The sequence below is a fragment of the Musca vetustissima genome, unplaced genomic scaffold (genome assembly GCF_032173495.1).
Source record: "Musca vetustissima isolate MV318-11 ecotype Yass unplaced genomic scaffold, APGP_CSIRO_Mvet_v1 utg87602, whole genome shotgun sequence".
Lineage (NCBI taxonomy): Eukaryota > Metazoa > Arthropoda > Insecta > Diptera > Muscidae > Musca > Musca vetustissima.
The window spans coordinates 30,646-102,734 of NW_026881187.1; the positions used below are offsets into that span (position 1 = coordinate 30,646).

General features: G+C 36.3%; 4 protein-coding genes across 4 annotated transcripts in view; 2 read left to right on the top strand and 2 right to left on the bottom strand.

The window, feature by feature from the left end:
* The first annotated feature begins 30,879 nt into the window (after window positions 1-30,879).
* Window positions 30,880-34,160, top strand: LOC133327214 (histone-lysine N-methyltransferase PRDM16-like). The gene is made up of 4 exons (XM_061535776.1): window positions 30,880-31,042; window positions 31,099-31,819; window positions 33,131-33,211; window positions 33,271-34,160. Exons 1-4 carry the CDS (start codon window positions 30,881-30,883, stop codon window positions 34,158-34,160), a joined length of 1,854 nt encoding a protein of 617 aa, XP_061391760.1. The 5' UTR covers window position 30,880.
* A 4,996-nt stretch (window positions 34,161-39,156) lies between these two features.
* On the bottom strand, window positions 39,157-39,825 carry LOC133327216 (mediator of RNA polymerase II transcription subunit 28-like). The gene has a single exon (XM_061535777.1). The coding sequence runs from the start codon at window positions 39,823-39,825 to the stop codon at window positions 39,157-39,159; it is 669 nt and encodes a 222-aa protein (XP_061391761.1).
* Window positions 39,826-46,610: 6,785 nt separating this feature from the next.
* On the top strand, window positions 46,611-52,631 carry LOC133327217 (transcriptional regulator ATRX homolog). Its single transcript, XM_061535778.1, has 4 exons — window positions 46,611-48,739; window positions 48,828-49,192; window positions 49,261-50,136; window positions 51,517-52,631. The coding sequence occupies exons 1-4, from the start codon at window positions 46,611-46,613 to the stop codon at window positions 52,629-52,631; spliced, it is 4,485 nt and encodes a 1,494-aa protein (XP_061391762.1).
* Window positions 52,632-59,919: 7,288 nt separating this feature from the next.
* The window catches only part of LOC133327218 (nuclear factor related to kappa-B-binding protein-like), a 12,504-nt gene continuing 334 nt past the window's right edge, over window positions 59,920-72,089 (bottom strand). The window contains exons 1-7 of the mRNA XM_061535779.1: window positions 71,281-72,089; window positions 67,900-71,215; window positions 64,523-64,640; window positions 63,952-64,447; window positions 63,430-63,906; window positions 60,260-60,658; window positions 59,920-60,186 (exon numbers count right to left, since the gene is read on the bottom strand). The exon at window positions 71,281-72,089 is cut by the window's right edge and continues 334 nt beyond it. Of these exons, the coding sequence (XP_061391763.1) occupies window positions 59,920-60,186; window positions 60,260-60,658; window positions 63,430-63,906; window positions 63,952-64,447; window positions 64,523-64,640; window positions 67,900-71,215; window positions 71,281-72,089 (5,882 nt within the window). The remainder of the gene's footprint in view (window positions 60,187-60,259; window positions 60,659-63,429; window positions 63,907-63,951; window positions 64,448-64,522; window positions 64,641-67,899; window positions 71,216-71,280) is intronic.

The following is a 72,089-nucleotide window of genomic DNA, read 5'->3' on the forward strand; positions in this document are numbered from 1 at the left end:
TAGGTTGCAGAATGACATGCTTATGGATCCAATTTCATTTTACTAGTTCTTTAAAAATGCGACATTTGTTAAGATTCATCTGTTAAATATACCCAAAGTGGTGAAGGGTATCATATAGTCGGCCCCGTCCGACTTTACTACTTTCCTTACTGGTTTTATTTTGTGTCTTGGCTAGAATGACAATTTGTGTCAAACTGTCATCCAAAACTAATAGTGTATACACGACTTAAGAGACATTTTCAAGGTATTTGTAGTTCGATTTCTTATCATTTGTTGCTAGCAATATAAAAGCGCGATAAGACTACGAAAACCCCTCGATTTTCAATTTTCAATTCCATAGCGTATATGTGAAGTGCGTTTACATTTGAGATCGATCAGATTTCGTAAATATTTTTATGGGTTGAAGTTGATTCATAGTACGTTAATGTTTACGAAATTTATTCCATCTCAAATACCATATACGAAGTTAATATGTGAAATTAAAATCCTCAAAAATTAAGAATCGTCGTAGCCATCTTTCTATAGAACCTCCATTAGAAATCTCTTCAGCCAATGTCGTTTTTCTTAGGCTGTAACTTCCCTTCCCCATAATCTTCACTTGGTTGTTTCTTTTTGAAGGAATACACTTTGACAGAAGGAATTCTCGCGAATTAATGACCTTACTTACTTAGCTGGCTTTTTACAGAACGGTTGTTCCATTAGCCGAGCTTAAAAAAGATTTCCAAGCGCGTTCGTCTTGTACGCATCTCCTCCAATTTGTAAGTCCATGTTCCGAGATGTTGTCTTCTACTTGGTATTTCCATCTAATTCGTGGCCTTCCCCTTCTACGGAAACCATCAGTAGGCTCGCTTTTATATGCCTTTTGAGCTGGGGCATTCTCATTCATTCGCACAATATGGCCTAGCCACCGTAGTCGCTGCATCACGATACGACTATGTCGATGTCCGCGTGTAGATTGTAAAGCTCGTGATCCATTCGATCTCCTTAGGATATTCTAAATTAGGTGGATTTCCACACACATCTATCCCCTCTTAGGATTTTTTTACTTCAGACTTAATTATTTCATCTTCCATCTTACTACAGAACCTCCAATAGTAGTATCCGGCATTATCATTCAGCCAACGAAGTTTTTCTTAGGCGGTATCATCCGTTCTCCTCGATCTTCACTTCATTGTTCATTTTTGAAGGAATAACGACTTTGACTTTGACAGAAGGAATTCTTGCTAATCCATCTCCTTCGGATTTCCACGTACAGCTGTATATCGTTTTCGGATTTTTCTACTACAGACATTAATGTTGAAGCATTAGGTGTTGGTACCTTCTTCTAGACAAGGAACTTTTTTACCATTGGCATTTGTCCACTTCTACAATTAGACAACTTATTGAAGACAACGCTGAACTTACCGACGGGGAATGATGTGTCGCCTTAGATTTCCCGTCAAAACTCTTCGTCTTCGGTTTCTTCTGTAGTATCGCCATCCATGGAATACCCCTCATCATCTTCTTTTTTCTCTAGCTGATCTATGTGATTCCGCCTCGCCTAAACCCATTTCGTCCTCGTAACTGCCTTGTTCTGATTCTTCTTCAGTAGTATTAGTCTTGTTTCTATAGTTCTTGCGCACCATTCTTTATTCTGCCACAGCACGTTTATTAAAGGTGCTTTTGATTCATAAGCCCAACTTAAAAAGAAATTTCCATGCGTACGATCTTGTGCGCAGTTCCTCCAATTTGAAATGCCATGCTTTGATATATCATCCTTCACTTAATCTTTCCATCGAATTTATGGCCTTCCCCTTCTGAGTGAATCATCATGGATCATCATTCACCGTCGACGCAGATCGGACGTATATCTTTCGGATAATCTTTCTCTCAAGCACTCCAAGAGCTGCATCATCTGCTTGCGTAAGTACCCATGCTTCCGATCCATACACCAGCATGGGTAGTATCGGCGTCCTACATATCTATCCTTCTCCAAATTTCACAACTGATGTCACTAGTTTTATTTATTGCGGTACCAAGGTATATAAAATCTTTGATTACCTCGAAGTTGTAGTTTTCAAGTTCCACAGTTGGTCCGAGTCAACTGGGAGTCTTGCGCGTTGATACCATCAGCTTGGTCTTCTCGCTATTTACTGCCAGACCCACGTTGACAGACTCATTCTCAATTTGTTCAAAGGTGGCTGTTACCGTTCGCAATGTTCGATCCACGTCGATGTCATCGGAGTAGGCGTGTAACATGCGGTATTTGATGTACAGAGTGCAATTTCTGTTGACCTTTGGCTCTCATGTGGCATCCAGCAAGATATAAAAAAGGTCACACAAAAGGCCTTGTCATCTTGTCTTAATCCTCTTTCGGTATTGGAGGGCTCCGATAGGTTCTTTCTGAATAGCACTTTACATACTATGAGAAGGAGACTAATTTCTCTATAGTTCGCAAATATCGGCTCATCTCCTTTTTTGTGAACGGGATACAGGATGATGAGGTTCCAATCATTGGGCATGTATTCCTCTAGCCAAATTGTACTAATCAACTGGTGCTTTCTCCTGACCCGCATCTGACCACCGGTCATCAATAGTTCGACTGGTAACTCATCGGCACCTGCTGCTTTATTATTATTCAGCAGATTGATTGCTATTCTGGCCTCATCTTGGCTAGGACCCCAGAACCAATAAGAGATGGCGGTAGAGATACCTTATTGATTCTGGGTTATCTTCTTCACCGCCACAATTTGATACCAGAAGCTTTGCAAAATGCTCCTTCCAGATCCTCACCACATATGTAAATAACGTATCGTGTAGGTTAGGTATAAACAAAAAATCGTTCGCTTGTTCGGATAATTAAAATTGAAAAAATTCTTTATTGAGTGTACTTTTTGATGAATAATAATAAGGTAATGTATCAACAAAAATATTTGTTTTTTACCCGACCATCTGTCAAATTTTATCTAGTTATATTTCACATGGTTGACAAAATTGCACATCGGATTCAAAATAAACTACACACTTTGACAGTCAATCGAATAGTCAGCTGTGCTAAATGGTCTACCTATCTTTTGTGCCATAGTGTAGTTGTTACGTCCATGATGCACTAATAAGGTGATGCTTTAATGGTGACGCAATGCATGCCACCTTCTTTCGCGTTATGATGACGATATTCCAGAATATCTTTTTATGTTTTCTCACACCCCGATGATAAATGTCAAATTATAAACATGATTACAACTAAATGTCAAATTCACCTGATCGACAAAAAAAAGTCATTCAACACCATTATAAATGTTACACTATATTACGTTTACACGATCACATTTATCTCTACATGTTTAAATTATTATTTGTTTAAATATTTCGTTTATTATCAAATCTCCTCCTTATTTCTTCCCATTGATGTTTTACCAAAAACAAAAATGTTCCTTATTTAAATATATTGTGTGTGGCTTTTCTTCTGACTGTATTGTCCTTCTTGTTTTGTCTTCTTCCTTTGGTGTATTAACCTGGCAAAATGCAAAAATCTCTGCACCCAAACCACGACCACCACCACCATCATAGAGTGTACCCGTTCTAAGTACATTTGGCAATCATCATGCTGCGTAGCGCGAGGCCTTAAATCGCAATTCGATATCATCGGCGGGTACAATAACGACGGCTGCCGCTAGTACTACACCATCGAGTACACCACCTTTGCCGCCGTTGCCAACCTCCTTTGTGGCCATAAAATGTAAGAATACGGGAGAGAGTACCACCAATGGCAAGAATAAATCGAATAGCGCGAAATCTAATCAACAGCAACACACAACACCACCACCGCTACCACAAAAGAACTCCTCCTCGGCGACGTCGGCTCAACATTTCAATTCTTTGGATCATCGTGACAGCCAACATTATTATCACCATCAACAGCAGCAGCAACAACAGCCATACATTCTTCGAACCAACACCTTGGATAGACGTCATAAAGGCAGTTCCGGTCTGGGTGCTATTGACTGCACCTCCGACTATAATCAAATAAATCCACACTATTTGCAAACCTTTGATAGTCTGGATCATTATAGTGTGGCCAATTTACATTATCGCTCGCAGTCCAAATCACAAATCTATGGTCCCGGCCAAAATGGTGGCGGCAGTGGCGGAGGTGGTGGTAGTAGTATTGGCAGCGGCGGCACCGGCAGCAGCAGCAATGAAACCATGGGCAATTATCACACCAACCCAACATTGCCACAACACCCACACCAACAACAGCAATATTTTGAAAATCATTATCATGCCTCACAGAAATACAACAATGGCTCCGGCAACTCGGCAGCAACCGGAGGACATGGCCATCACAGTTTGAAACATGCCAAAACGCATCATAAGACACCAAAACATTTGAGTAAATCCCAAAAGTCCATAACGGACAATGGCAGTAGCATAGCAGCACAGACACAAACCATGACACACAATAACACGACAAGCACCTCGAACAACACCACCACTACCACCAACAACAGCACAATAGGGTCAGCACACAATCATCACAACCAGGCACATGGCGGGAAAAGTTCTTCCTCGTCCGGTAAGAGTAAAAAATCCGCAACATCAGCATCATCGGCAACAATAACATCGGCGGCGGCATCAGCATCTATGGGCAATGGCAAGCATTTGAGCCATTGCAATAACTCATCGGCTAATAGCCAATATACAAGTTCCAGTGATAGTTTACCACAATTTGATAATAATTATTATTAAACAAAAAACAACAAAAACCACAATAACAAATAAAATAATTGTCGTTGTAGAAAGCTAACAGCATAAAACCCCAAAGAAAATTAAACAGAAAATTAAAACAAAACTTTATTAATATTGTATAATTAAGCATGAAAAACCAGGGTCAAGTGGAAATTTATAATTACCAAAAAAGTACTCAAAAACAATAGAAATTTATAAAAATAAAAAACAACATGGAATATCATATGTTTATTCAGAATTTAATCACTATGGCCAGAGTTGACATAAGAAAATACAAACCTTAGAAGAAAAAAAGTAAATCCCAAAATCGCATGCTAGGTGTTATATAGTTAATTATAAGCTTAATATAAAATCAAAAATTAGTAATTAGTATAAAACTCTATGTGTAATTGTATGTATGTCATAATAAAACCCCCCAAATTTCAATGTTTACATCAAAATATTAAATTTACTTGACAAAATAAATAACGATTCAAAACAAGTTTGATGTAAACATAGCATTGACAAACACTTCCTCGTGAATGGCAATTTATGGAGCATTTAAAACAAGTGATGCCATGTTGTATATGTTAAATGTCAAACAGTAAGATCAGCTGATAACCCTTTGAGCTGTCAAAATGTTTTCGCTTTTTAATTTATTTATGTTTATAAAAGTATTGCAATAAGGGACCCAATTTTAAATAAATCTGTGGTAATATCAATACTAAAACAGCTGATTCCGAAATGGTACGTTATTACATATTAACACATTTGTATGTCATAATAAAATCAAAAAAAAATCATCGACATTGAGGGATAAACATGGATCTTAACGTATTGTAAATGTAGCTAAAAAGTAATGGGGAGAAACATATAAGAGGACTCCATGCATGGCATGTTATGTTGAAATCATGATGCAATAATAAGGTGATGTATCACAACAACAACCTTTGTTTTTGTCTCGATTATCTGTCAAATTTTTCCATATAATATTTCAAATGGTTGGCAACACTGCACAACGAATTCAAGTAGAAATTACCCACTTTGACAGTTAATCAAGACATCAGCTGCGTAAATGGACTAGCTATTCATTGTGCCATGGTTGACATTATATGAAATGTCAATTTATAAAGGAATATCAGAGTCAAACTTGATTTTTGACGCCGTACTCTAAACACAACCAGAGATTCAGGAGTCGGCGGCACACTTTTTCGTCGGCGTGAAAACCAAACGAAAGAGTTAGCGGCACAAAATGTCAATTATTTCTTACAATTTTTCGGATCATACAATTTCCCTCTGTTTTTTCTGCCTGTAAGTGTCCCATAAGTTCTTCCATCTTGATTTGCAATTTTCGACTAAAGTATGTAAAAAGCAATAGGATTAATTGGAAAATACAATTATTTAATTGTTTACCACTAATATTGAGAGTTTGCTCTTCCAAATTTCTTCTTGTTAGATTGTGTTTTTGTAATCTGGAGATTCCAAGTTATACAAAATGTCGTATTTTTTATTTACTCGATCCATTTTTCTTCCATTTTATTATTAATATTTGTTTTTTTAACAGCACTGCCATATGTTTTGATATAAATTTCCATTGAAATGTTGATAGCACTGCTGTTTTATACCTAAAATATGGTAACTCAATTGAGAGCAAGAGAGAGAAACGTTAGCCGTCGGGATTTCCCGTTGCCAATAAACAACATACGGTAAACGACCGTCGCTGACTCTAGAATCTCTGGTTGTGTTTAGACACTTAAACAACGCCTCTTATGTGTTTTCCCCCTTAGCAGTTTACTACATTTACATTGCATTTAGATCCGATTTCAAATAACATTTCATAGCGCATACGTCATGTAAATCCGTACTTTTTCATGTATTTAATGTTAAATGTAGCTTTTTATTGAGCTAGTTTTATAGAAATACCTTATGAATTTTAATAAGCTTTAATATACATTACAACTTTTTACCGGGTTAACCTACTTTATGCGGATTTATTTGATATAACGAAATCCGGTTAAATGTAAACATACTATTACCCTGTAAATGAAAATTGTAGCATGCAAATTTGTTATAAGTGTTGGCAACAAAAACAGCTGATTACAAAACAAGCCGTTATATTACAAGTCAATAAGGTCACTCAGCAAGCGAAAGTCAGCTTTTTATTCCCAAGTCGAATGTCAAAAATTGTGTCTTTGTTAACGTTTTCATAATGGAAGTAAATTCCCAATAATACATTTTGAGAGCAAACTTGAGAAACAGCTGGTCTCCCAGCTAGTCTCCCTGAATGACCTTATTAATAGGCCTTGTCATAAGTTTTCATTTGGAATCACCATGTTTTCTGTGTGCATGCCATAATAAAATAATAATTGCTTGGTATAAATACTAGCATCAGAAAAATTAGTTTTTGTCCCGACCATCTGTCAAATTTGTCCTAGTAATATTTCACATGGTTGGCAACTTTGTAGAAACTACACACTTTGACAGTTAATCAAATCGTCAGCTGCGCTAACTGGACCTATTTATTGTGTCATGACATACATCATTAAAAAGTTATAGACACTGTATGGCAATTTGTTATACGTTTTAAAAACAGCTGACTACTATTTCAAATTGACATGTGTAATTGTCATTATGTTATGTTAACATCATATTTTAGGGAAATAGTCAAGCGTTTGACATCTTGTGTTAAATATTTGAAAGGTTATTCCATATAAAAAATGATTTTAAATTCACTGTGGCTCCTTGACTTCCGGAATAATTCTATATGCATTTCAAAGGTTTCCCATCGTTTCCAATTTCTAAATATTCAAGAAGCTTAACGATTTAAACATCATTCAATGCAACGCGTCAACATATGCTCCCACACCGAAATATAAATCGATCACATGTATTTTGACGTCTTGTCTTTTCATGGTTCAATCCGAAGCATTACTGACGATTTGAGCATACCAAAGTGGCCAACACTAAACTGCCAGAATAGATCCTTCGACCTAGGGGATCCTGGCACTCAAGCTACCGTAAATCAATTAAAGCAGCTGATGTCTCGATTAACTGTCAAAGTGCGTAATTTCTACTTGAATTCGATATGCAGTGTTGGCAACCTTGTGAAATAAAAGGAACATTTTGACAGATGTTCGAGACAAAAACAAAGGTTTTTGTTGTGATGCATCACCTTATTATTGCATCATGCCCATGGCACAATGAATAGGTAGTCCATTTAGAGCAGCTAATGTCTTGATTAACTGTCAACATGCGTAATTTCTACTTGAATTCGATGTGCAATGTTGCCAACCATGTGAAAATTTATAGGGAAAATTTTGACAGATAATCGAGACAAAAGCAAAGCCTTTTGTTTTGATACATCACCTTATTATTGCATCATGCCGTAAAACTTCGACTTTCGATAAATCGGCTTTTTGTATTGACTGACTGCGTGTTTCCCAGAGAAATTAAATGGAATAATAAGTCTACACCTACACCGAAAGGTTTAATGCCTCTCGGTGGGATTTAGATCGTAGTGTATAGATAGATCAATACGAGACGTATTAAGAAATAACTGTATGGGAAAGACCGGAAGGAGAGAGAGCCGTGATCGGAGTCCAATCGATCATAGATGCTGATTGACAGCTCGGGTATCACTTCAACAAGTTCCCTCTGCGGAGACCGTAGATTATAGCTACCAACTGGCGGCGGTTGTTGCGGGGTTTCTCTTCTTCCTTGTCGTGAATTTAACCATGTCTTTTTTCACATCTTCCACCATCTTATCACCCTCTTCATTACTGCGGCGCTCTTTTTATCCTTGTGTTCAGACTCAGAATTTGAGTTTAAGTCCCCGCCTGTCTCGGAAGGCCGTGTAGGGAATTTTCTTACCCTTTGGTCCTTAACGCAGATCTTTTTTGCTCATTAACTGTGTACTTGCAGCGGTACCCTCGACTACAGATGCAAAGACACTAACATCTGTTTACGATCGCAGGATGATGACACGGCGTGACTCGTAGGCCTATCAACGTCACCCGCCCTTACTGAGTTATTTAGGATCTGCAACGAAACTTCATTCTTCTTATTCCTTCCATAATTATATTGTGTTTTAGAGGAACACTACTGTAGACAGCGTAGTCTACTTGTAATAGATTAATGTGGCAGGAGACTGAAAAACTCCCTCGTGACTCTAAAGATCTGGTAAAGTTCGAGAAATTAAAGCAGTTGAGTTTTAAGGATTCATCCTATAATTTCGATTTCAATACTTTGCCGTTTTTCGATTAAAAATTACTAGAGCACAGCATTTTTATATCTATCCAGACTCTTGCCATCCATAACATAATCCTTAAATTACCACAAAGCATACAACATTTTCCACACAGCTCTTTAATGCAATTTGCATACATGATTGCCTTTGTCGGAATATTTTTATTGTGATTTATTAAATGCGCTTTAGCTTTCACATAACAATTTTCGTCAATCATTTTTCGAGGGAAACCATAATGGGAAGTCAGTCGGTAAAATTGAAAAAAATACATATAGGCGGAATTGTATTTTCGGTATATCATAGTTACGAGTGGTTAATATTGTGATTGTTCAATATCGATTAAGAGCTTATAAATATTTATCATGTGATTGTGTTATTGTATGTGTTTTTGTTCAGGGGAAAATAGAATATGGAGAGGATTTTTTAATGAAATATGTGATAAAAAGAATGAACTCAAAAATTACGAAACAATTGAAACTTTTTAAAAATTTAATAAAAACTATTAGATACGAGATGGGTCAAGTGATACCATCCTACCCGATAGGATGTACCCATAATGCAATAATAAGGTGATGTATTAAAACAAAAAACAAATTCCCGATCTTCTGTCAAATTTTTCCACATAATATTTCACTTGGTTGGCAACATTGCACATCGAATTCAAGGGAAAATTACGCACTTTAACAGTTAACCGAGTCATCAGCTGCGGTAAATGGACTACCTATTTGTTGTGCCATGGATGTACCCATGATGCAATAATAAGGTGATGTATCAAAACAAAAACATTTGCTTTTGTCCCGACCATCTGTCAAATTTTTTCAAGTAATACTTCACATGGTTGGCAACATTGCACTTTGACAGTTAATCAAGACATCAGCTGTTCTAAATGGACTACCTATTCATTGTGCCATGGATGTACCCAATGAAAAACTATAACAATCAATAGCATGTGAACGCCCTTTTATTAAATCATTCTCTTCTGCCATATGAAAATATTTGAATAGTGGCGCCCAACATTAAATGTGATATAAACATATGTAGATATGCACCTGCGATCACATCATTCCTGGTTGTGCAGCATCGCAGGTTATATCATTTATTCTCCTGCGTATTTTAATTAGTTTTTGTGGTAAATACATCCATATATAGAGAGGTAATCATTGTATTGAAATTGCCATATGTAAATATGACATACTACTACTGATTTCATATACATACCTATACCTGCGTATTTACACTGACAAACGCACACATCGCACTATATAAATACCGAATACGATTTATATGAAGCTAATAGTGTCGGAAAACATGCAATGGGCTTCTCATGGCTTGCTTGCCCTGCAACACGCAACACAACTAATTGAATTTTAAAGTACGTTTAATTTAATTAAAAGTTTGTCACGTAATTAACTGTTAATGCTAATTAACGTTTATTGACATTCGCACCGAATTGCCAGGTGAGGGTAGAACCAATTTTTACCTGTTTAACCTATTCACACATATTCTTGGACAGCAATGATCAATGATGGCATGTCATTATATTGTTATTTACCCGCGTTTAACATATAGGTCAGCGTGTAAATTATTTAATCATGGGAGGTTTAGCATTTACTTTAATCCAATAATCGATGTGCGGCAAATATTGGAATGGTATTTTAGGATTCGCGAATTTAAATAATATGAAAGATATTCTATCAGTGCACTGGCAAAAAATTTGCAATGGTAAAAGAACAGCTCTGTGAAGAAAATAGCAAACATTTTTCTTCGGATGCTATTTAAATTCTGATTTTATTGTCAAACATTTTTCTTTAGGTAGTACTTAAACTTATCTTGCTTATATTTTACAATTGAACTCTTTTTCTTATAATATAAATAATTTAGTTTATAGTCAATTTTCCCATCAAGTATGTCATAAAATCTAGAACGTGGGATTTAATACTCTTGTCTTGTATCACTCCAACGATTAAATCTTAAAATCTGTTCAAAGTATTTTGAACATGCTGACGACTGACAATAACAGCTGACATTTCAATTTCTTTTCTAAGTATTTTTACTAATTCTAACCAACAATCAGCTGACCATTTCAATTACTAATTAACAGCTGACTTTAAGTCGGTTAACCCGGTTTAAGCAATTTTAAATCGATTTGATTTCGTAAATCACATTTTTTGTTCATTGGCATTATGGCACAATGAATAGGTAGTCCATTTAGAACAGCTGACGTCTTGATTAGCTGTCAAAGTGAGTAATTTCTACTTGAATTCGATGTCCAATGTTGCCAACCATGTGAAATATTATAAGAAAAATTTGACAGAAGATGGAGACAAAAGCAATGGTTTTTGTTTTGATACATCACCTTATTATTGCATCATGATTGGCATCACTTTTCTAAAGCTCTTCTAGTAATTACTAATTATTAGCTGACTTCAATTACTAATTATCAACTGACTTTAAGTCGGTTAACCCGATTTAAGCAATGGAATTGGAATTTAAAATTGATTGTATTTCGTAAATTATTTGAAACTGTCAGCTGATATTCTTGAATGGTATTACCACAGCTCTTCTAGAAATGTTTGTCAATCCCAGAAAAATGAAGTTAAATGTGATCACCTATTCGCGAGATAAATTGATTCTCCTGAATAATTTATTTCGATTTCAATTACTCGGCGGATCATAAATCACACCAGTCACAAGTTGACAATTATTATTTTGTGCTTCCGAATTCCAAATGCGAAAATTTTTCTTGTTGTCAAATTGTTTTTTCGATTAGAGTCTAAACACAAGCAGAGAGTCTAGAGTCAGCGACGGTCGTTTACCGGTGTTTCTTATTGGCAACGGGAAATCCCGACTGCTGACGTTCGCGTCTAGCGGTTGGACGCTAGAATAGATTATATTCATGTTTGCTCAGCGTAATACTCAAATGTTCTATCTTGGTCCCAATTGAGTTGCCATATTTTTGGTAAAAATCAGCAATGCTACCAACATTTCAATGGAAATTTATATCAAAACATATGGCAGTGCGGTTTAAAATATGTTCAAAGATTGTGGACGTTTTTTAACGAATTAATAATAAAATGGGAGAAAAATTGATCGAGGAAATAAAAAATAAGAAATTTTGTATAACTTGGAATTTTCTGTATCTCTCCACAATGTATAATATTCTGTCAGAAAATGAAAACAAATAATTGACATTATGTGCCGCTAGCCGCTAACTGTTTCGTTCGGCGAAAAAGTATGCCGCTGACTTCTGACTCTCTGGTTGTGTTTAGGCTCTTAAATTGAGACGACGAAAGTCACTGCACTTATTTTCGGTTCCACAATTTTGTAGTTGTCAGGAGTAATTAATCGGGTCTCTGATGAACCTTGCGACAGAATCGTCAACTAGGTCTCCGTCTCCCACAACGCTGAGGACATTGCAGAAACCCGATGAAGCCCAGTTATACGGTGTGCCAAATCAGGTCAGCGCTATAATCCAGGAATACGCTTGCAGCTAAGACTTCTTGATCAATTGCTCGCGAACGGAGGGAACTTGTGTCATTACAAAATCTAGGATCATTTCCATGCATTCAAAGGAGTCGATCAGCAAAGATACGATGATACAGATGTTGAAAAAAAGCTTCCGAATCCACAACTAGCGAAATACAGGGCATTTCAAAATAACACCCCTTTAGAAAAAATTGCATATTGATAATCACGATATAAGCTATTATCTAAACGCGCATTCGTTGAAACTACATACATGACCAATTCTACACAATATTTCAGATTTTTTCATTCATAACACTGTTTAAAATTACAACAACTTTTTAACAGCTCAACCACGAAAAGAACACACATTCATTCTTTTGAATATTTCTGCTTTTTAAAATTAGTAATTTAACAAAGAAAGTATTTTAAGAGTCCACATATATAAATTGAAAATTAAGTATTTCGAAAAATAACATATATATCAATATGCTGCTCGCAAGCAGCTGACTCAGACAGTCAGCTGATAGTTCGATATGAAATAATGGTCAGTTTTTTTTTAAATTATACTGGTGTAGATGTAAACACATTTTATTGGAATATTTTTCCTTTAAAAATGAATAATTTGTCAATAAACAAAAAAAAATATGTTAATAATATTTATTAATGTGCTGCCCGCAAGCAGCTGATTCAAAAGAGGCAGCTGATAGTCATATATGATACTATGGGCAGCACTTGTTCAAAGCCCAACATTTCTGAGAGCTATTCGATATCAACAATGAATCACAAACTAAACTAAATTTGTAGAAAACAGGAATTTATTTTTTAGCAAAGGTACTTTTACTTTCGGAATTGTAATTTATTTGATATATACACACAGATAAAATCACTTCAACGAACGAAGCTTAAATGATGATTAATCATCATAAATCACGTTTAATGTAAATACGGTATAATTTATTTCATTACTACCAGAAAAAATGTAATACGATATCGTACATATATTTCTGATAGAGAATAAAAACAATTTTTTATTTATTTTCCAACCAATATATATTTTGACTGTCAAAAATATTATGATAGGCATAACAGGGTGACATTAAAAACCAAAACGCTCTGTTTTATATTTGTTTTCAATGGCTTCATTCATTTAACAGCTGATTGCATTAACAGCTGTACTAAAACTGTTACCTTATTAAATTTGACTTGAAAGGTAGCAAACGTTCCTGTCAGTCGTTTTAGGTAAAATGCTACATTTACATCAAACACGTTTTTATGATAAAACATATTTTTTTGTTTGCCATTTCATTTTTATTTATGTCGAATAAATACGAATTTCCATAAAACACGTTTAATGTAAATCTAACAGTAGGTTTACATCAAACTTTTTATATGAAAAATCATTGAATAATGATCATTGAACGTATCATTATTTTCTTCAAATACACTTGGTGTAAACATAGTCTTATTTTCGTGACTAGCTCCACTTTCCATGTCATGGAACGTTTTTCATTATGTTATTCAAATCAAAAGAAGATAATTGTATAAATAAAAATTCTTAAGAGTAATTATCTCTAGATGCTATATATATTAAGTATTAGTATAAAATATATTTAGTGCAAATTTAAGATTATTTAAATATACTCGTATAGTAAAATATCTATAAATTTATATATTTGTATAGTATAGATATTAGAAACCTCATAAGTATTAGGATAATTATTAAAGCATGTCGTGTTGTATACATATAACTAATTACAAATATCAATTTATTTTTGAAAGTGCAGTATTTGAATATCATCATATTCGAAATATAACTGAGCAACAACCATGTGTATTTTTATTGCCGATTGCCACTGGTCCAGTACGTTGAGCGCCACATTAATTGGCATTGGTATTCGAATACTGCACTTTTAGCATAAGTTAAACATAAGCATTAGGGTTAGACATATTAGTCTTACACATTTGGAACTTTGAAAATCTATTTTTCGAATTTTAATTTAATATTTTAAAATATTATTTCATTTTTTTCTTTTTATGTTCCATTTTGGTTCTGAATTATCCGTTAACGCTTCACTATTTCAACACATGATTGGAACAACATCACGACAAACATTACACTTGTCAAACTCAAAAACACCATCTACAAAATTACACAATCACATCAAAAACGCATTCCGCCTTCCTCCGAATAGATTGGTCAACCAATGGGTACCACCAAGACCACAATCGTCAATCGCTCCTTCGATGAAATGGGTAATGTTATGTGGCAGCAAGAAGCTGCTGAATTTGTTGAACAATTTCCACAGCGTAGGCATCCAAAGGCTGCTGCTCTATTGCTAAGGCAAAGTGCCTCGGCCGGAACTTTATATAGGAAACCCGAAACTGTTATCCCCACCCTTAACAAACGAGCTAGTGGTGGAGAACTTTTGACGCCGCAACATAGACATCAACGTGATTTGTTTAGCGGCGATTTGGGTATACCCGATGTTAATAGCCATGTCGGTAGTGTGGTCCACACATTCGAAACCATGGCTCTACAGCGTCAATTGGCCGAAAGGCAGAGGATTCAACGTGAACGGGAACACAGTAAGTATTTGATGGAATTGCTAGCAATGCAAGCAGCAGCTGCTGCCATTGCAGCGGCATCATCTAAAACAGCACCTGCGACAATCATATCACCAGCCACATCCAAACGTGCATTCATATCATGTGGCAACTCAAAAAGCACCTCAAAGAATAACACCAATAGCAACCCGTCTAAATTGCAACAACTAAAAAAGAAAACTCAAGAGACACGGCAAAAAATCGTACAACATATTCTACAACAAAATTCCGGCGTCAAGCACTCGGAACCAAATTTAGCAGCACCGGAACAAGAACTAAAGCAACAGATTAGGGCATCTTCGAATTCAGAGGTTTATTATCGTAACATCGATGATGATTATCGTAAGAATCTTTTTGGTACCTTAAGTCAAAGGAAAATAGCTCCCCTACAGGAAACCATGCAGGTTTCCAATACTCTAGACTCTCAGAGCTATTGTGAAAATTCACAAATTGTTAATCAGGCTTTTGATGAAATATTTGAGGGTTACAGTGGCCTAGAGGAGGAAGAAGAGGAAGAGCAGGACGAAATCAAAGATAATCAAAAGAATAGTTTAGTGCCTCCCACGGATCACCAAGCATCTTCATGTTTTATCCAACAATATGGAAGACCGGGTGTGACGCCCAAAAGACTACCACCTTTATCTCATAAGAAAGCTGCTCCTCCTCCGCCACCACCCAAGAGTCACCACAATCCCTCCTCATCTGGCCACATTAAACGTAAAATAATGCCTTTTTCCGAATCGAAACAAAGATCTTCCACCTTTCACAACCTTGTCGAGCGTCTAAAGACCCAACCTCAAAAATATACCACACCTTTTAAGAATTTAAGTAAAACTTCTTCCGATAATTTTCTTAAACCCGATCAGTTACCTTCAAACTCTTCCAAGTTTCTGCAAAAATTCCCACCTCACTTACATCTTAATCGTGAAGTAGAGGGCGAGGAAAGTCCAGAAAATCAAGATCAAGATTTCTTAAGAGGTTCAACTCTCTCCCAATCATTTGTTCGTCATTTGAAGGTTCACAAGGCTTCCAAGGGTAAAGCTCCTCCGCCACCAATAGGGTTACAATCTCAACACCCGCAACCACAACAAACACAATCAGCCAAACATCAAATGAAGACGAGTGAAGCTCTTCGTCAGGTTCTTCTGTTTTCTCGTAAATCCAAATCTTCCGGAGAACTATTGCCCCACTGCGATTTGTATAGTACCGTGGAGCCACGTAAGTATTATCGGCGTCTGGAGGAAAGTGTTGAACGTAATAAGGGACGTTTTATTGATGGAGGTAACAATGGAATGCCGGTAAATGTTAATAGGAATCAGCAGTCAGCTGAGATTTGAAAAGGGAATGGACTTTTATATTCCGAGGAAGATAAGCTTATAAATTAAATCGTCCGTCGTTTCTGAAGTTTGCTCAATTTTTTCTCTAGTTTTTAAGGAAGCTCATATAAGATTTTAACTCAGTGATGGAAATTGATAAGTGTGGTTATGTTTTTTTAGTTCTAATATTGTCATTATTAATATAGCAACTCATACGCCGAGCTTAAAAATGATTTCAAAGCGCGTCGGTCTTGGACTCAACTCTTCCAATTTGAAAGACCCTGTTCCGAAATGTTCTCGTTTGACAGTGCCGAAGTCCGAGAATAGATGGTACAACTCATGATCCATTCAACGGTGATATTCACCGTCAACGCAGATCGACCCATAGATCTTTCGGAGGATTTCTCCTACACTCCAAGTGCTGCCTCATCTGCTTGCCAAAATATCCATGCCTCAGATCCATATATCAGCACGATTGGTATCAGCGTTTTGTAGAGTGAGAGTTTGGAATGCATAGCATCTGTTCCCCAACACTATTTATTTATGACGGTACCAAGGTATAAAAAATCGTTGACTACCTCAATGCAGGAGTTCTCAAGTTCCACAGTTGGTGCGAGTCTACTGGACGTCTTGCGCGTTGATACCATCAACTTGGTCTTCTCGCCATTTACTGCCAGATCAGACCCTTTCTCAAAGGTGGCTGTTTCCGCTCTCAATTTTCGACCCATTATATCGAAGTCATCGGCGTAGGCGAGTAACATGTGTTGTTTGGTATATAGAATGCCATTTCTGTTCACCTTTGCCTCTCGTATAACCTTTTCCAGCAGGATGTTAAAAAGATGACACGACAAACTTTCACCTCGTCTGAATCCTCGTTCGGTTAATGGGCTCCTTTCCTACTTTAACTGCTGACCCTGAGCCAGTTAAAGTTATACGGCATAACCGTATCAGTTTTGCAAGAATACCGAACGCAGACATGCCTTTAAACACTTCTGAACGGATATGGCTGTCGAATGCGGCTTTATAGTCGACGAATAGGTGGAATGTGTAGATTTGTTTTTCGTGGGTCTTTTTCAGGATTTGGCGCAGAGTGAAAATCCGATCTATGGTGGATTCGCCATTTCTGAAGCCGCATTGGTATGGTCCAATAATGCCATTGACCATTGGCTCCAGTCGCTGACACATCACGCTGGATAGCACTTTATATGCGATGGGAAGAAGTCTGATTCCTCTATAGTTGGCACATATCGTCTTGTCTCCTATGCAAGGGACACAGGATGCTGAGCTTCCAATCATTGGACATGCATTGCTCTTGCAATGTAATGTAGTCTTGAATAGTTCGGCTGGTAACCAATCGGCTCCTGCTGCTTAACTGTTCTTCAGCCGATTAATTGCTATTCTGACCTAATCTTGGCTAGGTGGTATACAATTTATACCGTCATCGCTTCAGTCGCTGACACAGCACGCTGGATAGCACTTTATATGCGATGGGACGGAGTATGATTCCTCTATAGTTGGCACATATCGTCTTGTCTCATTTTCTGTGCACGGGACATAGGATGCTGAGGTTTTAATCATTGGGCATGCATTGCTCTTGCAATGTAATGCAGTCATGAATAGTTCGGCTGGTAACCCATCGGCTCCTGCTGCTTTATTTTTCTTCAGGCGATTAATTGTTATTCTGACCTCATCATGGCTAGGTGGTATACAATCTATACCGTCATCTCTTATTGGTTCTGGAATATCTTCTTCACCGCTACTATTTGATACCAGAAGCTTTTCAAAATGCTCATTCCAGATCCTCAAAACGCACCAGGTTTCCATCTTCATCTCCGGACTTCATTCTGACTCCTGTACATCGTCCGAATCGATATTGGTACCTTGGATCGATCGAACGTATAAAACAGTGCATAATAACATTTGTCTATCGCAATAATATCGATTTGATTTCTCATTGTTTGATAGAGAGAAATCTAGGTGGCGTTATATCGAGATGTTTGAATCTGGTGCTGCTAACTACCAGGTTTTTGCCCCGCTACAATTTGATACCAGAAGCTTTTCCAAATGCTCCCTCCAGATCCTCAATACGCTGTCTGGTTTTGTCACCAGGGTTCCATCTTCATCTCTACACTAAAGCCTTCGGTTTGGTGTTTTACTCGTTGGTAAAATTTCACGTTTTTATTGCTCTTTCTCCCTTTTTCTGAACAAACGATTCTCCTCTCTCTTTTTCCCCGATAATTCTCTCTTCCATCGCGTGTTTCTACTGTCTACAGCAGGCATGCTTGCCCATATACCTGGCATGCTTGCCCATATACGCTACCGTAACTGAGGGTCGATGGGTAAACACATATTCTCTTTACGTTAGTCGTTTTAATTGCGAATTCTCAGTTACGCTTGCACACACTTGCTCTCAATTTAGTTTTGCTCAACACTGATCTACAGGGTTGCCCTATACGCTGCGTTTTTCATATCAGTAGCATTACGACACTCCTGATCGTATGACGGGTTTCTTGATGATGCAGGCTGAATTCTCCGACGGTGGGATCAAAAATAGTTTCCCTTCCGATTTTTGCATTAAAATCTCATAGCAGGATTTTAATGTCATGGCCAGCGATCTTTGTCTTCCATCGAAGCATGGGCGCAAATAAGGCTGATGTTGAAGAACTTCGCTTTTATACGGATTATAGCAATTCGCTCATCTACTAGAGTGAATTTGTAGACGAGGTCTTTTATTCTCCTGTTAACCATAAATCCGCAGCCAAATTAATGTATCGTTTCATGGCAGCTATAATACCGTGCATAATCGTCTAATTAATTACGTCTGTCCCTTTCCATCGCATTTCCAGTAAGGAAATACTCGTAATATCGGCTTTGTATTTCATGAGTAGATCCGCCAAACTGCGAAAACTGCGCCTGTTGTGTACAATGGGCGCCCATTCCAAGATCGTGGTAGAGGTGGATTTGGTTTTCTTTTTCGTTGCTTTTTCATAGTAGGAGAGGCCTTCGGAGTGTGGGCAAATAACCCGACTCTTCAAGCCATTTTTTTCTTATGGGTGAACTCGCGGCACATATCAGTTCACTATTTCAACGGGTGATGAAAATAGGTACCCCAGGTGACACCGCTGGGAGGTCAGTGTCTACAATTGAGATGAAAGAGGGACCAAGGTGAGCCAGGGCTTCGCCATGTTGAAGCCTTCTTTCCTTTTGCAACTGCTATATCCGCCAATTCCAAAATTGTGGATTGTCTATTTCTTGCTATTCTACGTGGGTTCCGCGATGATTTTTCAAGTATGGGTATTTGGTTATTTTAGTTAATAATGACAATATTGAAAGGTTGCACAAACTTTTTTTAAGGACACAGGTTGTATATTTCTGCATCACTGAGTTCCGAAGGCATTTAACCTATAACAAAGCATTTACTTTTATTATTATAATATTTTATGACTGATTTTAAATTTTACATGAATATATATTAACCTAAGATTTTTTATTCATATTTAAAACTAAGAACATTTCTTTTGTAATCCATTTTGCGCCATTTCATTACACCCTTTTTGCTCATTGTAAATAATAATACAATAATAAGAATTTAAATATTAATTCATAAGACATCAAATAATTAATATTAATGTTAAAAAAATTAATAATTATAACAACAAAATACCGTAACTAAAGTAACGACTGATTTTATTTGCTGAACATTTGAAATTATAATAAACAAATACAATTTTTATTTATTTTTCTCTTCTAATTTAAATTTAAGAAACTCCCACATTTTTGTAATGACAAAACAACAAAAATGAGAAATGAAAATCAAAGAAAAAAGAAAGGTAAAATCCAACAACTCTCTACGTTTTCCCATAAAAAATAAAATAAATAAACGTAAGTAGTAGATGCATTTTGAGTGAAAAATATCCCCGCCGTAAATGGTTATAGAATTATGAAAAAAAAAAAACAAACAAAATAATACTAAAATCGAAAACAATATAAATAAATTTAAATATTTGTAAAAACTAATAAAAATTGTAAAATATAAAGTTGTGGTCTAGAAAAATTGGCTTGTATAAAAATATCTTTGAATATTGTAATTGCCATTATAGATATACAACAACAAAAAATAAAAATTACAGTAATCATATGGTTACCGTGAACCAGCTGTTTTGGAGCGAAATTATAATCATTGATAACCACAACTATATATATATATATATATATATATATATAAATATATACTATATTTATTACAAAAATTAATTTAAAATCTAATACTTAGTACCCTGATATACGTTGTAGAACCGATTTTTTCTGTGCTTACAAAAAACAAAAGTTTTTCTAATATAAATGTATTCTAAACTTTGACAAAAAGTGTTAAACATATATATTTTTTTTTATTTGAATTTTGCCTTGTAAGGGCAGTGATCATTTGAAAGTAATTTTAAGTGATTATTTATAACTCTTTCGAGTCGAGCTTGATGATCTAAGTTTTGGGCTATTGGCTTTACAAAGATCGTACGTACGTGGGCTATGTGGCTTTACAAAGGTCGTACGTTGATAACTTGTATTTATTTCGCCCTGATGCGAAACTTGCACATGAGAATTAAATTCAAATTTGTCAAAGTTCGACATTTGTCTGGAAGCAGGTAATTTGATGATAGATCATCTTAAAATATATTTCTATTGATAGTTTTCATTATATTAAGGTTCTCTTTACCGACGAAACCAAATTTAATTTGCACGGATCAGATGGACAGATGTATGTGTGGCGTAAGTCAAATGCTGAATTTATTCATAAGAATACAAAAGCCACTGCTAAGCACGGAGGAGGTTCTGTTATGGTTTAGGGCTGCATGTCGAGTGCGGGAGTAGGCAATTTGCATTTCATTTATGGTAAAATGGACAAATTTGTCTACCTCAACATTTAAAAACAAAATGTAAAGCAAAGTGCAGACAAATTGGGTATCGCGAACAACTTTGCCTTTTATCAAGACAACGATCCCAAGCACACATCAGGTGTTACAAAGCTTTGGTTGATCCATAACTGCCACAAACTTATACAAACACCTGCACAGAGCCCAGACCTTAGTGTAATTGAGCATATTTGGGAAGAATTAGCTAGGAGAGTGTATGAAAAAAATTTAACACCTTAGTACAGCTTAAGGAGGCTTTACTGGAATCGTGGAACTCCATAGAGCCGGAGGTATGCCAGAATTTGGTCAAATCAATACCGAAGCGTTTACAGGCTGTTCTGGACAACAAAGGATATGCAAATAAATATTAATTTCTCGATTTTGTTGCATTTTTTAACATTGATATTTTGCTTTGTCCGATTTTTCGTTGAACACAATAAATTGAGTTAATTTTGTTTTTCTGACGAAATTTACTGTTATCACTAGGAAAGTTTTTGTTTTTTTGTATTGTTCAGAAATATAAGTAAGTAATGTGTAAATAAAAGCGAAAAAACTACACATTTAGACATTTTTTTTTTGATTTTTTATTTTATCTGACAACCACTTGTCCAATTATTCGATGGAGCCACTGTATGTATACTCAAAAATACTACAACTTGTGTTCTGTAGCCAGTCGATTACAACATATCTTCTTTTTTCACTTTCCGATTTTTCAGAACAGGACATTTAGATATTGTTCAGACTTGTAAATGTAGTCTAAACACATCAAAGGGACATTTTATCTTAAGGTGTTTTCCCCAGGCTAATTGGTAAATTTTTAATTTGTTCACAACCTTTCGTTGATTTTTTTTCCAACTTCTTTAGGAGTATTTTATTAGAAATTCCTGACGATGGGCTTTTTACGGGCTCTCCGTCTTCGTGGATGCTGATGTCTGAGACGTCTCAGCACTCAGTTTACCCTTGAGGGGTACTGAGGGCTTAGACGTCGCAGTCACCAGCTTCCTAGATGTGCTAGGACCTCCAACAATTGTCTCCTTCTTTGAAGGGACTATCACGGTGGTCTTTACACTAGGTATAGGAATTCTTTCAATCATCACGTCCCTCATTCGGATAGTTCCAGGACAACTTCCGAATGAATTTGAGGCTCCCCTTGATCAAAAGGAACTCCTTTTCCATGATGGAGTCGCTGTCCCGTCCGATGAATCGGTTGCAGTAGTTAATCGCTCTCCGGTACATCTTCTTGACTGCGATATCCTTGGCGTTGACTTGTCATCCATCTTAACGACGGGAGTATCATCCATCGAAGCGGAGACTGAGACTCATGGGGAGTCTCAATGGCCAACTGCCTGAGAAGTCTCATAGCCAACTGCCTGAGAAGTCTCGCGACGTCACAACAGGCCATGGAGTTCGGATCCTCAACATCGCAACGGTTTACACCCTACTCATCATCTGGGAGGACTCACCATGCTTCGGAGGTGAGTCCTCCCACCAGGATAGCTACCGTGTTTTGTCATTGTTTCTATGATGTCATTCTCGTCTGACAAGGGTGAGTCGTCCCAGACTGACTAATAGATTGAGGAGAAGTTCCGACTGCCTCTTCAGGCTTTCGTTCACGTTGTCAAGAGTAACAGGGCTTGAGACAAAAGAGAGGACCAGGGGATTAGCTTGGGTCGTCAACGTGTTCGAAACTGAGGGTGCCAAGGCAGCCACACCAGCCTCAGTCGAAAAATCGCAGATCATATTGTTGTTGTTTTTAGAAAAGGGGGAGGGTGGGGTTATTAAAATTCGGCTCCATAGAAAGTGATTTTAGTGAGAGATTGAGGTCGACCTTGGGATAGCCCCTTGCTATGGCAAGGACTGGGCAACTAAGCCTAAATAATCGTGTTGAGTCGCCCAGTTATCAACAAGGCTCCGTTCTAATACAGTAAGGAACCTGACTGCAAACCATAGAACGCTGATGGGCACTAGGTCGCATGACACCCCAGCGTTAGGGCGGTCAGTTTAAGAGGTAGTGACCCTGACCTTTGAGATAGTTATTGATCCCTGAGCTTCGCCTCATCAACTCAGGGATCACTCGCATTCGGTCATTTCCTCCGAGACTCTCCCCCTGAGCCTGCGCATTGTCCGCGACTGCTTATTTGTTATTTACCGTTACCCAATGAATATTACTGGGCTTCCCACTATCCGCAGCCTGTGGACGCGTCCGATAGTATTCAGCTTTGCTCCCCGATGGCGGAGCAGTTGCCCTTGTTTTTCCATTACTATTCAGTATCTTCGACCTTTATCTTTATGCAATACAATAACTGCATCCGTTGTTCAAGCCTAACTTTATCATAATTTTCGTTACGAAGTGCCAATAATTTCCTTTTGCAGCGTAAACTTTTGGTCACTTCTCTTTCCTCCTCATATTTGTAGCTAAAGCCTCGTTTAATATCTTGATTCTCATAATAAAATTAAGAACCATCCTCGTTTATCGCGTCTGCTCCTCCCAATGATAACAAACATCTGTCTTCTCAAGTACAGACTTGTTGAAACCTTTCAGACGGGACAGTCCGTCGCGCTTCTTCTCCCCGTAGCATCAGCATCCATTACCTTTTGGTTTCGTTGAAACTCTACGTAGTCCATTTAGCGCCGCTGATGACTCGATTAATTGTCAAAGTGCGTAATTTCTACTTGAATTCAATTGCAATGTTGCCAACTATGAGAAATATTTAAAGGAATCATTTGACAGACGGTCGAGACCAATGCAAAAGTTTTGGTTTTGATACATCACCTTGTTATTTAATCATGGTTCTGGGCTATGCCGTACTTGTGTGGTTGGCAACTTGACGCTGCAGGCGATCACTATATAATGCCTGGATGTGATTCCCATTCAGAACAACAATCCCCACGGGAATGAAGGTTTTTTCTCTGTACTGAAACATAAGTTTTGTTTTTGTGTATTTTATTATCGACTGTCGACGAAAAAACGTCGTGGACTGTCCGTGGGTGGACAGAATGGAGGTTTGGTTTTCGAAGATGAGTTTGTTCAATCTAATGTCTTAGATTTTGTCAGTGCTTCATGTCGTGTCCACTGTGTCCGTGTAGACAAACAGAAGTAATAATCATATGGTGGTTAATTCGTTGTGATTGGCAATACATTCACAGCGTTGTTTTTAGCCACACTGCATTGATGTGGTTGGCAACAATACCAAGAATTTATTATATCGTGCCCTTTTCCGTGTCGGTATCTACAATGTATATTAAGAATTTATTTATTTTGTTATTATATTTTTATTCAATTCCGCAATGAATAAAACTTTGTCATAACCAAGTGCCAGAGTTGATAATATTCCAAAAAAACTACATTGCCATTTTTTTAATTCTCTCACAATTTAAACAAATTTTTGTTTGATGGAGCCACTATTAACTCTAGTTGAAAAGAAAAACGGAAACCAAAAAAATAAATAAAATAACAAATCTTGTAAGTTGTCAGTAATTTGGGCAATAAAAAAAGCAAAACATTTTTGTAACAAATATTAATGTACAAATAATTGTTAATTTAAATATTTAAAAATAAAACAACAAACAAATAATAACTAATAATAATTATAGATATAAGATAAATAATATTAATATATATACAAAATAATTACTTAATAATATTTAAAGAATAAAAAAAAAATAAGGAGAAAAAATGCAATAACTAATAACAAAAAAATATTTTGTCCTGCATGTTTACAATATTATTGTCATTAAGAAAATATATTTATGAAAAAAAATCAACCGAAAAAACGTAATAACTATTAAATATTTATAGTTTCATCCAAGAAAATAATGAAAATATATGTATTGTATTTAAAAAAACAATGTCCCCATAACCTGTGTCCCATCAACATCCTTGAGTAAATAAAAAAACATAAAACCTGCCTTGTCCCACCATAGTATTGCAGACAGAACGTTGAATCAGTAAATGGTATAAGATCAATGGGGTCAAGCTGCGTTGCCATAGCAAGGGAAACTATTTAGCTGTCTTTTAATATTGGCAACACATCGGTCCCCTTGTACCTTTATATTTCTTTACTGATTTAATAATTTTTTGATTGATGACGAATAGCAAAACAAATAGAAAATTGCCCCACTTTACATTTTAAGCATTTATTTTAAAACAAAAAAAAAAAAAAATAATCAAAATATAAAAATCAATTGAATTGTATTAACAACAACAAGAAGAAGAAAAAATGATAAATATTAACATTAAAAAACAAACTACAACAAATTTAAAATTATTATAATTTTTTGTGCATGCAATAAAATGAGAATTTAAAGCAAGAAAAAACGTGTGTGTTTTATTTCATTAATGGAGGGAAAACTGAAAGCCAAAACAGAATCACCGTTAAGACATCGGCGTTGAGTTTTGAGTTGCCAAACAGCAGCCACAGTTAAGGCGATTCCAACCACGTCACATTTAATTGTCCCAGTATTTTTTAATATGGGATATGACACAATGAATAGGTGGTCCCATGATGCAATAGTAAGGTGATGTATCAAAACAAAAGCCTTTGTTTTGGCTCGACCATCTGTCAAATGTTTCCTTATAATATTTCACATGGTTGGCAACATTGTACATGAGAATTCAAGTAGAAATCACGAGAAATATCTCGAATGACCGATGTGTTGATCATAGTCGAATCCATAGCGTCAGTCTCATCCCTCAACGATGAAGAATCTTAGAGATGATTCGGGATACCATGGTATAATTATTACAAGGTAGGGCACATGGCAAAATAAATAGGCACTCCATTTCTTCATAAATTCGACGTTGTTGTATTGGTGTATAACAGCTGTCATACTGTCGTAACTCTGATTCTGTGATTTGGCAGCGCAACAGCTGCTTGGTTCGGATTGATGTTTTGTTGCTCAGGAAGAGGGTTGTGTCATGCCCACATTTATGGAGGCTTTATTACGGAGTCTCCTCCTAGCTTTCTTAGACACTACCTTGTCTTCTTTTGCAATGGCTGGTTATGTCAAGGATTTCTCATAGATCAGGGACTCCCTCGAAGGTCCTGAATGATAATCGGTTTTCTTTCCCGCTCGTTCTAATCTGAGTCTTCCATAGCATTGACCGAATGTGTCGTTTACGTTTCTGAGTCCGTCCATTAATTCAGTGGGAACATCATCAACCTACCCCTGACGCGCATCAAGTTAGGGCTTCTATCTCCATCGAGATCGACTTATTTTCCCATTTCGTTGTGTTCATAACACTGGTATCCATAGTGTTATTTTCGTCCTTCAAAGCTGAACCATCTTAGAGATAATTCGGGATACTCTCTTGGCGGAGACGAAAGGAAACGGATTCCTCAATTGGATAGAATTAGAAGGTTCGAGTGTCTCTCCAGGCTCGTGTTTATGTCATCGACAGTTTGAGGGGGTTTTAAAAACAAACCACACGTATTCTCTCTCAATTTATATCTGCCGTTTGTTTGGCTTAGGAGGAAGAGTAACTTACAATACCAATGCAAGTAATATGAGCATCACTGCATTAGATCGTTGGCAGTTGTAGGTTAAATTTATTGTTGAAGCTACAATTGTAGATGTCGAGTCTAAGAATTGAAGGTTCTATTACGGGTTTGTGTATGTGGATTCGAGGACTTGACAACTAAGCCTGAATAACTAGTTGTTGGCGCTCAGTTATTAAGAAGTGTGAAACACTGATGAGCTCGAAATTGCCTATCAACCCAGCGTTAGGGAGGTGACCTAAGACCTAGGAATTGGTTATTTAGAGGCGCCAATGTCGATCTTGGGATTATAGGCGATCGGCCATTTTCTCGTAGACTATCCTCCGTTGAAACGAACTAAAAAAAAAACGAAACGAGTGAGATTTGCTCAAGCAATTTCGGTAATGCTTGAATTGAATTAGAAAAAAGGTAAAACACATCGTTACTTCGACAGTGACAAACTTTCTATGCATTTCATAACGAGTTGGACATTTTTTCCTGTTACTTCTCTTCGGAGCACAAAGCATCGACATTTTACTCGATTAGTCGTTGTGTTATTTAGCCGGCTGCCATCTATCGTTGCATAGAAACAACGCCAAATTGAATTGTAATCGGATAGTCAGCTGCGCTAATGGGGTGCCTATTTATTTTTCCATTTGCCGTACCTTGTAATAACTATACAATGTTATACCGAATCATCTCTAAGATTCTTCACCTTTGAGAGATGAGAATGACGCTATGAATTCGACTGCGATCAACACAGCGGTCATTCAAGAGACTTCTCCAAATCAACATGCTCTCTACAAATTTTTAAACTATTGACCCATTGTGATATGTACTAGAAGATGTGGAACGATAAGTCCCATTGCATAAGTTTAGTACGTTCTGACCCAACTTCCCGAGCTCAGTCAATCACGTCTGCACATCGCTTCGGCAAGTTCGCTCAGCGGAGACCGATGTGAAAAACGCAGCGTATAGGGCAACCCCGCAGACAACAGCAACACGTAATGCGATTGAGAATTATCGGGAGAAAAGGAGAGAGGAGAAACGTATTTTCAGAAAAAAGAAAAAAGAACAAAAACGGGAGCGTTAGCAAATCGAGATGTACAAGTGTCAGAATGTAGTCCGGAAAATCTACCAACGAGTAAAACATTGTGTAAAAGCAATAGGGCTGCTACAACATCAACAACAACAATCCGGTGCAGGTACATCTTCCTGTAGTGATGTAGAAGGAACCCTGGTGTTAGCGTGTTGAGGATCTGGGAGGAGCATTTTGAAAAGCTTCTGGTATCAAATAGTGGGGTTGAAGAAGATGTCCCAGAACCAATAAGAGATGACGGTAATAGAGTGTATACCACCTAGCAATAGCAATCAATCGGCTGAAGAGTAATAAATCAGTAGGAACATATGGGTACCAGCCGAACTATTCAAGACTGGTGATCAGATGATGGTCAGGAACCTGCACCAGCTGATTAGTACAATTTGGCTAGAGGAATGTCCAATGATTGGAACCCCTGCATCCTTTGTCTCGTGCACAAAAAAGAAGACAAGACGATATGTGCCAACTATAGAAGAATTAGCCTTCTTCCCATCGCATATAAAGTTCTATCCGGTGTGCTGTGTGAACGATTGAAGCCAATGGACAATGACATTATTGGCCAATACCAATGTGGCTTTAGACCTGGCAATTGACCAGATTTTCACTCTGCGCTAAATCCTAGTAAAAACCCACGAAAAACACATAAAACCTATTCGTCGACTATAATACTCCTTGTACATTTGAACTTTTTACCTACTACTTTATGAGGATTTATTTGACATATATGCAAAGGAAATGACAATTGAAACCCACTGGGTTAACGAAATCCGGTTAAATGTAAACATAGTGTAAAGCCGCATTCGACAGCCCTATCCATTCAGAGATGTTTAAAGCTATGTCTACGTTCGGCATTCCTGCAAAATAAATGCAGAATAATACGGCATTTACATTAGAACTTTTTACCGGGTTAACCTACTTTATGAGGATTTATTTGACATATATTCCAAGGAATTGAAAATTTAAACCCACTGGGTTAACCAAATCCGGTTAAATGTAAACGACCTTTAACTTTAAGTGGCACAAGGTCTGCAGTTTAAGTCGAAAATGACTTATCGGAGCCCTTCAATACAGAACGAGGACTCAGACAAGGTGACAGTTTCTCGTATGATCTTTATAACATCATACGAGGTTAACAGAAATGACACTCTGTACACCAAACAACACATGTTACTCGCCTACGCCGATGACATCGATATAATGGCTTGGACATTGCGAGCGGTAACATCCACATTTGAACAAATTAAGAAGAAGCCTGCATGGTGGGTCTGGCATTAAACGGCGAGAAGACCAAGCTGATAGTATCAGAGAGAGAAAATTTCTCCGAAAGATCTACGAGCCGATACGCGTCGACGGTGAATATCGGCGTCGAATGAACCACGAGCTTTACAATCTATACGCGGACATCGACATAGTCAGTCGTATCAAGCTGCAGCTACTACGGTGGCTAGGTCATGTTGTGAGTAAGGAAGAAGATGTCCCAGCTCAAAAGGCATATAAAAGCGAGCCTACTGATGGTACACGCAGAAGGGGAATGTCACGAATTAGATGGAAAGATCAAGTAGAAGACAACATCTCGGAATATGGTCTTTCAAATTGGAGGAGATTCGCACAAGACCGACGCGCTTCAAAATCTTTTTAAGCTCGGCTTATGGAACAACCGTTCTGTAACAAGCCAGCTAAGTAAAGTAAGGAGTGGATCGATATTCCCCATTATCGAACTTGATGTAAATTTGAAAATCATGTGAAAAGTTTGGATGGAATTGGTTTCTGTCTACGAGAGTTATCGCATCGCAGCAGTCCGACAGACAGACAAAAGGAAAGACATTTGTAAATTTGACACAAAGTTGCCTAAAACATATTTGGTCCAAAGGTGTCTAAAACCAATACTTCGATACGCACATTTACAATTTACTGGATTTAGTGAATCCAGATAATTTATATTATCAATTCCATTGCATTAATGTCAAATAAATTCTCATACAAGTCAAACGTGATAATAATGAAACTGTTTCCACATTTCCGCATCTAGTCATTCCCAATTTTAGTTTTATTGTATGTACATTTATATGGAATTAGATTTAGTAAATCCAATTTATTTAAATTGTCAATTCCATTGCATAGATGTCAATAAATGTTAATCGAACTAAAATGGGATTTACATTAGAACTTTTTACCGGGTTAACCTACTTCATGCGGATTTATTTGACATATATGCAAAGGAATTGACAATTGAAATCCACTGGGTTAACGAATTCCGGTTAAATGTAAACTTACTAATATATTCAAAGAAAGTGACAATTTAAACCCTCCAGGTTAACGAAATCCAGTATAATGTAAACATACTATAAACGATATATTTCCGAAGAAGTGGCATAATAAGAAAATAATTAATGAGGTTATAATAAATAATAGTTAATTAAATTATAATAAATAATATTTAAATAGAATACGAATATGGAAATACAAATTTGCCATTCAGCCAAGAATGTAACATGTGCGCACGTCAATATTTAAGTCTCTACCAATGAAGAAAAAACAAGAGCAATATTACCACACATTAAAACAGCTGTTTTGAGGGAAGACTGATCAAAACAAAATTCGGCAACAAACAACAAATGGGGCGAGCAAAACAAAGAGACACACAAAAACGTAAACAAAATTGTGCAAAGGAATTTCTTCCTTTCAAGGCAACAACAACAACAGGGGTAAGTCAGCAGCTGCAGACCACGGCATTTAAAAATAAAATTATTTCATCGAATAAAACATAAAATAAAGATGTATTTTATTCATTAAGTATTGTTTTCATTGGTTTATTTCAGAATTTTAATATTTTCTGTGTTTCATCACGAATAATGAAGTTTATTTACATTCACATTAGGGGTCATCACATATGGCAATAACGTTAGTTAATGTACTCAGAATGAGAGAGGTGGCAACGCTGATGCTACATAAAACATACATAATTTACTTAGCGTTTCCCTGATGAGGACAAAGTTATAAAGGAGTGCTACTAATCCATAAAATTGCTTACCAAAAGGACAAAATTCCCCTTTGGAATGGATGTGGAAAGTGAAAAAATCGATGCTATTGAGGCATGTCGAACGTGTGGTGTTTATTATATGACCACTACCAACTATTTGAGGCCACTATTTCAATCGGCTGTAGACTGTCCCGAAATGATGCATATACGCTTGGAATTGGCTCAATGGAAAATAGAGGTAATGTATTGGGTGTATTTGTGTGAGAAAGTGTTAATAATTTCCTTTTGTTACAGATAAGTGAACATGACGGTTTGCCTCAATATATGTGCAATACATGTATACATGAATTCCTGAAAATATTTAAATTCCGTTCGGCCTGCTTGGAAACCCAAGACCAGTTGCGTATATTCTATAATATGCGTGAACAAAATTTGGCCAACATTAAAATAAAGACTGAAGTTGTAGATCCAGCAGATGAAGCACCTGAGTGTAATTTCATATATGTCGATGATATCAGCGATGATGAGTACAATGATAATATAACACCATTTAAAGTTCCTCATGTACCCATAAAAGAGGAACTAATCGAAGAAGCCAATGTACCATGTGAAAATATGAAAAATCTGCATGTCAGTAAAGAATCCTCGTCGGAGAATGTTGAAACAGCTCCTGTGGTCTATGAGCAAGCCTATGCATTAGAGTCAGCTCAAGAAACACGCGAACCTTCTCCCACACCGGTTGAATGCGAGCTGTGCCAACATATCTCGCCCAATCAAGATGAACATAAACAACATTTACATCGGGTCCATGAAGTTCGTGACATTGAATGCCATATTTGTGGTAAAGTTTTCAAAAATTCCACAACATCACGTTTTAAATTCCATCTCAAATGGCACAACCTTAACAAGCATGTCAAATGTCCTCAGTGTGGTTTCGTGTGTAATTCTCGGGCGGCGCTCAAGGAACATCGTAGAGCCGTTCATACGAAAATCAGTTGTAAAATATGTGGAAAGGGTGAGTGCTTCGATTATTTTATTTTTTGTCATTTATCATTTAATTGTGAATTATATAAAAAAGGTTGACATTGTAACAGCAGGAAGTATTTAGTTGTTGAAATTACAAAACGTCCCCATTGGAGTGGATTTTTAAAGAACATATAAAGGTCCATAGGCGCGGATTTTTAAAAAAATGTTTGCCAACCATCTAAAGACCCATATGCGTGGGTTCTTTTAATGAATATATACCAAACATCTAAAGAGCCAGAGGCGTGGATTTTTAAAAGAATTTTTTCCAACCATCTAAAGACCCATATGCGTGGGTTCTTTTAAAGAATATATACCAAACATCTAAAGAGCCAGAGGCGTAGATTTTTAAAAGAATTTACCAGCCATATTAAGATCTATAGGACGGGATTTTTTAAAGAATTTTTAACAAACATCTAAAGATCCAAAGAAAGGGACTCTAGGAATGGATTTTTAAAAGAATTTTTAGTAATCATTTAATGATCCAAGGGCGGGAATTTTTCAAAAAATTTTTAGATCCAAAGACGTGGATTTTTAAAAGAATTTTTACCAAACATCTAAAGACCCATAGGCGTGGATTTTTAAAAGAATTTTTAGTAACCATTTTAAGATACAAAGGCTTGGATTTTTAAAAGAATTCTTAGTAACCATGAAAAGGTCCAAAGGCGGGAATTTTTCAAAGAATTTTTAGTAACCATTTGAAGATACAAAGGCTTGGATTTTTAAAAGAATTTTTAGTAACCATTTTAAGATACAAAGGCTTGGGTTTTTCAAAGAATTTTTAGTAACCATTTTAAGATACAAAGGCTTGGATTTTTCAAAGAATTTTTAGTAACCATGATAAGGCCCAAAGGCGTGGATTTTTCCAGGAATTTTAGTAACCATTTTAAGATACAAAGGCTGGAATTTTTCAACGAATTTTTAGTAACCATTTAAAGGCCCAAAGGCGTGAATTTCTCAAATAATTTTTAGTAACCGTTTAAAGATCCAAAGGTGTGGATTTTCCAAAGAATTTTTACCAACCAACAGGAATACAAGTTGTTGCGGGGTTGATGTGTTTTTTTTTAATCCTTCTAATCCTTTTCCTATTCTTCATTTTTGGATTTTTAATGGGATAAATCCTGTAATTTAATCATGCAGTTTTGAAGGCTTTTATTCTGCCCCTAAAGCAGAGAGTTCATTAAAGTCCATCCTGTGCTTTAAGCGTAAATTTTCTGACTTCCAATTCCATCGATTTTTTTCAATCTCGGAAAAAATGTTGTATTATCTTTTTTATTCCAAAATTAATTCTTCTCATCCCCAGGTGTCTTGGGCAAAAAAATGAAAAGTCATTTGCGACAACATGAAATCCTCAACAAAATTCGCTGTGAATACTGCAATGAATGTGAGTAACAATCGCCCTCCAAATAATATTTTTTTCTAATTAAAATTCCAAAATTCTAGCCTTCCAAACAAACGACGAAAAGGAGACTCATATATGGCAAATTCATGCCCAGGAGGATACTAATGAAGCAGTCAATCAACAACCAACCTATGATACCGAACAGCATAATTATTCAAATATTCCCCAAGACAATGAAAATGACGAAGCGGGCGACGACGACCTTGATGATGATGATGAAATAATACATGTTGAATTATTGTGTGCCCATTGCGATCAAAAATTCAGTGAACAAATTGATCTTATCGAACATGTTAAGCTGGAACATAGTTCGAAATATAAACAACAACAACAATTTGTACCATTTATTAAACAAGAAAAAGACAATGACGATCAGGTGACCGAGCAGGAAGATGAAAATAAAATAACAAGATTTGAAGACTATGATGAAGATGATGGTGGGGGTTCACAAAATGACAGTACACAATATGCTGATCAAAGCCACGGTGATAATGCAAGAGCAGAGGAAGAGGACGCACAAGGGGGAGAGCAAAATAATACACAATTTTCTAATTATCATGAAGAAGAAGAACACTCAGAGATTAATGATAATAACAGCTATGCTCAAACGGACACCACGATGGAAGAAGAATCTCAAAATAACATGGAATACAGTTCATCATTTAATGAATCGGATGCGGAAGCTTTTTCACAACAAACTAACAATAATGATGACGAACTTCTGTCATTTGCCTGTGCCAAGTGTCCACAAACCTTTGCCACAATTGAACAGTTACGAATGCACTATCAACAACATCAGCAGGAAAAGGAACAGCAAGACGACAACTCTCCATCTAAATCGAAATTCAGCTGTGATATATGTCACAAAGAATTTGGACTAAAATTCAGTTTAAATCGTCATATGCGAAAGCATGCAAAGCCAACTTCGTAGTAATTTTTAAAATACACTGTATTTTTTAATGAGGTGTATATAAGTTGTAGTATTATAAATATGTATTTGTTAGTAAATATACATAAGTCTTATATGGCAGTTTTCTCTTAAACAAAGTGGCTCCATAATTTTTTCAGTTTACTTAACTACTGTACGCATTGCAAAAAATGAAAAGTATTTTCCAAATGTTAAAAACAAAATAACGATAATAAATTAAATATATATTCCTAAAATTATCAGCCTTATTCTGGATGTCAATTCCATGTGAATTTACTCGCTCTTTCCCTTCGCCTTATTCTGAACAACATTTTCCGGTGAATTTTTTCGCATTCTCGCTTTCGCCTTATTCTGAATGAAGTTCGAAAGCGAAAAAATCCGCTTTGGGGAAAAATTAGGTATTCTGAATTACAGGGAGTAGGAAATTTTGTGCGAAATTTTTCGCTAATAAATTTAAGGGGAGTTGACTACAAAAACATAAGTAATAACTATTTTTATGAAAAATATTTACACAATACTTATTCTATGACGATTTAGAATATTATAAATTATAGTAAGCAAATTTTTAACTGGAAAACAACCAATAAAATGCCATTGGAAAACCTATTGATAACGATGTATGCTGAACCAAGTATTGCCAAGGAATATATGAAGGTAATAAGTAATATTTAAGTCGAGTTTGATGCATTTTGGAGGCGAAATACAGACATTTTGGGTGAGGATATGTCTCTCAAGAATAAAATTTTGAAAATTATGGAAAACCCAAATTTGCCTGATGACCCGCTTAACAGTGAAAAACTTAAATAAAAATTATAAAAGAACAAAAAATATTTTTTTTTTTTCAAAATTATGGTGTGCATGATTTGAAGGAAGAAATAAAGGAATATGAGCAAATCATAACATAACAGGCCACTTTATGAATTTGGGGAGATAAAATATCGGAATTAAATAAAAAGGCACACAATTATGTAGTGAAATGATAAACTGTGAATTAATTAATTAAATCGCAGATTTCTTCCTATTATTCGTTGTGTTTTGCCATCATAAAAAATGTTCTTTTATTTGTAATCTATTGTAGTCGTTGCAACAAATTGCATCAAAACAATGAACAGCTGTTTCACATGCCATATTGTAGGTTGCCATATTTTCAAACTTTAATTTATTTTCTTTTAATTACAAAGCATTTATACAGCGGATTCTTGATATTTCAAATTTGTATTGCTATAAAGTTTAAATAACAATAAAAAGTAACATTTTTTAAGGCTTAAATGCACTTTACGGACACCTCTCAGATCATTTTGAAATTTTTATCATAGTTAGCCCTTCTGATGCTGATTACAGCAACATAATTTTTTTCGGGGGGAAATCAGTACTTTCCGAGATATGGGGTTCCAAAGTTCAAAAAATACCCCCACTTGTTATTAAACATATTTAAGAATACCACTCCGAAACGTTTAGTTTTTTTACAACACATAGTCCTTTTGGAGCTGATTACAACCACATAATTTTTTTTGGGGGGAACTTCGTACTTCCGGAAATATGGAGTTCCAAAATTTTAAAAATAAGCTTATATTGTTATTTGTTTGATTTCAGGATTTTTTCCTTTAGGGACACTCGGATTTTCCACTCAATTGTCCACCTGTCCATAGGATAAAGTCTTAAATCCCCGGCCGAAGGCCGGCTATATAGAAAAAATTGAAATTAAAAGAGAATTCTGCTCGCGTAGCCCAATTTTCCACCTGTCCATAGGAGAAAGTCTTAAATCCCCGGCCGAAGGCCGGCTATTTTGAAAAAAATTGAAATTATTCCGGAAGTACGAAGTTCGCAAAAAAAAAAAAAATAATTAGGTTGTAATCAGCTCCAAAAGGACTATGTGTTGTAAGAAATTTAAATGTTTCGGAGTGGTATTCTTAAATATATTTAATAAAAAGTGGGGGTATTTTTTGAACTTTGGAACCCCATATCTCGGGAAGTACTGATTTCCCCCCGAAAAAATTTATGTTGCTGTAATCAGCATCAGAAGGGCTACCTATGGTAAAAATTTCAAAATTATCTGAGAGGTGTCCGTAAAGTACATTTGTTCCTTTTTTAATAACAAAAATCAATAAATAATATATTGAAAAATGTTACACAATTAAATTACAATGGGGCAACACACATTGCAACTTAAATTACAATATGGCCACACACATTGCAACTTAATTTACGACATGGCAACACGAATCTTTTTTTCAACCACCATTTTCGAAAACTCGAATCAGCATCTCGCATTTTTTGCATCTCCCTATTCATTCAGAATAAGGCGAGAATGTGAAAGCGAAAATTTTCTACATGCGAGATATCTCCCTAGCAAATATCCAGAATAAGGCTGTATAACAGTTGTAAATGTGTTTTGATTTCAGTGAATTTAAATCCATCCAAAGGCGTGGAATTTTTAAAGATTTTTTAGAAACCATCTAAAGGCCCTTTGGCGCGGATTTTGTAAAAAATTACATCAATTTAAATACCCAAAAGCTCCGGTTTTTAAAAAAGAATCAGCATTAATTCATATACCCAAATGCGTGGGGGGTTTTTTAAAGAATTTTTAGCAACCATTTATACCCTCAAAGGCGTGGATTTTTAAGAAGAATTTTTAGCAACCATTTAAAGAACCAAGACGTGGATTTTTTTAAAGAATTTTTAGCAACCATTTAAAGAACAAAAGGCAACCATTCCAAGACCTAAAGGCGTGGATTTTTTAAAGAATTTTAGCAACCATTCCAAGATCTAAAGGCGTGTAATTTTTAAAGAATATTTAGCAACCATTCCAAGACCTAAAGGTGTGGATTTTTTAAGAATTTTTAGCAACCATTCCAAGACCTATAGGCGTGGATTTTTATGAATTTTTAGCAACCATTCCAATACCTAAAGGCGTGGATTCTTTAAAGAATTTTTAGCAACCATTCCAAGACCTAAAGGCGTGGATTATTTATGAACTTTTAGCAACCATTCCAAGACCTAAAGGCGTGGATTTTTTTAAGAATTTTTAGCAACCATTCCAAGACTTAAAGGCGTGAATTTTTTTAGCAACCATTGGATTTTTTAAAGAATTTTTAGCAACCATTGGATTTTTTTAAAGAATTTTTAGCAACCATTGGATTTTTTTAAAGAATATTTAGCAACCATTCCAAGACCTAAAGGCGTGGATTTTTTTAAAGTATTTTTAGCAACCATTCCAAGACCTAAAGGCGTGGATTTTTTAAAGAATTTTTAGCAACCATTCCATGACCTAAAGGCGTGGATTTTTTTATGAATTTTTAGCAACCGCAAAAGCTAGGATTTTTTAAGAATTTTTAGCAGCCATTTAAAGAACAAAAGGCGTGGATTTTCTATGAATTTTTAGCAACCATTCCAAGACCTAAAGGCGTGGATTTTTTTAAAGAATTTTTAGAAACCATTCCAAGACCTAAAGGCGTGGATTTTTTTAAAGAATTTTTAGCAACCATTCCAGATTAAATATATATGGATTTTTTAAAGAATTTTAGCAACCATTCCAAGATCTAAAGGCGTGTAATTTTTAAAGAATATTTAGCAACCATTCCAAGACCTAAAGGTGTGGATTTTTTAAGAATTTTTAGCAACCATTCCAAGACCTATAGGCGTGGATTTTTATGAATTTTTAGCAACCATTCCAATACCTAAAGGCGTGGATTCTTTAAAGAATTTTTAGCAACCATTCCAAGACCTAAAGGCGTGGATTATTTATGAACTTTTAGCAACCATTCCAAGACCTAAAGGCGTGGATTTTTTTAAGAATTTTTAGCAACCATTCCAAGACTTAAAGGCGTGGATTTTTTTAGCAACCATTGGATTTTTTAAAGAATTTTTAGCAACCATTGGATTTTTTTAAAGAATTTTTAGCAACCATTGGATTTTTTTAAAGAATATTTAGCAACCATTCCAAGACCTAAAGGCGTGGATTTTTTTAAAGTATTTTTAGCAACCATTCCAAGACCTAAAGGCGTGGATTTTTTAAAGAATTTTTAGCAACCATTCCATGACCTAAAGGCGTGGATTTTTTTATGAATTTTTAGCAACCGCAAAAGCTAGGATTTTTTAAGAATTTTTAGCAGCCATTTAAAGAACAAAAGGCGTGGAATGAATTTTTAGAAACCATTCCAAGACCTAAAGGCGTGGATTTTTTTAAAGAATTTTTAGCAACCATTCCAGATTAAATATATATTCCTAAAATTATAACAGTTGCAAATGTGTTTTGATTTCAGTGAATTTAAATCCATCCAAAGGCGTGGCTAAAGGCCCCGTGGATTTTGTAAAAAAATTACATCAACTTAAACACCCAAAAGCGCCGATTTTTAAAAAATAATCAATTAATTCATATACCCAAATTCCAAGACCTAAAGGCGTGGACTTCTTTAAAGAATTTTTAGCAACCATTCCAAGACCTAAAGGCGTGGATTTTTTAAAGAATTTTTAGCAACCATTCCAAGGCCTAAAGGCGTGGACTTCTTTAAAGAATTTTTAGCAACCATTCCAAGACCTAAAGGCGTGGATTTTTTAAGAATTTTTAGAAATCATTCCAAGACCTAAAGGCGTGGATTTTTTTAAGAATTTTTAGAAATCATTCCAAGACCTAAAGGCGTGGATTTTTTTTAGAATATTTAGCAACCATTCCAAGACCATTTTGAGAGCCATTTGACCTTTCAAAGGCGTGTTTTTAAGAATTTTTACAATCACTTAAAGAACCAAAGGCATGGATTTAAAAAAAAATAGCAACCATTTTAAGACCCAAAGACATGAACTTGAAAAAAATTAGCAACCACTTTAAGGACCCAAAGGTATGTTAGTAACCATTTTAAGACCCATGATTTGGGTTCTATTATCCCCCAGAAACACACAAAATAAATATTTCAGATTTTGATTGTTTCCACACAAAATTAGTTCCTAAACTTAAGATTATATATTGGTTTAATTACAATAAAAAAAAATAAATTTAAAAGCACTATTTCGGTAATTTCCCCATCATACGAAACTGTTGCATTTGTTGGGCCTGTAACATTTTCTGATTTTGTAAATGTTGTTGGGCACCACCCTGAGACATTTGAGGCATTTGTCCGGCCATTGCGCCACCACCACCGCCCGGCATATTGGGCATCATACGTTGCTGCTGCTGTTGTTGTTGCTGTGGACCACCCATACCCATTGCAGCAGCTGCTGCAGCCGCCGCCGCTGCTGCTGTCGAAGCTCCTGATGGTCCAGCCAAACCAGCACCAGACTCTAAACCACCAGCACCCGGACCCACCGGACGATTTAATATGGCAGGATTTTGTTGTATATCGGATAAACAACTTTTCCATTCTTCCAAGCGGCTGTAGTGTTTATTCAATAACGCCTCCTTTCGTTGTATTTCAATGCGTAGATATTGATTTTCATCCTTAATCAATTGATCGGGTTTCAGGGTGGACACTAGGAATCGTTTTTGCAAAAAGAACGCTTCCATTTGCCGGGCAACATCAATGAAACGATTTGTGGTTTTCTGCACTTCCAGTTCAACTTCTTCCTTGTTGGTACCAGTATTGGCCTCCAACTTTGTCAGCGACAGCAGACAATTTTGAAAAGCTTCTTCGAATTCATCCATTAGATTGCCGTTTACATTCGATGATGAAGCCATTTGGAGGTTTCTTTCGTGTCCTAATAGCGGCTTCCTCAGCTTCCTAATTGCGAATAAATAAATTAAATAAATTATAAAATCACTAAAATGAATCTGTCGGAACCATTTTAAAATGACGAAGAAGGAGAATGAGTGCGAGAGTCTAAACACAACAAGAAGCTCTATAGTCAGCGACGGTCGTTTACCGGTCGTTTACCGTCAGCCGTTAGCGTCTAGCGGCTTGAAATCAGCTGTGTTACCAACATGGAAATTTATATCAAAACATATGGCTGTGCTGTTAAAAAAGGAAAATGTTTTAAAGATTATGGACGTTTTTCAACGAATTAATAATAAAATGGAAGAAAAATTTATGAGAGAGTCTAGAGTCAGCGACGGCAACGGGAAATCCCGACGGCTGTCGTTCACGTCTAGCGGCTTGACGCTGTAATTAATTATGGTGGACCAGAATTAATTAGAGGTAGAACACCCATTTTTAATATCTACAACTAGACTTTGGCATAACAAGCCACAAAAGAAAAATTTTAATTAACCCTTTGTGGCCCAATGTTGCCCACAGGCAACAAAATGTTTTAGAGCTTATATTTAATATGCAGCTAGTAGATATATATTATTTGGATTTAATATGTCAAGACCTGATTATGGACGACACACATCAAAAGAAAAATCAAAAAATAAATTCAACATATTGGTAATGTTATGAGCTTTTAAGTATAGAGAAGAGGGTAAATTTGTGTACAGTACTGATTTGTGTATACAGTCCAAATTATTTAAATCGCTTCGTATCCAAATTGTACGAACTATTTTTGATTCTTGTAAAAATAAATATAGAGAATAATATAAAATGATTTTTCTGTCGATTCTGCATTTGGTTTTCTTGATATTGGACTTTAATTTTTCCAAAAGAATGTACTGTATCTCCCGAATGCAAGGATGTATCGATGTCAATTTTTGTACATATCTTATTTAGGATAATTGCTGTAAATCTGTGAACTAAAATTTGTTCTAAAATTGCGGAAAAAAAATTCGGGGCTCAAAGGGTTAATAAGTAGCTATAGCCTACCTTGAATAATTGTATCATGCTTAAAAGTATCTAGATTTGCTTAATTTGGATTTTTGGCCATCAGCTTATTCCATAACCTGCAATAATCTTTTGTTAATCGATATTTCATCAAATTATTATTTCGTTTGTAGGTGTATAATAAAGAAATATGTTGATTTAAGAAAAAATAAAAGTGATTTTTTTTGTTTATAGGTTATGTCATATGTAAAATACATATGCCGATTTGAACACAAAAATAAATGTTTTGTGTACGCCGCTAATTTTGACACACATAAGGAATTACATATGGATGAAATAAGTGACAGCACATATGTAAAATACATATCGTGTAGAAACACCATAAGTGGTATAGGGCCGCAAACCATGCTATATATTTCCCCATCATTAAACGGTACAGACCGTTGGACTATCATGGACGTATTTTAACCAAAACTCAAAAACTAGTAAAACTTTAAAAATGTATAAAAAAGAAACTTTTTTGGAGGATTAGCCTTCTTTAGGAGGATTTATTTGACAAGTAAGTAAGGGAATTGACAATTAAAACCCCCCTGGTTTAACTAAATCCAGTACAATGTAGATGTACTACTGTTCATCGGCCTTGGAGGCTTTAGTATTATCTGATGAAATTAATACATAAATAAAAAATAGGAAAAACCCCTACACATATAACTGCTACAACAACAATTCTCGGTATCACATTTGACCCAATTTTCTACTTTTCATTTAACGATTAATTTTCCTTATTATTCAAATTCCATCACATTGCAAATGTGTAACCGCCAAAAAAACATGTCAGGGTAATTACATTACAACATGCCAACTCAACACATCCCACACACATCTGAGTACTTTGACATGTATACAACACTGTGCGTGTGTGTGCTAACTGAACACATCTCAATAACTCTCTATACCTGAAGCCTGTTTCTTCATTGGTTTTTGCGGCGTTCTTGCGATTATTTTCATCAAACATTTGCAAAAGTTATTAATTTTTATAAACAATTTTCGCAAGTAAAATTGCCGCATGAACAACAATCAAAATATTGGCAACATTTTCTAGTGCCTATGTTTGCCGCCAGCCGTGAATTAAATGCAGTAGAAAACGAAAAATCTAAGACGGGTAAAAAAACAAAGCACCAGAAAAGAAAAGTTGCTAATTCTACTACTCCCCGGCCCTATTAGATGTGAAAGAAAATTTAGTCTACATTTCTTCTTCATGTAAAAAAAAGAGTTGAATGTGCAGACGCGCTGCTGTCTACTTGAACAACACGAAGCAGGCCTGCAACATCATCATTATTTCGAAGAAGGAACGAATAAATAAATATAGGATAAGGAAGAAAACGCTACGTATATAATTGGAAGTCGAAGAAAAAAAAAAAAAACGGCGGAAGAAGCTTTTATTTTTCAAAACAAGGTGAGAATGGATTTTGTTGTATATTTGGTGTTACCGGGGTTCAATAATGATGAATGGTGGTGTTGTTGTGTTTCTGTTAGGCATGTTTAAGTTTGCACTGTTCACTGTAATATAATCTTGTAAGTCACTTTACACATAAAGATTAACTGTCTTTATTTTTTAAGAGCACGGATAAGCTACTAAACTATTTGGAGATTTAAATTAATTAATAAAACATTGGGATTTTTATAAAATAAAACTGTCACTAAATAATATAAAACCAAATCCAACAACAAAATTAATCCATTTAGAAATACCAACCATTGGTAATTAACAAAAGCCAAAATTGATCAATTTTGTTCAGGAATGCTTGTTGCTAATTCATCTGTAAATACTTTATATTGAAAATACATTATATGGATGTTGCAATGATGTAGGGGCTCAGGTTAATTTAAATTCATAGCCAAAAGGTAGCTCGTAAACTAAATTCTTATTCAATTCAATTTATTTTATAAACGAGAACCTAGCCCAAAGGGATTTAAATTGAATGAAACAAAATTATCTACCTATGATCACCTACCAAAAATGTTAGAAGTTTTTACCAGAGTTAGCTCTATTCTGCAGAGTGTACTTTATATGTTGTTTAAATATACGTCATTTTTTGGTGAGAAATTTACTTCTTGCGTGGAGTCTATATTACATTTTTCATTCCGATTGCAACACCTCTAAATATTCACAACAAAATCCCATGAAGTAAATAACGAGCTTGCGACTCCTATGAAGTTTTTATTGAAAATGGAATATAACGTTTACGTTTTGGTAAAGTTCCATAACGGTATACACTAATATTCGGTATTTGGTTCATAATATTGTTCTAGTTTTTCTAGGATAGCTCCCATTAAACTAAGTATTTGTATACCATCCACCATAGTAGGGGGGTATATTAATTTTGACATTCCATTTGTAATTCATCGAAATATTCATTTCCGAACTTATAAAGTATATATATTCTTGATCAGGGTAAAATTCTGTCCGTCTGTTGTAATCTTCTGAAGGAATTGAGATAGAATGCTGAAATTTTGCATATGTTTGTCTTTTGTCTGCCGGCAGGTCAAGTTCGAAGATGAGATATATCGGTCCACGTTTATGCATAGCTCCCATATAACGGTACCGCCCAATTTTCGGTATTTTGGGGTTCTTGAGCAACTTTCCAGCCGAATTCGCTGAAATTCGGTACATTGGGTTCCTATTGGGTACTAAATGTCTCCACAAAAAATTATGAATATAGGTTTACTCTTTCTGGTAGCCCCCATATAACGGAACCTCCTAATTTTCAGTATTTTGGGGGTTCTGACGTATATTTTCACCGAATTGGCTATAAATTAGTATTTTGAGTTCTTAATAGGTACCACTTCTTTCTACAAAAAATTATGAATATAGGTCAATTTTGGTTCAAAGAAACATTGTGTGTAGAACCAATATTTCGATGAGGTACATTTTCACCGCATCAAAGTGTATACGGCCGAACTTAACGCTTTTGCACTTATTAAGATTTTAATCGGGAGATTTGCTCCCCACCAAAAATCATTATCATTAAACCAAGTTTCCATATGATGTACCACCGATATTAGAGTCCCGATCGATTTTAGGTGTTTTGAATGTCTACCTAATGGTGGAGGGTATAAAAAAATCAACATGACTGAACTTAAGTCACTTTACACATAAAGATTAACTGTCTTTATTTTTTAAGAGCACGGATAAGCTACTAAACTATTTGGAGATTTAAATTAATTAATAAAACATTGGGATTTTTATAAAATAAAACTGTCACTAAATAATTTAATACCTAATCCCACTACAAAATTAATCCATTTAGAAATACCAACCATTGGTAATTAACAAAAGCCAAAATTGATCAATTTTGTTCAGGAATGCTTGTTGCTAATTCATCTGTAAATACTTTATATTGAAAATACATTATATGGATGTTGCAATGATGTAGGGGCTCAGGTTAATTTAAATTCATAGCCAAAAGGTAGCTCGTAAACTAAATTCTTATTCAATTCAATTTATTTTATAAACGAGAACCTAGCCCAAAGGGATTTAAATTGAATGAAACAAAATTATCTACCTATGATCACCTACCAAAAATGTTAGAAGTTTTTACCAGAGTTAGCTCTATTCTGCAGAGTGTACTTTATATGTTGTTTAAATATACGTCATTTTTTGGTGAGAAATTTACTTCTTGCGTGGAGTCTATATTACATTTTTCATTCCGATTGCAACACCTCTAAATATTCACAACAAAATCCCATGAAGTAAATAACGAGCTTGCGACTCCTATGAAGTTTTTATTGAAAATGGAATATAACGTTTACGTTTTGGTAAAGTTCCATAACGGTATACACTAATATTCGGTATTTGGTTCATAATATTGTTCTAGTTTTTCTAGGATAGCTCCCATTAAACTAAGTATTTGTATACCATCCACCATAGTAGGGGGGTATATTAATTTTGACATTCCATTTGTAATTCATCGAAATATTCATTTCCGAACTTATAAAGTATATATATTCTTGATCAGGGTAAAATTCTGTCCGTCTGTTGTAATCTTCTGAAGGAATTGAGATAGAATGCTGAAATTTTGCATATGTTTGTCTTTTGTCTGCCGGCAGGTCAAGTTCGAAGATGAGATATATCGGTCCACGTTTATGCATAGCTCCCATATAACGGTACCGCCCAATTTTCGGTATTTTGGGGTTCTTGAGCAACTTTCCAGCCGAATTCGCTGAAATTCGGTACATTGGGTTCCTATTGGGTACTAAATGTCTCCACAAAAAATTATGAATATAGGTTTACTCTTTCTGGTAGCCCCCATATAACGGAACCTCCTAATTTTCAGTATTTTGGGGGTTCTGATCGTATATTTTCACCGAATTGGCTATAAATTAGTATTTTGAGTTCTTAATAGGTACCACTTCTTTCTACAAAAAATTATGAATATAGGTCAATTTTGGTTCAAAGAAACATTGTGTGTAGAACCAATATTTCGATGAGGTACATTTTCACCGCATCAAAGTGTATACGGCCGAACTTAACGCTTTTGCACTTATTAAGATTTTAATCGGGAGATTTGCTCCCCACCAAAAATCATTATCATTAAACCAAGTTTCCATATGATGTACCACCGATATTAGAGTCCCGATCGATTTTAGGTGTTTTGAATGTCTACCTAATGGTGGAGGGTATAAAAAAATCAACATGACTGAACTTAACGACTTTTTTACTTGTTTTATATTCATAGCACGAGAAAAATATGATTATACAGATTTAAGGTTAGTTTATTTTAGATTATCGGGAGATTTGGTCTCTAGCAAAAAGTAGCTACATTAGCCCGTGTTTTTCCTATATAAAGTCATCCCCACTTTCTGTATTTTGAGCATAATCTTAACCGAATTGACTACAATTTTAGTTGTCTTGAATGTCTACCTCATGGTGGATGGAAAAATTGGTCTTGCCATACTTATCTCTGATACAACGAAATTGTGTCTCATCGAAGTATGGATTTGGATTCCAATGTATTTGGACAAAATCACTTTCAGACAATTCTGAGTAGATTTGATACCTGCCTGCATTGTTGGCTTTTGTTCTCGACAACTTTTGGACGGAGTAACCGATTTGAACAAAAACTTTGCTTTAATATTTTTTCAAAATAAAAAAGATATTTGTAGGTGGTAAATATCGTTTCAATTCCCCCTACTTTTAAAAATTAAAATAATTTGTGTTTCAAATCGGTACGAACCTTCAATATTGTGGCTATGTTAAAATATGAAACCCCTTTGAAAAAATTATTGTAAAGTAAATTATGACCAAATTATTCAGTAAATGGTCCATGCCATTATATGAACATTTTCTACCGGATACTACGCTAGCAGTTGTATTAAAATATCGACCGATCGTTGCGATAATGGCTCCGATGGCTACTTGCAAAATATGCAAAGGAATTCATGATTAATATATTATATTAGTACCATTTTCCGTAGGTCCTCAGAAGCATAAATTTATTTGGTCATTAATCAACTGCTTATGCAATTTTCAATTTATTCTCTCCAAAAAATATTCTACTAATTTTGTATATAATTCGCTTATATCCTCTATCCAAATAAAATACAACAAAAATAACTAACACAAATCTTTTTTGTTTTCTTGTTTTTCTCCCTCCCTCTTTTGCCATTGCAGTTGCTATCAACTTTCAACATTGACTGATTTTTTTGTTTTGTAATTTTTTAATTTATTATCAAATCTGGACATTTCCAAACGACAGTAATTTAAATGGGCAAAGGTAAAACGGATACAGAACCTATTTGTCCAAGTGAACAAAATGATGTCGGAGACAAATCTCTAAACGATAAAGAAAATTATATTGAAAAGGAGAAAACGTCACAAGCTAATCCAGTCATAAAGGTGCGGAAGGATATAGCAAAAGACGACGAGGTATTGGAGGATGAGAATACAAATGATAGCCATACCAGCAGTACAAATTCAAATACCAATAAATCATCCACCTCCAGTACCTCAGCGAACAAAAAAGATAATAGCAGCAGCATCAGCACAAACGACGACAACAACATAAAGTCGTCGACGGAAGCAAAGGATTCCACGACGGCAACAGATTCTAAAGAAACACAATTTCGCATAGCCTCCAATAATACAACAGAATTTAAATTACGCATTGTACCTCTAGAAAAATTGCTTGAAAGGCCTCCTGCTCCGACTACAAATTCCTCAACGGCTAGCAAAAAACCATCGACAGAAAACGTTTCTTCAAACAAAACCAAAAGGGATAAGAGAAACGATTTAGCCAAGGAAACAAGTAGACGTCTACCACAAAGAAGATCTAAACCCATATCATTTATAGAACTATCCGACACAGAAGAAGACGAAGAATTGATAATTTCCTCCTCCTCCGACGAGGAATCAAAGAAAAATAAAAAGGTAACAAAAACAGAGGCTTCAAAAAAGAAAACTGCAAAAAATACCTCAGATTCTGAAGAAGAGGATAAAAAAGATTCGGAAAAAGAGGTCACGAATCGCACAAGAAAAACTAAAACTAAATCGAATAAAAAATCCAAAAAATCATCATCCTCGGAATCTGAGAAAGAGAGCAAATCCTCAGAGGAGGAAGAAGTAGAAAAAAGAAGGGATTCAGAGGAGCGTTTAAAATCGAAAAAGGATTTGTCATCCAACGATAAAACGAAAGCAGAGAATAGCGAAAAAGACGCGAAGTCATCCAAAGATAATTCAGAAGCGCAGGAAGACAACAAGGAATCGACAAATAAAGCCAAAAGAAAACGTTCACCAGAATCAGCGGCAGTTGTTGTCGAAGCCAAACGAAAAGCCTTAGAGAAAAAGAAACATTCTGATACCGAAGACGACGACGACGTAGAAGACAAACCTCTCAAAAAAACCGCCGCAACCAATAAGAAGACAAGTAAAAAGGGAAAATCAAAACAAACCGCTCCTGCACCACCCCCATCTCCCTCTTCGGTTAGGCGTTGTGTGGTCCGCTTAAAACGCAGCAAGCTTTCCGATTTTAAAGATCTTAACAAAAGTAAATCGAAGCGTAAAATGAATGGTGGTGCATCTCGCTCCGAAAGACCCTCAACATCATCTGCCCGCCGAAGAAATATCATATCAGACGAAGATTCTGATGTTAGTTACAAACGATCTGGAAATATTGATGAACGTCTTGCCGATCACGATTACGATGGCCATGACTTAGACGAAGACGAGGAGGATAATGATAGCCAAAAAAGTAGTGATAGCGAAGTTATACCAACACGCAAGCGGCGTGTTTTCCAAAAGAACAAAAACGATGAGTCAAATGCCTCAGATTCGGACTTTGAGCCGAAGCCTAAAGATAAGAAGAAAAAACGGCGTATACAACGTAATTCAAGCGGTGATTCGGATGATGATGAAGATGGCAAAAAGAAGAATGTCAAACGTAAGGATATTCGTAAAATTATCAAGAGTGATGATTTAAATTTGAGCACAAAAGAAGCGGCCAAGGAGGAAGAAGAGCGTCGCAAACGTATCGAAGAGCGTCAAAAGCTTTATAACAAAATCTATGTGAAGCCTGAAAGTACTGAGGTCACAGAGCTTGTGCTGGATTTCGATACGGAGACGAAGAAGGCAATTCTTGAGGTAGATAAGGGGCTGGTGAAGAAGCTGAAACCACATCAAGTGACGGGAGTTAAATTCATGTGGGATGCCTGCTTTGAAACGGTGAAAGATGCTCAAGAGAAACCAGGTTCTGGGTGTATTTTGGCCCATTGCATGGGTCTGGGTAAAACTATGCAGATTTGTACCCTCTCACACACACTGCTGGCCAATTCGAACAAGACTAATGTTGAAAGGGTTTTGATTATTTCACCACTCAGTACCCTGAATAACTGGGCTAGGTAAGGTATTATTTGGATCTAAGATTTAAATATGAGTGTTTCCTATGACATTATGAAATCTAACGATGTTCTTTTCCTCAATTCGCAGGGAATTTAAACAATGGATTGGTTTCACCAAAAAACGCAACATTGAAATATACGATATGTCAAAATATAAAGACAAAGCAACCCGGATTTTCAAACTAAATGAATGGTTTGAGGAGGGTGGCGTTTGTATCATGGGCTATGATATGTACCGTATATTATCGAATGAAAAGGCCAAAGGATTGCGTAAAAAACAGCGGGAACAACTACTGCAATCCCTGGTTGACCCCGGCCCAGATATGGTTGTTTGCGACGAGGGACATTTGTTGAAAAATGAAAAGACTTCGATCAGTAAGGCCGTGACACGTATGCGCACAAAGAGACGTATTGTTTTGACCGGTACACCTTTGCAAAATAATCTCAAAGAGTGTAAGTACCTTGATTATATTTCATTTATAGAACAAATTAAAATTTATTTCTCTTTTTTTCGCTTCCAGATTATTGCATGATACAGTTCATCAAACCAAATCTTCTGGGTACATACAAGGAATATCTTAATCGTTTTGTAAATCCCATTACAAATGGACAATATACCGATTCAACAGATCGTGATATCCGTCTAATGAAACATCGTTCGCATATCTTACACAAACTGTTGGAGGGTTGTATTCAACGACGTGATTATTCGGTGCTGGCGCCGTATTTGCCACCAAAACATGAATACGTGGTCTATACCACACTCTCAGATCTACAACAATTGCTGTACGAACATTATATGGTACATCAGCGTGATCTAAGCTCAAATGTCGAGGGGAAAGGCGCTAAGCTGTTTCAAGACTTTCAAGAGTTACGTCGCATATGGACACATCCGATGAATATGCGCATCAACAGTGATTCGGTGATACGTAAACGAGTGTTGGCCGATGAAAATGAGTCTATTGAAGATTTTATATGTGACGATGATAACGAAGAGGAAGCAGCATCTTCGTCGGATAGTTCAGATGAAAATTCGATTAAATCATTTGGTAGTGGTGGTGCTCCAGCAGCAGGGGCGGCATCGGGAAAAGTTCCCAAAACTCGTAATAATCGTCGTCTTGCCAAAGAAGCCGGTGAGGATGTTGATAGTGATATTGAAGAGGTGCCACCGCCACCCCAAGATGATCCATCGGAATGGTGGAAACGTTTTGTTGCCGACAAAGAACTAAATAATATAAATCATTCCCCTAAATTGGTAATACTGATGCGTCTATTGGAACAGTGTGAAGCTATTGGTGATAAACTATTGGTATTTTCACAATCTCTACAAAGTTTGGATACCATCGAACATTTTTTGTCATTGATCGATAGTAAAACAAGAGGTTATGAATATGAGGGTGAGTTTTTACATATTTGTTTTTAGTCGAACAAGAATAGATAATTGCATCTAACAAGTCCTAATACGCTTTCTATCCATAGAATAAATGGAAAAGTATTTCGAGAAGTCTCTAGAGCTCTTTTATTGTTTAAAGCCAGTCAGGAGTTGTTCTGTCTATACTAGACCATCAAGGCTGAGGAAGATCATAAAGCCCCGCAAAAAATATTCGAAGAACTCCCTAAGCGTTTAAGGCTCTAATAGTATTGCAAAAAAATATGTTTAAAAATTCCAGCCTAGGCCTTTAAGAAACCCCTGCCCAAAGTCCTAGTAGTGTCGCAGAAAATTATTTTAAAAAAATCCCCGCCTAGGCATCTAAGAGTTCATAAAAAATCCCCACGTAGGCCTAATAGGCCGTCAAAAAATTATTAAAAAAATCTACGCCTAGGCCTCAAATAGTCCGTCACAAAATTATTTAAAAAATCCACGCCTAGGCCTCTAATAGTCCGTCACAAAATTCTTTTAAAAAAAATCTACGCCTAGGCCTCAAATAGTCCGTCACAAAATTATATAAAAAATCCACGCCTAGGCCTCTAATAGTCCGTCACAAAATTATTTAAAAAAAATCTACGCCTACGGCCTAATTGGCCGACACAAAATTATTAAAAAAAAATCCAAGCCTAGGACTCTAATAGTCCGTCACAAAATTATTTAAAAAAGTCTACGCCTAGGCCTCTAATAGTCCGTCACAAAATTATTTACAAAATCCAATCCTAGGTCTCTAATAGTCCTAGGCCTCTAAGAATTCCTAAACAAATCCCCATGTCCTATAATAGTCCGCCTCAAAATTTTTTTTAAAATATCCAGGCCTAGGCCTTGAATAGCCTGTATAAAAATATTTATAAAAATCCACGCATAATCCCGCCAAAATATAAGAATCGCCAAAAAATATTAAATAAATCGCCACCTGGGCCTCTAATAGTCCGCCAAAGAATAACTTCAAAAACTCCAGCAAAAAAAAATCCTTTAAAAATCCCTTCGTAGGTCTCTAAGAATCCATCTCAAAATGATTAGAAATACCTAGGCACAAGGCTTTAATAGTTCCTCAAAAACATATTTAAAAAATCCACGCCTACGGCTCTAAGAGACCGTCAAACAATTATTTGAAAAAGCCCCCACTTAGACCTCTGAAGTGTGCGTCCACAAAATAATTTAAAAATCCATGTCTAGGTCTTTAAGAGTCCATCAATTCTTGTTTAAACTCATGATTAGGCCTCTAAGAGCGTTTTAAAAAAATATTTGAAAATATTTCGGCTCAAAATGCTCTAATAACTGTTCTCATAATTGTGAAATTTTTAAACATCATACTAATTTTTATTTCATTCTTTATTTCATTTTCCAGGTGACGTTGGCGAATTTCGTGGCTTTTGGACACCTGGCACCGACTATTTCCGTTTGGATGGTTCATGTTCGGTGGAACATCGTGAGGCAATGTGTAAGAAATTTAACGATAATACCAATTTACGGGCACGCCTATTTCTCATTTCAACGCGAGCCGGTGGTCTGGGTATCAATTTGGTATCCGCCAATCGTGTTGTCATTTTCGATGTTTCGTGGAATCCGTCACACGATACCCAAAGTATTTTCCGTGTTTATCGTTTCGGGCAAGAGAAACCTTGTTATATTTATCGTCTGATTGCAATGGGTACCATGGAACAAAAACTCTACGAACGTCAGGTGGCAAAACAGGCCACAGCTAAACGTGTCATTGACGAACAACAAATATCACGTCACTATAATCAATCGGATCTGCAGGAACTCTATACATACGAATTGAAACCAAGTACAGCTCGAGAAATACCAATATTGCCTAAAGATCGTCTATTTGCCGAATTGTTGACACAACATGAAAGTCTATTATTCAAATACCATGAACATGATTCGCTGTTGGAAAATGAGGAAAGTGAGAATCTAAGTGCCGACGAACGAAAAGCGGCCTGGTCAGAATACGAGGCCGAAAAGACACGTACCATACAAACGGCCCAATATATGTCATACGATCGTACAGCCTATGGTCAATTTGGTAATAGTTCGGGCAGTGTTACATCGAATAAAATCTTCGGCTTTCGTTCTGATGTTCTGTTGCAGTTACTCAATTTGAAAATAGCCAAGGATCATCCGGAGATGACACAAAATCAAGTAATACAGGTAGTACCGACATACTTGAATCTGCTCTATAGTCAAATGAATAATGGTGATCCAACAATGTATAAGGATTTGTTGGCAATTCATGCAACACTGGTTCATCCCAGTGGTATGTATATGAATCCATTGTTGTATGTTAATCAAAATCCATCGGCAGCGGGTTATTATCAAGCGGGAGCAGCTAATGGTGGTGGTGCTGCAGCGGCTGGAGCACCGGCGGCGGGTGGTCCTCCTGCTGCTGCTGGTGGTGCCGCACCAGCAACCACACCAGCTGTTGGTTTTGATCCAAATGAAGTTTATGAAATTGATTAATTATAATTTATTCTCTGCTGCTGGGAAAAAACACAACACTTAGACTAGGGAACAGTATATTCAAAGTAAAAAGAATTAATTTTCTTCATAATTTTCAGTTTCAATTACATATTATTTTTATTTCATTTCATCACAATTTCATGTTAATGTTTCCTGTTTCCCCGCGAATGAATCGTTATTCCTTCCATAAACAAAAAAGATATACTAAAAAATATGTTCCCTTAAAAATGTGATTATTTTTTTATATATTATATATATATTTTTTTCTTTTGCTAAACAAAATTAAATGTATTTAGCCAAGGGATATTGAGATTAAATGATTTGATGAACAAATCAAACATTTTTCAAATATAAATTGAAACATAAATCCAAACTCATCTGTGCAGATTTTCGCGAATGGGACAACCCTGATTTAGAAGGGGAAATCTACACAGGTCCATCAAATGTTCATTGAATAAACATATAGTTTATTGAATAGTAGAACATTTATTTAAAGAAGATAACTTTGAAACAACATAAATTGATTATTAAGGGGGAAACACATAAGACAACTTTCAGGCTTGGCATGTTAAGTTGGCTCTTTGAACGGCGCCCAAATTCAAGTTGTACTCTGATATTCCTTTATAAATTTACATTTCGTACGAAGCCAACTTAACAGGGCAGGCCTGAATCCTCGTATGTGTTTTCCCCTTTACAATTTGGATCTATGATTCAAAATTTAAAGTTGTTTTCTTACTAGATTAAAATTTCAAAGAAATTCTCAAAATGTATGATTTAATCATCTCTCTTCTTTTAATCTCGATATTCGATATATAGTTATCCCACATTCTAAAGCCATGCTTTTCCTATCAGACCTCAGTTTTCCGAGTCTTGGGTTTGTTTCCTAATAGACCCAATCATACCAAACACCACTTGCAGATGTTGTATTTTCAGGTGTAACTTTTTTTAATTGGACTATTTCGATAATCATTTTTGTTTTCGTTTTGTTTTTCTTGTGTTTAAAAAATACAGCTATTTCCCAATTTTTGTGCGAGTAGTAAAAAAAATATTCAATTGAAATTTATATTTTATTTTTTTTTTTCAAAATTTATAATTTTGTATTATTTTTTAAATTACAAAATATAATAAAATAAGAAATATATTTCTCCTTAATTTCTCAATCCTAAAAAAAACATCTGAAAATACAACACAAGCATTTCACATTCTTCCGCCTCAATTTTCTCCTTGACCCCCCACGACATGACTTCAAACATCTTTTCCATCCATTCATTCCCCCACCACCACTACCACTTCTTATCATCAATCAAATATTATTCAAAATGTATTCATCATTAAAAAATAAGTAACATAACTAATATTACTTATATTTAATTAAAAAAATAATAATAACAAAACACAGTGTTTAAGTTGATTTTTTAGAAGCTAATCTCTGTTTCTTATAGCAGTAGTGATATCTTTAATGTATACCTATATTTATAAATATATATTTTTGTTTATATATTGATTACATATTATAAAAAAGAAAGAAAAAAGAAACAAAAAAATGAGAAGAGAGAAAAATCTCTTTAAAAAAATATTATTTTAATCTCGTGTTTTAAGCAAACAACAAACTAAAAACAAAAATCTTTAAGCATAAACTATATAATAATAATATACACAACAAAAAACAACCTAAATCCAAAATAGCAAAGCGATGTGTCCTTCAAAAGGGATGAAGAATTAAAAAAAGTAAATAAACAAACAATAATAATAAGAAGAAGAATACTGAAGCTATTAACATTTGATTTTTAGTTCACAACCTCCTCCTATGAAAATAAGTTATACATATATTCATATACATGAAATGATGCAACAATAAATACATATAATAATACCGGATATCACACATATTAACACTCACAAGAAAAAACGAAATACACTTATAAATTAATTAAAAAAAAAACGAAAAAAAACGGAATAAAAATGGAAAAATGAAAAGAATAATAATAAACGATATAATTCACACACACACCCACTCACTCAATAAACCGGAAAAAGTATCCCCCCAAAAATAAGTGACACCAGAATCATTTAGTAATAATAAACGAAAATATATAAAATGTTTGTTATTTAATGTTAATTCTGAAGGACTTATCATAGAGTAATGTGATAAAGTATTGACCGGTCAATAGGTTTGTATAATATGCTAGGTTTTTTTTTAAGATTGATCTATTACTCAACCAATGTCGGGCAAAGATTTTCAAATATGCACCACATGGCTGCGGATTTTTTCGGAAATATTGAGCTTAGTCCAAAAACAGAGACAAATTTGGATATCAGACGATTTCTCAAAGAGGAGGGGAAATTAAATTGCAGATGAACAACAACTATATCAATTCAGCCTCCATGAAGAAACATCCGACAACGGCTGCTAACTACCGAACATGGCAGTTAGCAGCATCAAATTCAAGCATCTCTGGATCTCTCCTGATCAAGCAACGAGAAATCAAATTTACCATGTTGTGATAGACTGACGGCATTCGTCCAGTGTTTAAGAATTTCGATCGATACGAGAAGCTAATATCGATTCGGTCCATTATCTTGTGGCAGCAAAGGTTCGCACCCGTCTTAATGTAGCAGCAAAGGTGCGATCTAATGTAACACGGAAACTCGACGTCTAAAAGCTGCAAACCCAACAGCTAGCAGAGGCCTACTCCGCTCAACTTACCCACCAGATTGACGAAAGCACTTCTTGTCCCGATAATAGTATAGAAGCACAATGGCAAAGAATTGCCCACACCCTACAAACTGCAGCAAAAGCATCACTTGGGTACCAAAAACCACCATCAAGAAACCCATAGTAGGATCAGGAGTGTCGTAATGCAGACAGTAGCAACACGTAACGCGATGGAGAATTATCGGGTGAAAAGGAGAGGGGAGAAACGTGTTTTCAGAAAAAAGAAGAAAGGACAAGAAAAACGTGAGCGTGAACAAATCGAGATGTACAGGAGTCAGAATGAAGTACGAACATTTTACCAACGAGTAAAACACCAAACCGAAGGCTTTGTTGCAGGCACATCCTCCTGTTGAGATGAAGAAGGAAACCTGGTGACCGATACAGACAGCGTGTTGAGAATCTGGAAGGAGCATTTAGAAACGTTTCTGGTATCAAAAAAAGTGGCGGTGAAGAAGATACCCCAGAACCGATGAGATATGACAGTATAGAGTGTTTATCACCTAGCCAAGATGAGGTCAGAGTAGCAATTAATCGGCTGAAGAATAATAATAAATATAATAATAAAGCAGCAGGTGTCGATGGCCTATCAGTCGAACTATTCTGATACTACCCGTGCTGTTATATGGATCTGAAGCATAGAAGAGGCAGCTCGTGGAGTGTTTGAAAGAAAAATTCTCCGAAAGATCTAAGGCGCGGAACTGCGTCGACGGTGAATATCGGCGTCGAATGAACCACGACCTTTACAATTTATACGCGGACATTAGACATAGTCTGTCGTATTGAGCTGCAGCGACTACGTTGGCTAGGCCATGTTGTGCGAATGAATAAGAATGTCCCAGCTCAAAAGGCATATAAAAGCGAGCCTACTGATGGTTCCCGCAGAAGGGGAAGGCCACGAATTAGATGGAAAGACCAATTAGAAGACAAAATCTTGGAACGTGGTCTTTCAATTGGCGTGTGGAACAACCGTTCTGTAACAATCCATTTAAGTAAGTATGTAATAATGGTGGGCTACCCACAATGATGAAAAGATCCAATAGTATGGAGAGAACATTTCAAAGTAATCAGAAACACCAGAAACGCCACTGAATATGTAGTGTAACCTCTCATATATATAGTGTAATTGAGTAAAATAAAAGAGGCAATACAGCGACTAAAAAGCTGGAGAAGATGATTTACCGAAGACAAAACCACAGCTGAGTTACTTCGACATCACATCATATCAGCTTGAAAGGAAGAAAGACTGCCTCCGTCGGAGAAAAGAAGTATCGTTGTGAAGTTACTGAATAATTCTGTAACAACTTGTAAATAACCCTGTTCAACACCATATACATAATTCTGGCAACCATAATGCTTTCAGATCGTAATTGTGTGAAGAAGCCACACTACGAACCATAATAGAACAGTTTAATAGGAAGCCGCAACACTCTGAATCTACTGATCATAGATTTCAAGAAAGCCTTCCATAACATCAGGTGGATTACTCTGTATTGCGATGAGAAAGCTAAATGCGTTAAGAGTACAATTTGCTACTCTTATATCACTAACGCAAACGCATTCGAAAAATAAATCGAAAATAAGGCAACACGGCGCCACAAAGTAAACAAAAACGAAGAATGACAAAAGGAAACATCAACAGATTTTAAACCTTTGTGGCCCAATGTTGGCCACAGGCAATAAAATGTTTTAGAGCTTATTTTTAATATACAGCTAGTAGATATATATATATATATATATATATTATTGGGATTTCATATGTCAAGACCTGATTATGGACGACACATATCAAAAAAATTCCAAATGTTGGTAAAATTATGAGCATTTCAATACAGAGAAGAGGATAAAATTGTGTACAGTACTAATTTGTGTATACAGTCTAAATTATTAAAATCGCTTCGTATTCAAATTGTACGAACTCTACCCATCAGAATTATTTTTTATTCTTGTAAAAATGAATATAGAGAATAATTTAAAAAGATTTTTCTGTCGATTTTGCATTTGGTTTTCTTGATATTGGACCTTAATTTTTCCGAAAGAATGTACTGTATCTCCCGAATACAAGGATGTAGCGATGTAAAATTTTGTGTATATCCTATTTAGGATTGTTGCATTAAATCTATGAACAGAAATTTGTTCTAAGATTGCGGAAAAAATTCGGGGCTCAAAGGGTTAAATAAAAACTTATTTTTGTGCGGTCCGAGTGCTTTAAAAAACAATTATGCATTCGGTTGCATTATGATTAGAATGAGAATGATGAACGAATTAAAAAAAATTAAGAGATCGGTCAAATATATTCTCCCTAAGTGACCACGGGTATGAAAATAGAAGTACGAATTATGTGACAATCGTTTTCAAATATTTAATTTTTATAGATTTATAAAAAATTTTCGTCTTAATAAAGATGTGTTTATGTATGTATTAAGCGCTATTAAAAACGACTTCGTGGTTCCATGTAGATCCACAGTAATTCTAACTCCTATAAAAGTGGCCGCTGCTTGGACAAGGATTTTAGGATTATCACAGCAATCTATCAGACCTAACCTGTAAATATGCACACATAGTTCGTTTCACATTTTATATAAAAAATATAAGACATTACTTTTTCCAAACAGTGACATCTCTTACAGGAGGTCCATTTGAATTGAGGTCATCAGTACACAAATTGTTGCTGCGTTGGTTCGCATTTGAACTCTGCAACTGTCCCTTTGCAAATGGCTGTGTTGGTGTAACATAAAATCTACTAAAATTTGGAAGTGACGTTGCTGAGTCGGTAATTTTTTGACTTTTCCCTAAATAATTAACCATTTAGATATAAATAAAAACCTTTAATTGTGCTTACTTACATGTTTCGCTTCATTTGCGTTTAACAACTCGTTCGTTAAACGCATACATACGTTTTTATATTACAGAGTGCAGTGATGCCACACTTGCGTAAAGTAGATGCGAAAGGAGATACGAAAACGAATTAGAGAGTAAGAATTATTTGATCCGATACAATTTTTCTTACGTATCGAACCTCCCAGACGAACTGCCATGTGGGAAGTATTAATTTATGGAGTAAACCAGAAAATAATCCGAATAATAACAGCGGTGTACGAAGATGCAGAACTCTTAGTTCTTCGCAACGGGAACCGTAAGCCAACCGTTTTGCATCAAAGCAGTTGGCTTACGGTTCTGTCACCCCCACTGTTCATCTCTCACGACCATTCACACGAAAACTTAGATTATGCGGATGATCTCTCACACTAGATTTCGAACATACAGTTAAAATTATGTAGAAGACCTGGAGAGGCTGCTTCGCAATGTTCAATTTGAGATTAATATCAAGAAAACTAAGGTCATGCAAATTAAGAAGACCACCAGTGCGCAAAAGAAAATACAAGGCCAAGCTTTTTTTCGAAAGCTTCTGTTATCCAGAAAACACTGTAACTACAAGTGGCTGGAGCAACTCACATATATTCAGGAAAACCAATCATAAAAAATCATAAATAACGTGGAGTTGTGGAACTCAACAAACCAGGAATCCTAAACCACATGTAAATCGAGGACTAAACCATAACTTAAGGTGTCAGAAGCCAATCATGCCATACAGGTTGGAACGTTGGATAATTAATTATATGTGTGAATGCCAGTCTTACGTGGAGTTCCGCAATTAGAAGTTCAAACCCCGTTGAATTTGAGTGAAAAATTACCTTAAAAGAAACTATGCTTGCGTGGAGGTCATAAAAATGATGCATAATGTCAACGTTCAAACTTTATAATAAAAATGACGCTGTATTTTTTCCCATCGAGAGAAAACCAAAATCGAAACCTACAGACTGAAATTCACAACCCATCATAAATAAAACAAATATCCAATTATTATTTTTTGACAATTTTTCAATGGTATGTATTATCATTTTATTTTTATTTGTATTATTGTAATTTAAATCTAAAAAATCTATTCATACTAATTAAGTTATGTAAGAAATTGAATTCTGTTTGATATATTATTTAACTCAAATGTGTGTGGGTATTATTATGTATAATAATTTAAATAAACATTTCAAATACAAATTATTTGTATTTTTTTAGCATTAAGTATTAGATGTTTAAAAAAAAAATGAACATGTTGGGTGAGGCTGATTTTTTAATGTATGTATTGATGTACATATGTATGTTAGTATGGTATGTGAGAGCAGTGCAAATTGTCGTTACAAAGCTACAATGTGTATATGAACTTTTTAAAGTGTTTGCGAATATGATGAGGGCCAGAGTTTTATGCTATGTATATATATTGTGTAGTAGTTTTTAATTATTATAATCAAATATTAATGCTAAGTTTTTTTTTATATTACATATATATTTATCATATGTACAGAGGGGCTAAGTTGAGTGGATATGGGGGAAGAAGCTGTAATCAATGTTTCATTTTACGCTTGGCGTAATTATTAATTACTTTTAATAACGTGATATAATCGCGTTGTATTTTGTTTTGTTCTGTTCTTTTGTCTTGTCTGAAGTATTACAGAAAAGTGTAAAGTAAAAAAAAAATAATTTGTGTGATTCTTTTTTTAAATCAAATGCGGTTATTTAAACATTTGCATCACTTGATGATGTAGTGGACGAAGGTGATGATATTTTCAAAATATTCGCCTGTGTTTGAATGTTGCCCGGAGTTTGTTGCTGTTGTTGTTGGTCTTTAGCTTGAGCTAATGAAACCATTTTAAAATTCTGCAGTGTTTTAAGATTTAAATTATTTGGTGATAGAAATATTTGACCACCACCTTGCACCGCGAGGACAACACGATTTGAGGTGGCTGCTGTACTACCGCTTGCAGATGTTTTTAGTGTTGCATTCTAAAATAAAAAATAACATATGGAATTATTAATAAATGACAAATATTGATATCGTTTTAATAAAACACCCTACCTGCTGATTTGTATTTATTATGACATTTTTATTTGTTGTTTGTCCCGTCGAGGAGGACTGCAGTCGCAATGTTTGCCCACCGCCAGTTCCAAAAAGTATAGTCTTCGGTGCAGTGGCTGTTGTTGTTCCAGTGCCACCCGTTTCTGTGTTATTGATGATTTTATTATTAATCACATTTCCTGTTGTTAGGCGATTACCAGATGCCGTAACAATTTGTGGCATTTGTTGTACGCGCAGTATTTGATTACCCATAATAACAGTTTGCAATTGTTGACCCGTACCAGTGTTAGTGCCACTACTGCTGCTGCTGCTGTTTGATTGATTTGAGGTGGCTGGCTGTTGTTGCTGTTGGGCTGTTACTATGCTGCCACTTCTATTTAGCAGTTGTTGGATGTTGGTCTGAAAAATTTATTGTAAAAATCATTTTTAAAAAATTCCGGAACAGAGATTCTACGAGAAGATTTATTAATGGAAATTTGATGAGAAAACCTTCTACAGGGATGTTAAGAGAAGAGCTTTTCCTAGCAAACCTACAAAAGGACTTCAAACAGGTATTATGGTGGTTTATAACCTATCAAAAGCCATGACAAGCTGTTCGAGAACATAGGGATATAACCACCGGCCTTGTTTGAAACGTAGAAAATTCACCGGACGGTATAGATATCGTAATGTATGCGGATGGCTGTACGATAGTGGCGTCGGATACCAATATTGCTGACACCTGTTAGAGGAGAAACGTATACATAGCAGATCTTTTAAATTTCTTCCATCTGAGGAATATGAAAATTTCCGTCTCCAAATCCACACCAACACTGTCCACGATTTTAACGACTAAAATGAAGCTCGGATGGACATGGTCGATGGTGAATAAATTGCGATCATTAATTGCCCCCAAAATATTGGGTGTAACGTTTGACATTCCACAATCGCCGGACGGCATAGATATCGTTAAGTATGGGGATGGCTGAATCGAATCGAATTCCAATATTGCTGATTTTTGTTAGAGGATAAACGTCTGCATAGTGGATCTAGTTTTAAGTTTCTTCCGCGTAAGGAATATGAAAATATTCGCCACCAAATCCACAACCATACTGTTCACCACTTGGACGACTTGAATTAAGCCCAAGCTGATCATAATAGTCAATGGAGAATATATTCCGAATACAAATTACCATAAAATGTTGGGTATAACTTTCGACAGCCTTTTCAATGCCTCTGTACATGTTACAGATATTTGCGATGAGAAGCAGGAACTAGGTTCCTCAAGTCATTGGCCGGTTTCACTTGGGTCGTTGACAAGTATACATTTTTGTCTCGTATAAAGCAATAGGTCGTCAGTGGTAAGGTATGCGGCGTTAGTTTGGTATTCGAATGTAAGTGATACACAGTGAAAGGGACATTGAGATCTATCAGAATAACGCTTTGAGAACTGCAGCCCAAGTTTATCAAACAAGGGAACAAGCGCGAACCTCTAGATCAACAGGCCTATCTGAATAGCATTCATACAGACGCAGTTGGGTACTTGCAAATCTCCTACTATGCGTGACTTCCCGGGTGGCGGATGGGAAGCGGGTCTCCATGATGTGCAGAGTGAAACTGACCTAGAACAACTTTTCTCTGCACTTCGTGGAAACCTTGAAGATCTTTGGATAGTGCCCTTAAATTAATTAACTACGATGGAAATAAATAGTAAAAAGAATAATGTTACGGTGCAGGGAGTTAATAACCCAGTACCGGCGGCAATCGTTGGTGAGATCACAAGCCACGTGTCGTGTCACAAGGTGTGGATGCCTTGGCACCTGCAGCTGTATCTGTTACAGGTGCATCAATTTCGAACCCGAACAACGTTGACGAACCGGCAATTCCATTGGTAAACCATCAAGTCAGGACTGATGAAAATCAGTCTCTGGCTGACAGGATTGTAGTTCTGGGAGGGGACGACATACACGGGAACCTTAACGCTATCCGCGATAGCAAATTAGGGAAATCTTCGACCAGTTAGACAGACTTGCACCGGAAGAGCAATGTGGGGATACGCCTCTGGAGGAACTGCAACTAAATCTCAAGTCAAAAGGCAAAGGAAACGGCTACTGAGAACTTCCCGACACAAAATGTCTCCCATAAGGGTGATCAACGTGTGGAGGGCTCTGAACGCCTTCTAGAGAACTTCCAGAGATGCTCCTAGAAAAACTCCTATGATCAGTCCTTATAGATGTCACTCTGGCTAACTATTAGAATTTCGTCCGACCTATTATTTCTTATTATCTTCTGTTATTACTTTAGAATGCCTTCAGGACTTCTACATGAAAACCTTCTGGCCATCTGAACTTCTATAAGAAGACATTCTGAAAAACTATTAGAAGAGAGTCATTAAAAAATTCTTGAAACCCACATTTCGAACTTCTATGAGAATACCTTTCGAAATTGTATGATAAGCACTTCTAAAAAATATTCCTGGCTTTTAAAAAAGCTTCTGGTCTTCTTTGCGAAAACCTTCTGGGATTCGGAACTACAATGAGAAGTCAAACCTACGCTAAAAGGTCTTCTATGAGAAATCCTTGAATACGCTTTTTCCTTGTATGAAAATACCTTTTGGTTTTATATGAAGTTTTCTTTCCGTTATTATTAGAATAAACTTCCGGTTTTTATGACACTTTCTGTGAGAATCCTTCAATGTAAATACCTTCCGGTTTTAACCGAGACGATCTTCTGATCTTCTATGTGAATACGTTCTTGTCTTCTATAAGAATACCTTTTCTTCTTCTATGAAAAAATGTTCTGTCTTCTCGTCTTTTATGAGAAGTTGTTATATTACTTTCTTGTACGACCAAACCTTTTTTATGAGAAATTGTTATAGTCTTCAAAAAGGAGATTTTTTTACAAAAGTACTATTATGTATTTCTTAAGAATATCTTCTGATCTACAAGTCTATTAAGGAAGATATGAGTTTCTTCCACAAGATTTCGTACAAGAAGAATTTTGGCCTCTTCCTTTTGCTCTTTGCTATATATCTTCTGATCTTCTATAAGAAAACCTTTTAATAGGAGATATTGTGGCTTTCATTTTCTATAAGAAGTCCACCTTGTTTTTTTTTTTATAAGAACAAATTTTAAATTTCCATGAATATAATAAAAATTAATAAAAAATTATCAACATCAAATTCTACTTACATTTCCTTGCTGTAATTTAATCGTTTGACCGCCAATAACAATACTGCCCGCTGAGGTTTGAACAATATTTTGTGTCGAAGATGATGGATTGACAATTTGTGCCTTATTAATGGCGGTCACTGTTTTTCCAGATGCCAATACAAATGGCTTTCCTTGCAACGTGGTGACATTAATGTTGCCTGACAACTGATTGTTAGAATTTAGAACTCGTATATTACCCGCCGTTGCTGTGGTCGTTCCCCCAACAGCTTTGGTAATAATTTTTGTGCCACCAGCCGTTGTTAGAATACGTCGTTGTCCCGCTGTTGCTGTTGTTACAATACCGGGAGTGACTTTCGTGGCATCAACATTAACGAAGGATGTGTTAACCGATCCAGAATTTGCTTGAGTTGTTATAATGCGTTGACCCACCGTAATATTGCTGGAATTACTCAATGATATAATACTATTCGGTACAGAAACAATGGCATATTGTTGCTGTTGTTGAGATTGTTGTTTTTGCTGATGTTGTTGTTGTGGAGCTTTTTGCAATATTGTTGTTGTTGTATTCAATTGTTTATTGGCCTTAACAACTGTTGTGGGATTTACATTGCCGGCAATTCGTAATGTCCCCCCTTGTTTTTGTATTAGACTATCCAAAGAGATGATTTGGGCGCCCGAACTGGTGATAATACGAGCCGTTTGATTTGTAGCTGCCTCTGAAGATTTCTGTTGTTGTTGCTGCTGCTGGGGACTTGTAGTTTTGAGTATTTTGGTTATGTTTTGTTGCTGCACTGAGGCGTTATCCTGCGACGATGCCATAACTACAGTCTTGGGTGTTGTATTGGATTGAGATGCTGGCGCCGCCGCCAACGTTATTGTTTGTGGTCGTTGTATGATATTTTGTTGCTGCTGTGTCGATGTTGGGGCAGCAGCATTGTTGGCAACAACTTGTACTGTTTTAAATTGTAATTGATTTTGATTAATATTACTGCCGGTGGATTGTTGTTGCTGCTGTTTAAGATTTTGCATGAGTATTCTTTGTTGTTGTGGTGTCAAAATTGTTGTATTAATTGTTTGTATTTTATTTGTACCACTTAATGTGGTCGTTGACGAAGCCGATGTAGTGGTTGTCGTGGGTGTGACTACCACCGAAGTTGCACTGCCGACTGGTAATTGTTGTAGTATAATATTTTTGCCTTGTGTTGATTGTCCAATGACAGATGTGTTGCCTGAAAAAAAAAAAATATGGAAGAAAAAAAGAAAGACAAGGCGATTAATAAATTAAAGAAAAAATTAAAGAAAAAATTAAATTAATTAAGGCAAAGTCTTTAAATAAATTTTAATTCGTATACGAACGTTTTAATTTAATTGAATATTAAGGCTCATATTTTTAAAACTTATTGACAAGGTGCTTTTAAAAACGCAGATATGTTTACATCTTGAGTCGTCAACGATCGTGACGTTTTTTTACCAGAACCTTATATATAATATCTTAAATTATAATGTTTTGGAAGGAAGATTTCTAAAACTCATGGAAAATCTGTAGCCTCTCCATTTAATTAAAAAAAATAGAAAACTATTCTGCTGGCCTTTTATAACATGACAATCGGAACTTTCTAACCATCTGTTCTGCGAAGAGTTTCTGTTGATCTATGGGAATACTTCCTGTATTCTTGAGAATAACTTCTAATTTTCTGAGTGAGTGACCTTCTGGCCTTTCATGTGAAGGGTATATTCTGACATTCTATTCGAGTACCTTCTGGGCTTCTACATGAAAACATTCTGGACATTTGAACTTCTATGAGAAGACATTCTAAAAGTCTGTTAGAAGAAACACTGAATGAGAAGACTTTCTGGCGCAATATTTGAAAACGTTTCGGCTTTCTATGCGAAACCCATCTGACATTCTATGAGAATAACTTCTTATTTTCTAAGTGAGTTATCTTCTGGCATTTGATGAGAAGACCATCTGGTTTCTATGAGAATGGGTCTGGCTTACTATTATAATATCTTTTGGCCTTCTATTAGAGCACCTTCTGACATTATATTAGAATACCTTTTGGGCTTCTACGTAAAAATCTTCTGACCAACTGAACTTCTATGAAAAGACATTCTGAAAATGTATTGGAAGAGACAATTAACATTTTTTGGAAAACTCATTCCAAATTTCTATAACTGTTGTGAGAAGACATTCTGATTTTCTATGAGAAAAACATTTGGACTTCTGTCCTTATATGAGAATGGTTTCCGGTCTTCTAGGAAAATTACTTTCTGACCTTGTGGTCTTTTACGACAACACATTCTATAAAATAACATCTGATCCACCAGGTCTAGAATACCTTCTGAACTATTAGAAGTCCTTATATATAAAATATCTCCTGTGCTTCTATTAGAATATCTACATTTCTACGTTCTGAACTTCTATCAGAAGACATTCTGCAAATCTGTGAAAAAATCTGAACATCTTTGAGAAGACATTCGGAACTTCAATATAAAGACTTGTACAGCAAGATCTTCCTAACTTTTATGAGAAGATCTCCAAAAAAAACCCTTCTATAAAAATTACTTCTGGCCTATGGAAGAATGATTTTCTGGCCTTCTATAAAAATAGCATTCTGATCTTCTTGCCATCTACGAGAATATACTAATAAAATACCATTATATATTATTATTATTAATAAAAATACCATTTGACTTTCTAAGAGAAATTCTCCTGCCATTCTATGAGAAGTCTAAATGTCCAATCTGAACATCAATTTGAAGACATTTTAACCTTGCATAAGAAGAAATTCCGAACTTCTATGAGAATCCCTTCTGGCCTTTAATAAAAGACAAATCCTGATGTCTTTATAGGAGAATTGTTTTCTGAAAATGACTTCAGTGAAAATGACATCATCGATTTCGATATATGAGAAGTCCTTATGAAAAGGACTCAGGGCGTCTTTATAGGCGAGTTGAGGCTCCGAGAGACTTTTTAGGCTCAGTGAGTCTTTATAGACGAATTGAGAGTCAGGGAGTCTTTATAGGCGAGTTGAGGCTCCGGGAGTCTTTTTAGGCTCAAGCAAGTTGAGGCTCCGGTGGTCTCTTTAGGCTCAGGGAGTCTTTATAGGCGGGTTAAGGATCATGGAGTCTTTTAGGCGAGTTGAGGGTCAGGGAGTCTTTATAGGCGAGTTGAGTCTCCGGGAGTCATGATAGACGAGTTAAGGCTCAGGGAGTCTTTATAGGCAAATTGAGGCTCCGGTAGTCTTTTTAGGCTCAGGGGGTCTTTATAGGCGAGTTGAGGCTCAGGGAGTCTTTTCAGACGAGATGAGGCTCAATAAGTCTTGATAGGCGAGTTGAGGCTCCGGAAGTCTTTTTAGGCTCCGGGACAGTTTATAGGCGAGTTGAGGCTCCGGGAGTCTTTATAGGCGACTTGCGGCTCAGGGAGTCTTTTTAGGCGAGTTGAGGTTCCGGTAAGCTTTATTGACGAATTGAGGCTCAGGAATTCTATATGGTTGACTAACTTGGGTATTTTTTGCTCAGCTCAGTCGTGTTATGCAGCATTCGGTACAGGCTCCCACACTTTAATAGCGCCGTCATGTTTAGCCAATTTAATACAGATGGTCTAGGGTTGAAGTCAGGTGAACTACAAAACATTTGTTACCCCTTTGACGTATTTCCACGATTCTGACTCGTGGTACAATTTCTGTGCCTAACATGATTATGATTCGATTCTCATAATAATAAGAATAAAACTAGTTGATGCCGTGCACAACATCTAATCTAAAATAAATAGTTTTATTACATGCATTCACATTTCGTTTCGTTTTGTGGCTGTTCTTAAGCGTCAAAACCGGTTTACTTAGTGCAAGTTGTGTGCTAACAGTTGGAAGCGAACTTCGTTGCGCTAATTGATAGGTCAAAGGGTTAACATAGTTGGAACCAAAACTAGATAGATTTAAAGAAAGTAATGGTGATTGCCCACAACGATTTTCATTTGATTAACTAAAAACGGAAGTCTATATTCGCTGTTCGAACTTTTCTTTTCAAAGAACTTTCTGTTCATGTTTTCAAAATGTCCAGGAATCTTTGAATAACATAGCTTTACAATGTTTGACCTGGTTAGAGCTATTCGTCCTGAGAATGTGGTGAGGAGGATGAGAGAGATTCACTTGAATTATTTTACAAGGTACCGTCTTCTTCTTTCCATAAATAGGTGGCGTTTGAGTGACATAGCTGGAGCTTTTATTTATTTATTCTTGAGCAAATCCCAGGATTATAGCTCTTATGGTTCTTGAAATTAAAGTCTTTATCTGCATTTTGAACTTCATTTCCGATTACAACAAATATGTTAGGCATGTAAACCTGACACAAAATTTCATGTTGAATATCCTTCCTATTTATATTTTCAGACTTCCAAGTCCATTGTTAGTCCTATGTCTTACTGTTTTATGATATATATATATATATATATATATTATTTTTTTAATACTATCTCATAAAACTTACCCAATATAACTCTTTGAGTTTTAACCGTTTGACCCATGGCCGTTTGTATTTTGGCACCGGTAGGCGATGTCGTTTGTTTCATAACAATATGTTGTTGTTGCTGTTGTTTTTGTTGCAATGCAGCAAATGCCTGAGCTGACATTTTGACAATGGAACCAGCCGCTGGTGATGCCGAAGTCGATGTTGCTGTAGTCGAACTACTTGAACTGCTGTTGATGGTAACAATATTTCCACTACTTGATAGCAATTGGAATCCTGATGTATTCCGCTGTTGTGGAGTATTGGGTCTTTGTTCCGATGGTATGGGACTTGTGGCCGCTATATTCGTTGTGACAATTCTTTGTCGTTGTTGACCACCACCACTACTTGTGGGTGATGAGAGAATTGTTTTAACATTTGAGGTTGGTAGCAGGCGTATAATATTTTGTTTACCACCACTCAACGAGGGTGTATGGGAGGATATAGAGTTGTCGGAAAGTTCTGTGGCAGCAGCAACAACATTACCAGTATTTATATTAATGCTATTGGCCATGGAAATGGGTAAGGTAATAATGTTTGAGGATTGCTGCTGCAATTGTTGCTGTTGTTGCGGACTAAGGGTAATGCGGCTTTGTTGTTTAATAATTTGTTGGGGAGATTTCTGTTGCTTAGCTGACGCATTAATAGAGGATTGTTGTTGCTGCTGCTGCTGTTGTTGACTTGTAACTTGGTTAATAATTATGGGTTTGTTGAGCATTACCCGTTTACCAGCCAAATTGGCGGTGAGATTTGTTTGCACCGGCGATGTTTGCTGATGATTGGTTTTGTTCGTATTCGCCGCTGATGAGACCACTGAGGTGGCATTTGAAACATGCACAGTTTGTAGACCTTGTGGTGTGGCCACAATAATTGGTGTCGTATTTGAAGGTTTTGCCTGTGGAACTTGAAAACTATGTTGACCGCCGGCAGTAGACACCGTATTTGATTTATTCTCTTGTCTAATTGTGGGTTTGAGTAGAGATTTTTGTTGCTGCTGATGTTGGATTTGTTGAGGACTGGTGGTGTTGGTGTTCACGGTTATTTGTTGTTGTGTGGGAGGTATATTGTATTTTAATGGTGGTACAGGGGGACACTTGCTGAGCTGAATTTGTTGCTGTTGTTGTAAATGTTTTTGTTGTGCTGTTAACGAAGCTGTTGGCTGCCTTGGAGGATTGCTGCTATGGTTGCTAACAATAATGGGATTGGCCGGTACCAAGGCGGGCAATGTTAATAACGTTCCACCACCTCCACTGCCTCCACCATTAATTTCCGCTATTTCTTGTTCGGGACTATTTAATTTGGTGCCTTGTGCCGTCGCCACCACTGGCCTTGGTTTACGTTGTTGCAATTTCTTGACCTTACCCATACTCTGATTCTGCTGATGTATCCTCTCAAATTCCTCTTCCGTGCGATTACGATGTAAATAAATCCATATTTTCCTTTTAGGATCGTATCGTACACAGGGATCATGTTCGGTATGCATCCGATCCAAAGCACCGCTGACAATGGTTTGTAACACATTCTCCGCTGCATCGGGGTTTATGTATTGTGAACATTTTAAGAGTTCGGAAATATCGGCTCGTGTACCCTCTCCATTAGGTAGTCGAGCTGTGGCATCTCGCACCAGGGTAAGTATGGTAACAAAATTTGGTCTATCGCCCACCATCATACTGTGGCCTCGGGCCTTTGCCAAGGCCAACATTGGGGTGTAAATCCCTTTGACGGGACCCACGACACTCTCATAGCCATGCATATAATAAGTGTAGGCTTTGTGTGGTTGCTCAAAACGTTCCCTTTCCTGCCGTTGAAATTCAAGAATTTCTTCCGCAGTTGCTGGCCGCACTGTCCATGTTGTGGGAAATCTTGGTGGCGGCGGTGGTGGTATCATTGCTGCAGCTTCTGCTGTTGTCTCATCACTTTCCACAACCGATTTGGGCAACACTTCCAATTTGCCTTCGATGGACTTTTGTTTTTCCTGCGGATGTTTCCGCTTCTCCATCCAAACATTACATAGTTCGGTGAGACGATTATCGGAATCACGCCCCGCCCCTATCCATTGATAGATATTCAGCTGTATTTTATGTTCTATATAGGGTACATATTCCTCGGGTAAGTCGGGAAAATCACCAACCAAAAAGTTGATGGCAGAACTTAGCAAATTCGACCAATTTTCGGCATGGGCATACCATTCGTTGAGGGCAGTTATGGGATTTCTTAACCATATATCGATTTTTGATTTTAGATCATCATAACGCATACGATGATTTGGTGTGGAACAGAAAAAGTCACGTATCAATGAGAAATATGAGGCATGGGTCTCCTGGATTAATTCACTGGAACATAACACATTTGTCATTTGTTGTTGTGACCCTGGTGATGGGGATGATAGGGATTTTTGTTGATTGTTTAGAGATTTGATTGTGGGTTTAATCGAAATTGGTTCCAATTTTGGTAATGGTTGTTGCTGTTGTTGTTGTCGATTGCCATTTTTATGTGAATGAGAACTTTGTAACATCGATGAAGTACCATTTCCGTGGCCACCCAAAACAATATCATCACCGATAACAAAGTTGCTAAGGTTATCATCTCCAGCGGAGGTACCAGCAAATGTTTCGACCTCTTCCTGTTGCAATTCCACCTCATTATCTAACATATTAAAGGCATCATGATCACTGGTGGCCAATATTGATGTATCATCCATGCACAGATTTAAATTATCACTGTGTCCCGACATAAATGAGGACATATTCAGTGAATCATTGGTGGTATTATGTAAATGATGATTGTTGCTGGTCTTTGTGAATGCGGAGGGTGATTCCAGTTGTTGTTGCTGCTGTTGTTGTTGGTGATAATGTTGTATGGTTGTTGCTGTTTTAGTTGGTGATACTGTTGGCATATTGCCGCCCGAATTCTGAAATATTTCCACATTTTTCTTTGTAATAGTCTGTTGAATGGGTACAAGGGCAGGTGGTTCACTAAGTTTTGTTGCAATTTGTGATGATGATAATGTTGGGGGTGTTGATGTAGGTGGTTGTGGTTGTGTTTGGTTCATGTTGGCTGCATTATTTGGTGTTGCGGGCAATGAGGAGGGCAGTGGCTTGCTATTTATTTCCAATGAGCTCTCCGTTTTCTCAGTAGCACCCAATTGATTTGAGTTAGATGGAATGGTATTGGCGGCTGATTTTGGTTTACGTCCTGGTTTCCCTGCTCCCAGTACACGTTTGAAATTGCCACCAATCTGGGCACGGGCACAAACATCTCTTAGCCGTATATCGGAGGTTTCCAATTCGGGTAATGTCTACAAATAAAAAAAATTGAAATTAATTAAAGAATTTAAATACTTCTAAAAATTAGCAGCCTTACCGGTTCCGTTAGCTTTCTTCGCTTGTGTTCCCTTAAATATTCTTTAAAATTACGATTTGTTAGCCTCGATTGACGAGATCGCTGTTGCAAACGGAACGCATCCTCATCATCTAGCTCGGAACGTTTTCGAAATACCGTACTGTATACACATCGCTCTGCCAATGCAATATTCGCCTTAGGCGGTTCGGCATTTTCTTCCAGCGACCGCTGTTGTTGTATCAAATCTTTACGCCATTCCTCATTAAGATTATTATCCATATCGTTCTCTTCATCGGCACTAAGTACAAAATCGTCTTGGAGTTGCAATTCTGTGGCGATTTGTGAGATTTCATTGTAGAAACGTTTGCGGGCTCTAATCGCCGACAGCTTATTATCATGATATAAATGTCCGGGTTTCGGTTGACGCATACTCGACACCGAGGTAGAGGGCAGGGGAGCTTTGGTCACAGATTCTGGCAAAGATTTATATGCATGCTCCAGCAAACGTTGCCGGGAGACAAATAATTGTTTGGCCATATACGATAGACGTTCGCAGTTTTGAAATTTACTTTCCCGCCTTTGGGATTTTTTTATATTTTCTCGTAGCTTTTTTATATCCGGACGATAGTTGCCAGCCTCTAAATGTTTTTGTAAATTAGCCATAGGCGATTGGCCAAATGCGGTCAGTTCTCCACTAAATAACATGGAAATGGATCGGGCCTGTTCAACAGCTGCCATTTGGGGTGGTAGAACTTTATGGAAATTGGGCAGGAATTGTTGAAGATGATTTTGCATGTGTGGTGGCAGGGACTGCCAAGTTTCCACGGAGA

Excerpts from the sequence above, each read along its gene's own strand:
- LOC133327214 (XM_061535776.1), top strand. The coding sequence starts at position 30,881 with ATGGATGTGGAAAGTGAAAAAATCGATGCTATTGAGGCATGTCGAACG. Across the intron at positions 31,820-33,130 it reads TTGTAAAATATGTGGAAAGG|GTGTCTTGGGCAAAAAAATG; the intron begins GTGAGTGCTTCG and ends TCTCATCCCCAG. Across the intron at positions 33,212-33,270 it reads CTGTGAATACTGCAATGAAT|CCTTCCAAACAAACGACGAA; the intron begins GTGAGTAACAAT and ends CCAAAATTCTAG.
- LOC133327216 (XM_061535777.1), bottom strand. The coding sequence starts at position 39,825 with ATGGCTTCATCATCGAATGTAAACGGCAATCTAATGGATGAATTCGAA.
- LOC133327217 (XM_061535778.1), top strand. The coding sequence starts at position 46,611 with ATGGGCAAAGGTAAAACGGATACAGAACCTATTTGTCCAAGTGAACAA. Across the intron at positions 48,740-48,827 it reads ACCCTGAATAACTGGGCTAG|GGAATTTAAACAATGGATTG; the intron begins GTAAGGTATTAT and ends CTCAATTCGCAG. Across the intron at positions 49,193-49,260 it reads GCAAAATAATCTCAAAGAGT|ATTATTGCATGATACAGTTC; the intron begins GTAAGTACCTTG and ends TTTCGCTTCCAG.